This window comes from Callorhinchus milii, unplaced genomic scaffold (genome assembly GCF_018977255.1).
Source record: "Callorhinchus milii isolate IMCB2004 unplaced genomic scaffold, IMCB_Cmil_1.0 Scaffold2, whole genome shotgun sequence".
NCBI classification, from domain to species: Eukaryota; Metazoa; Chordata; class Chondrichthyes; order Chimaeriformes; family Callorhinchidae; genus Callorhinchus; species Callorhinchus milii.
In genome coordinates, this window is record NW_024704743.1 from 54,831,436 (window position 1) to 54,898,825 (window position 67,390).

Sequence of the window (67,390 nt, forward strand, 5' to 3'; positions counted from 1 at the left end):
TTTCGCCCTGCGGGAAATCAAACCCAGGTCTCTCGCTTGCAAGGCGAGTGTTCTAACCACTGAGCTACAGGACACAGATGTTCGAGTTAGAAATATTGTCATATTTTTCACGCCAGTAGAGTAAAGTTGTTTATTTGAATGTTGTTCCTTTGATAAAATGGCCTAGCTTAGGTTCTATCTTTACACTGCTGGAGTGATTTGACATTGCTTCCAGCAGTAGATTGATACAGAATAAGAAACATACCAGATGCACATTTCTCTTGCCAGAGATTATGGAGGGCTTTACGTATTTACAGAGATTTACTAGCCAGGGGCATGATTCGCAAACTTCAAATAATGGGTTCAACATCCGACTACCTTTGCAGCTTTATGGAAGATAAGATATTTTACTTACAATACCTAAGTCATTAGTATGAACTATGAACTGGGTTCCCTAGCTAATTTTCTGCTGGCAGTGCCATATTATAACTACAATCAGTGTTACATTTTCACTTGTTTATGTATTGGATGACTCGAATTTGCGAACACATATGGGACTTAGATGCTTTCTAAAAAATCATTCCTCTATCTTGATGTATCAGATTGAATTTGCTGAATGAGGACCCCCTCCTAGTTGTCGGTGTTAACAAGCTAATTCTGCTGCATGAACTTTTTTTAAAAAGCGGGTCACTGGCTTTTTACTCAGCAGAAAATTAGTAGTCCCACTCGCCAAATTACTATGGAGTGTAACATTGGATTGTATTTAAGTGATGCATAGTTTCTTAATTATATTTTCCATTAGTTGCATGATAACTTTTGGCCCTTGAACTAAAGTCTGAAATATAAGTTTTGGAGTGTGTCTTAATTGCTGAGGTAAACTAACACTGGAAATATAGATTGTGCATTACTTTGAATTGCTGATACTGTTTGATCTGTAAAACCTGTCCATTTGTACCAACTTTAGTTTTCTGTGGTATATGCATTCCAGATTTCTGCTGGGGATGATTATTTATACTGTATAGTCTTGTTCTAAGAGCAGACATTATAAGCACTTCTCAAGGCTGTATTTGGATCAGTTATCTGTCATTCATTAATCCGAGATTTACTAGCTAAGAAGTTGAGAGGTTTTACTGAAAGTGATTAATGCAATTTTGAATGCTCTGGTCGAAACACTTCCACTCCCGATGTTATAGCAGATAAAACACACGCTGTTGTAGTAGACTAGCTGTACCTGTTGCAGCTACGCTTACAACCAAAGAATCCAATATGGAATGTAAATTGACACACACAGACAGAGACACACATTTCATTTTTATCTATACTCATCTGGGAGGACTCCTGTGGGAGGACTCCTTTTGGGGTTTTAGTATGCTTAACATACCCTCTAGGGTCCCTAATCCATCCTGCGCCTAATGCTCTTTGGAATTAGGTAAGCAGAGTGTTTCCTTCCAGAAAGCGTGCATTCCATTCCAATACACAGAAATTTCCACGTGTCGGGTGGATGCATGGAACTCTGTTTAAGTTTCGATGCTCTTAAGCACGTTGAGATGGGTTTCTGCAAGCGTCAGAAGCCGGCTGACCCAACGACATGCAGGGATTATTGTCCTTCATTACATATTGCTAAATTTTGAAAATGCCCTCATCATACTTGTAATATTATTTTATCTGTTCCGAAAGGGCATAAAATGAAGCAGACTTGACTGTATTGGAAACGTAGATTATAATTGCCAGCAAAGACGTCATTAACATTGTGTGTCATGTGAATATTTGTGGAAAGGAGGTGAACATTATCTCAGAGTGTAACCTGTTGGGCAGGTTACCTTTGTCAGGAGGGATCCTTTACATTTTTTAATATTTACTTTTAGACTCTAATTTTGCAGACTGTTTTTATTGCTTGTGCTATATTGTGTATTATAAAAAGGGAGTTTCTCCCAGTGTACTGACCAGCAATCTCCCGGATAACATTTGTCATTCGCTTTGTGGCTGTTTGTGGGACATTGCTGTGTGCAAATTGGCAGCTGTGTTTGCCTACAACTACACAGTAAATCTTGTGAAGCATTTTGAGACATTTCGACGATCAGATAAGGCACTATATCAAATGCAAGTATTACAAGTTAATATTGGAATTGTATCCAGTTACTGTGTTACAGTATTTACATCCAGTTTCCTTAGTCAGTTTTAATCAACGTTTTAAGCAAAAAATGTTTAGATCTGTGGAAATATGAACATTGCAACACAGTGGAAATTGAAGGTTAGATGACTGAATATCAGCTATGCTGTTTCTGAAATTTCCTAGCATTTGACAGTAAAATTTTTCCTGTTACAATTTTGTAGCATGATACCGAATAGGTATTCCTCATCTCATTTTATTCATTCAAAGCTTTTCTTAAAGGGCAGAATACATATTAATTTTCCGTAATATAATAATAATCATTGGGTTTGATGGTCTTATCACGTTATTGAGATGTCTCAAAGTGCTTCTCAGAATATATTGTAAAATGGATTAACCGTGTATTTTGTGGCCGAAATCAGGACAATAACCTTTTGCAGCACAAAATGAGATTTGGATCCAGTACAGAGCCTATTTAAAGAGTAAAGATGTTGACGGGAGCCAAAGAATATGGCTTCCGTCTTGTCCACATTCAGCTGCAGGAAGTTTACACTCATCGAGGCCCTGATGATGGCCAAACAAGCTGATAGAACATCGGCAGACCTGGTGTTGGTATTGGAGGAGGCAAAGTAGATTTGTGTGTCATCCACATACATGTGGAAGTTTACCCAATGTCTGTGGATGTTATTGCCCAGAAGGAGCATATAGATAAGGAAAAGAAGAGAGCCAAGGATGGAGCCCTGGAATACCCCGCAGGTGACTGGGCGGGGTCGGAAGGAGAAACTCTTTGTCGAGATAAGATGGAGGCGGTTGGTTAAGTAGGACTAGAACCATGCGAGTGCGGTCCCATTAAGGTAGATGAGGGAAGAGAGGCAGTGGAGGAGGTTGGCGTGGTCGACTATGTCAAACGCGGCAGAGAGATCCAGGAGGACAAGGAGGCAACAACAACAAAATTACATTTGTATAGTGCCTCTCACGTCGGGAGGACATCCCAAGGCGCTGGACAGACAGAGTTTCGGACTTGAGCTGGGATTGGGATTGGGGAGGGTGGAGAGCAGGGCAGGAAGGAGGGAGATCGAAGGCACGGTCGAAGAGGAGGGTCTTGAGATGGGTCTTGAAGGAGGCAAGGGAGAGGGCAAGGCGGAGGGACTGCGGGATGGAGTTCCAGAGGATGGCGGCAGAATAGTGCCTGCCAGCGAATAGTGGGGCAAGTGAGGCGGGGATGTAAAGCAAGCCAGAGCCCGCTGAGCGGAAGGAGCAAGCAGGATGGTAGGGGGTTAGGAGGTTGCAGAGGTGGGGGGGGAGCAAGATTATGGAGGGCTTTGAAGGCAAAGGGAGCCTTGGTCACAGATAGAGAGGACATTGTTTGTGACTTTGACAAAGACTGTCTCTGTGCTGTGAGCAGGGCAAAAACCAGACTGCAGGGGCTCAAGAAGGGAGTGGAGGGAGAGGTGTGACCGAAGTTGACCAGCAGCAATGCGTTCCAGGACTTTGGCAAAGAAGGGTAGGTTGGGATGGGACGGGAGTGTGAGAGATTAGAAGGATCGAGGCTGAGTTTTTTGAGGAGGAGTGTGATAACAGCGGTTTTCAGGGGGAGTGGAACAGAGCCTGAGGAGAGAGACTGGTTGACCGTGTCGGCAGACAGGGGGGAGAGGAGAGGGAGTTGAGTGACCAGTCACCACTAGAATCTTTCTTTTGTTCAGTTTGAATAATAATAATAATAATAATAATCCTTGCATTTGATATAGCGCTTTTCACGTCGGGAGGACGTCCCAAAGCGCTTCACAGAACACACTGTAAAGTGAATTGACTGTATATTTGTGGGCGAACGCGGCAGCCAATTGCGCACAGCAATGTCCCCCAATCAGTCGTAGATTGAAAATGACCAATTTTATTATTGTTTTTGGTTTTGGAGGGATTATTATTATGAATAGTCCCACCCGTTTCCTTATTTATGGGTTGATGCAGTCATGGCTTTCAATGCTCGATGTGAAGTACCTTTGAGATCTCTGCACCTAAACTTGCAATCTTATTGATCGCACCTGCACTCTCCATCGTTATAAGAGGTTGATATCAGAATGGTCCTTTAGTGAAACTAGCGGTGGCTGAAGTTTCTACTGACAATCATATACTTGCCATAGAAATGGGCATTTCTTAGCACATAAATAGATGGAATCCCAGCAGTCTGGTTAGACGTGTTCAAATAGGCATTGTAACATAGGACAGTCAACATGATATAGTAGTTCAAACAGATTAAAAAACACAAGAGGGACTTGTCGTGTCTTCTTTGTCATTAAACTTCAAACCTGTAAGACGTACGCAGTATACATTTTCCTAAGTATCCTGACAGACTGGTGCAGAAGTGTTTTTCATTCAGTTTGGAAGGATAACGTCAAAATAGTGAAACCCTAAATATCAGTGACCCTTGACATGCCCAGTGAAAGCAATCTTGCAACTAGGTTATTTCAAAAACAGTTCAACTGAAGCAAGTAACTTGTGCTTAGAAAGTGTTGGGTCAACTTTTGCTGTGTGCACAAGTCCTGGTGTCAATTTCGTACCTCGTGCCTGCATTTGTTTTTGATGGTGCCGAGTAAATGCAGTGAGCAAAACTTGAACTGTATTGTCGAATGCCCACGTTTTTGTGGTTGTTGTGGTTGAAATAACCCATAGTACACAAAGTATTTGTACTGTTCATGGAGCAGTTGACAGTGTCAAAGATCACTTTCTTTCGAAATGCAGTATTCTATTTCAGCAAATTCTTTAAGGTTTTGAAACTTAAACTCCATGTGAATCCGGATAATGTGACTAAAGAAGAAGAATAATCAGCTAGGAGCACGGCTGAGTAACTTATTTGTATATACAGTGATGAATCATGTCAATATTCTTGAGAAACTTGAGTTCTATTTTTGCCTGCTCATGTCAAAACTTGTTATTTTTAGAAGCGTTCAGGTGAGAAATCATGCTAAATGTATTGGTTTCTTAAATTAATGTCAACGTTTTCCTGTGATTTTCGTTACAGTTATTAATCACGCAGCCTGGATGTTGCAATCGAAACAAATGTTTAAAATTTCTTTTGTGTTTTACTTCTCCGGAATTTATGCTTACAATACTTATTGTGCTTCTCTTTTGTTTTAGGCCAGTCTTTCCATATGGGGATGGGGAGGCCTTGGTGTCATTCTTTTTCTTGTCACGTTTGGACCATTCGCTATATTTTACTTGGCATTTTATGTCCTGTGCTTTGTGGGTGGGTGAGTATAACCTTTTTAAAATTATAATCTTTCTACATGTTGTGTTGAATGATAAATGAAAAAACAATATTGCAATTCAGGACTTTAGAAATAATAGTGGTCCATCATTCAGTTTGGGTAGTAGTAGCTTATCCAAGGGCCAATTAATTTATGAACCACAATATCTTGGATGTGCCGAATGTTTCTGGTGCATGATGTTCAAGTGCCAAAGACCTCCTGACTTCCCAGCAACTGCTGGAAACATTTGTGACAAGAATTGCTGGCTTCCTACTCGCACTGCAGTTTAGTACATCAGCAGTAATGTCTGTAATGACCTGCTGATGGAGTGCTAACCGGCAGCCATACCATAGTGTGACTCATTCTAATCCAGGGTGTAACTTTTATGGATCTGTATTACAGTGAACCTACAGGGGTAGGGGGTGACCCCTACAGGAGTCAGACTACAGTCTGTCTCAATTTTACTTTATTTTTGCTGGGTGGTAAGCATTTAGTTGTATAACTGTAGTTGTTAAAAGCATATTCCGATTTGCAGCCATATATCTCTGAAATAGTAGATATTTGTGCCGAGTAACGGTGTGCAATTTCTGCACTAATCTATTTAATGGACTGTGCTGTGCACTTAATCATCAAACATTTTGGAAAAGGATCAAGACTGACAAAGCAAGGGCAAAGTTCTTTTATTAATGAGGGAAAAAAANGGCTAACCATATTGGAAAACTGCACAGTGGCTCGATCATAGAACTTTTAACTGGATCTGGATGTATTTTAGTTTAGTAAGAACAAACACCAACAAACCTGTTTAGCACATTTGATTATATTCCCTCCTTCCACAGACATTGTACAACCATGGACTCATTGCAATCCATTATATCAGTCTTTTCTCCTCCCTGAGAAAGAAATCAGACGAAACTTTATATTACTCATCTAATCCAACACTATTCCTAGCCTTACAATTTCATGGTCCCAGCTCAGAAATCCTAAGTTAACCACATATTTTGGTTTGGATGTCAGCCTGGCTCAGTTGGTAGCATGCTCAGCTCTGAGTCAAAAGGCTATGGGTTAAAGCCCCATTTTGGGACTTTGAACTCATAAGTCTATGCTGACACTTCTTACAGGCTTACATCCTTTGGATGCAAATTTTAACCGAGGTCTAATCTGCCTGTTCAGGTGGATGTTCAAAATCCCATGGCACTGTTTGAAAAGAGAATGGAATTTATCCCAGTATTCTGGCCAACAATCCCCTATCCCTCATAAAAGTAGTAATTAATTTCATGACCGTTTGAGGGACAAATGCTGTCTAGATTCACCTACAAAGTATACAATCACTACACTTCACAGTGTATCCTGTGAAGTGCTTTGAGGCCTCCTCGCAACGTGAAAGGCAACCACAACTTGCATTTATATAACGTCCTTCACGCGGGGTAGGGTCTCTGAGTGCTTAAAAGTGGCAGAGCTTGATGCCGAGCCAGTTAGAAGGGGGAGGTGACCGTAGACATGGTCAAAGAGGAAGATCAGGTGTGATCTGAAGATGCTCAAGGAGGGAAAAAGGCAGATGGATTGAGGCAGAGACTTCCTGAGGTTTAGGGAATAGTGGGTGAAAGCATCGCCACTGATGGTCAAGCAGAGCAGACGAGGGACCAGCAGGAGGCCAGAGCCAGCTGAGCAAAGGGGGCAGGTAGAGGAAATTTGTGTAAGCAGGTTGGAGAATTAAAGAGTTGCCAGGGCTTGAAGTGATTTATAATTTAGTGTAAGGATCTTCAAAGGCAACAACAATACATTACATTTGTAAAGTGCCTTTCACATCGGGAGGATGTCCCAAGGTGCTGGGATAGTTGGGGATTGGAGCCGAGCAGAGGGTTGCGTTTAGGGAGGGTGGAGAGGAGCTTGGGTAAGAGGGTGACCAAAGGCACGATCGAAGAGGAGCGTCTTGAGACAGTCCTTGAAGGAGGCAAGTGAGGGAATTGCCTTTGGGATGAGTTCCAAAGGGTGAAGGCTCGATCGCCGATGGTGGGTGGGTGGGCCGGGCGGGGACATGGAGCAGACAGGTCGATATGGAATTAACAGGTCACAGAGCTAGGGACTACAGCTAGTAAGGCAGGGTGCTGCTATGTTGGTAATGTTAGCCAGATGAGTGAGGTGCAGCAGTCGGTTGTTGATGTTCCGGGTTTCAATGATGATTCCTCAAAGAATTGTCCTTGATCGTTAGATTTGGCTCAGGATGTTCGCCAGAAAGTGACTGATGAAATTGCCTTCCCTGGATTGGGTGAGAGTGTTATTTATGTCTTGTTAATTGGAATTCTTAACAGATTTACATCTATCAATGGTTTCATGAATAATTCTATGAATTACCTTTTTAAATGAACTGACTTACCAAGCATAGCAATTGACCCAGCTTTAACTAAGCCCAGATAAAATAAATTATTTCTAAGAGCCGTATTAGCGTATGAAGCAGAGCCAAATAATAGAAAAAGCAACTGTTCCACCTCTTCCTTCAAAAGGTTGTTGGGTCAACCCCAATGTCAGGATTTCAGCTCATAGACCATGCTGACAGGAGTGAGTGTGCATTGTTGGAGATCTTGCCTTTTGATTGGGTTTTAAATGAGGCCCTATCTGCCTATCCTCAGGTGGATGTTAAAATATTTCATGATATTAATAAGGAAATAAAATTCTTCAGTGTTCTGACCATTAATATCTAAATTGTTTGGTTGTTCATTTCATAACTGTTTGTGGGACCTTTTTGCAGAAATGGCTGGTGGGTTTGCCTACAAAAACAGTTACAACACTTGACAGCAATTTCTTGTGCAAAATTTTGATATTTTCGACATGGTGAAATGCCATGAAATGGCATTTTCCCTACTTCTTGGGAACATAGAAAAGCATATTGTGCCAAAATTTTAATCTCTGAAAGAAGAGGTGTTTCTTAATCATTCCGTGACCACAAGTATACGACCTGAAGGGTGTATGAATTAGAATCAGAAGTTGGAACACAATCAACAGTATTTGTAGTAACCTGAAAAGATCTCTGCTGTAAATGAACTGTACAGATACCCAAGTACACCATGCAAAATTAAATGTACTGTCTTTTGTGTACAAAACCGTTATTCTTTTTCGAGAAGTGTGTGACAGAAGAGCTTGAGGTAAACTAGGACGTGCATCCTATCAATAATCATTAAGATTGTTAATTATTAACTGCAATATCTTGTTTTGTGCCCTCCTGAGTTTTACAGTGGATGAGGAATTAGAGATCCCTTTGTGGATGTAAGAGCCCTGTATGTCATCATGCAATACATAGTGTACACTTATTAACCATTCCATGTTCCACTAATTAGTAGTTATACTGTCACTACAATACTTAATGCCACCCTTCCTTCTTTCTCGATCTCTTAATTTTTAGTCCTATAGGGAAACAAAAGCAATTCTGATTGGATTATTATTGAACAATTGCAAATATGTGTGAAATTTCTCCACAGGAATTAGTCTGTATGAATTTAATGATTGAAAATCATGAAGTCTGAGGATTAAATTTTTTGTCACTTTTGTTTAACAATTCTGAAAATTATGTTTTACAGAGGTTTTGCAGTTACACTACTTTTTGGGAAAACAAACTCTGAAAAATACCTTGAAAGGTGTGAACACTCCTTTCTTCCTGCTTCAGCAACTGGAGTCCCCAAAGTAAGATGAATTGTATTGTTTTCAAATGTACTGTTTTTTGCTGTAGTTTTCAGTTTCATGAAACTCTTGCATCAAGTTTTAAAAACTAGGACCGCATATTATTGAATTAGCTTGCAGACTGAGAAATCCAATTAATTTGAGTCCTGATGGATCTTGACATTTTCTTTCATCTCAACACCCTCAACTATTTGAAATGGGCCAGCAAGAGAAGGGAGAATGAATTTGTTCAAAATTAATCGTCTCATCTGATGGCTCGACACAGCTAGAAATAAGGCTCAGACAAATGAAAGTTTTAGTGGGTTGCTCAGCATTTCACCAGAAACTGTCAAGTGAGTGATGTGGTATTTGAATAGCCTGTTGAAGTTGTGAACTTCTAACTAATCTTCTATGGATTTCTATATTACAGTCTTCTTAATAATAATAATAATCCTTGCATTTGATATAGCGCTTTTCATGTCAGGAGGACATCCCAAAGCGCTTCACAGAACACACTGTAAAGTGAATTGACTGTATATTTGTGGGCGAACGCGGCAGTCAATTGCGCACAGCAATGTCCCACAAACAGTCGTAGATTGAAAATGACCAATTTATTATTGTTTTGGGTTTTGGAGGGATTATTATTAGGCGTGTGGAGTAAGGAAACTTGCCCAAGGTTTCGCCCTGCCTGGAATTGAACTCAGGTCTCTCACTTGCAAAGCGAGTGCTCTAACCACTGAGCTACAGGACTCCATGGAATCATAGTGATTACAGCATAGGAAAACATTTGACCCATTGAGCCTATGCTGTTTTGAGTTCTTCCACAAATGGCTAACTCTAAATACCTGCTTTCTCCCTACAGTGTTTCATATCTTCTTATATCGCAAAACCAAGGTTGAGGGGATTCGCTCACCTGCCACTGCCCTTCTGACTACTGCCCCATCCCATCACCCCCTCACACCCTGGCCCCTACCCATCCCTCCCTCCACACCTTCAAACCTGTCTCCCACACCTCTCGACTACGCAAACTCATTGCTTGCCGGCCTCCCAACTCCTCACTCCACAAGCTGCAGATCATCCAGAACTCTGCAACCCGTGTTTTCTCCCGCACTAGGCCCCATCACCCCCATCCTTGCCAAACTCCACTGGCAAGTAGTATTCAAGATACAGTTCAAGATCCTGGTCCTCACTTTCAAAGCCCTCCACAGCCTTTCTCCCCGCTACCTCTACGACCTCCTAACCCCCTACCATCCTGTTCGCTGTCTCCACTCAAGTGAGCTCCAGCCTGCTTCACGTTCCCCGCCTTGCTCGGCCCACTATTGGCAGGCGGGCCTTCTGCCAATCTGCCCCCACCCTCTGGAACTCCATCCTGCAGTCCCTCTGCCTCGCCCCCTTCCGTGCCACCTTTACTACCCATCTCAAGTCCCTCCTCTTCGACCATGCTTTTGATCTCCCTGCTTCCCCCCTCTTGCCCTCCACCCTCCCCCACCCCAAACCCAGCTCGGGTCCATAGCTCTGTCCAGCACCTTGGGATGTCTTCCCTACGTGAAATGCGCTTTACAAATGTAATTTTGTTGTTGTTGGTGTTGTTTGACCCTCAATTGTCCTTTCTACCTCTGATCCGTTCGATGACCCGCTCTGCCTTCCCCCACCTCTGCAACATTGCCCGGCTCCTCCACTATCTCACACCGCAGGCCACCGAAACCCTCATACAAGCACTCATAACATTGAGGCTTGACTATACAAACTCATTGCTTGTCGGTCTCCCCAACTCCTTCCTCCATAGGCTGCAGATCATCCAGAACTCTGCAGCCCATGTCCTCTCCTGCAGTAGGCTCTGTGACCCTATCAACCCCATCCTCGCCCGACTCTACTGGCTTCCCATCATGCCCTCCCTTTCAAAGCCTTCCGCAGCCTTGATCCCTACCCCCACCTCTGCGACCTCCTAACCCCCTACTAACCTGCTCACTCCCTCTGCTCAGCAGGTTTCACATCCCCTGCCTCGCCCACCCCATTATTGGCGGGCAGGCCTTCAGCCACTCTGCCCCCACCCTCTGGAACTCCATCCTGCATTCCCTCGCCCTCCCTTGCCTCCTTCAAAACCCATCTCAAGACCCTCCTATTCGGCCATGCCTTCGGTCACCCGCCTAGCCCCCCTGCCCTCCACCCTCCTCGATCCCAACTCCCAGCTTGTGTGAGAAACACTGATTGTCCAGCACCTTGGGACGTCCTCCCAATGTGAAAGGCGCTATACAAATGTAATATTGTTGTTGTGCTGCAGATGTGTGTTCAATTTTTATTTTAATGTTAAGGTTTTAGCATCGAGAGCTACTTCTAGCAAAGCATTTCAGCTTGAAAAACCACATGTAGCAAAACATTCCATATTCTAAATCACCAACTAGCCTTCCTAAACAGCTATCATTTAATAGAAACCAGTGAAAGATGTAGTTTCTTGTGTTTTATTCAGCTGTTTGACGTTCCTCCTTCATGTTCATGTATTGCTTTCTATTTTTAAACTTTTATTTTTAGCTTATTTAGAACCAAGAGTGAGTGAGAGAGGGAGGGAGGGAGAATGTGGGTGAAGAAAAATGCTGCTGAAGACTGGCTTCACTGATTAGGACTGAGGGCAAGTGGTACTGTGAGCTTTAACAGCAAGAGAGGGTAAGTAAGGCTTTGATCTGTTCTTGTTATTGACAGATCTGACCTTGCACCCAAATGAGCAAACCAGCAGAGATGCAGGCGTTGCTCTCCTGCTTTGACACAACAGTTCATTTTTCAGTTCTGTTTCAATTAGGGGTGTGAGCGATGGGGAGGTTCCCTAGCATTTGTTGCTAAATGACATGACTAGTAGGCAAATGTGGAAATCAGCTCAACAGCCTGTTGACAGAATGTGATATTAGAAGATGGTATCCACTCTTGTGATGTATATTGCACAAGTGAGGGCGGTTTTAATAATTTATGTGTTGTGGAAAGTTTGGTATATGTTTCAGTCATCCTTTAGAAAGTAATATCGATGCTTTTCAACTAAATACTTCTCAATTTTTGCTTTGCATTATTTGGTTATAGAATAATATTATCTGTTGTAAAAGTGTACTTGCTAGGGTTTAATTGCTGTTCAGGCATGCTGTTAAAGTTCAAATTGACACACTTGTTTGCATGTTTTATTTTCTACATGTAAGTCATGTGCAACTCATCGAAACAACAGATTCTACTGATTTGAGTGTCAAATAGTGCATTTGGAAAGACCCCAGAACATAGACTTGTACTCTTCAATAGTATATCTGTCCTGATTTAATGTTTGATTTTAAAGTTGAATATAAAGTTTCCATGGCCAAGTGACCAGATTCATGTTTGGTCATTTTGGCAAGTTACTCAAGTGTGAGGATTTTAAAGCTGAGGTTGGCCACATGTCCACGCAACCAGTAGAGGGTACTGTCATGAGACCAGGAGCAGGAATCCTGGCTGTTCTCTTCCCCCACACTCTAACCTTGGGAAGGATGAGACCAACTTAGCCTCTCTGTATAGTCCCTGCTCATACCAGCAAATTCAGCATAGGATTTGAACCAGCAAGTCAGTGGTCTGTACGCTGCAGTTCTTTCTATCCACTATGCCATTGGGATCCTCCAAACCAAACTGAGAATTCATTGCATTCCACCTATACATAGAAATTCCAGAGATAGATTGTTGTAATGGATTGCGCTCTCTCTCGCTGCAGGGAAACATCCTGCTTACCTGATTCCAGAAAGTATTAGATGCAGGTTGGAAAAAGCCAAGGCTGGAGTCTAACCAGCTAAAACCTCATCCCTTCCCTTTGAGATTGCTGTCTGGCAAGCTTTCCTACTGCTTGTCCAGCTAGGACCAGCCTACCCAGGGGCTGAGTGGGATGACTCCCTGCCTCCAGTGACTGATCTTCTCTTCCAGTTACTGCCGATGAGCCAGGCTGGCTGTACTGTCATCAGCAGTGCCTTGGAATACCGCAGACCCGCTTGGCTCAGGAACTGGACTCCAAGACCGGTACAGAGTGCAAGCTCGGTTCTGTCATTCCATTCCAAGCTTTCCTACTGCTTGCCCAGCTAGGACCAGCCTACCCATTGGGGCTTTGGCTTGCAGGAGCTGAGAGTGATGAATCGCTGTCCCCAGTGACAAGTCTATCCCTGCTTGTCAAATGAACCAGTCTGGTTGGTCTGTTTCTCAGCAGTATCTTGCTGCCCACAGCTCGGACACATATCCCTACCCATTCAGCGATGGTTGCTCCAGTTGGAGGGGCAGAGCTTGAGCAACAGCTGCGTAACTCTCTACACAAAAGAGTGAAAGCAAAAGACAGTATGCACCCAGCCACCTCAATGGTCTTGTTTGACCAGCTCATGACTACCCCATCTGAACAAAAAAGGAACGAGAGACACAGATACATTGATGAATTTATTTTATTACTAATCAAAACCAAATTGAACACAACTATATAAAATTAATCGCACAGCTTGAGTGTGTGTGTGTGGGAGGGGCAGGGAAGCAGAAATAGCCGATGGCATGGAGAGAAATGTATGGTGAGGGAGATGGCTTGAAATCTCTCCAGAGACATGGAGTTTGGGGTTGAGGGCAGGAGGTGTAATAAATAAATAAATAAATAAATAAATAAGAGTATGGTGATACTGAAAATGATCCCTTCCCCTGTAAAAGAATCTCACCTAACACCCATATCCTGTCTCGACACTTTACCTTGAGCAAAATGGGAAGTTGACATGACAAACTGAACTCATGCATGCCTATTGGGTTCATTTATTCATACTGTGAAAGTGAAGCAATATTTGCACATCGCGCTACCCCAAACACCCATCGTCTAACACGCTCATAGACTTGCAGTCTGATTCATGCTGGCCTCCAGTGAGAGGATAGGCCACGGCTTGGAGTCCTGTAACGTATTGGTTAAAGCACTCGTCTCGCAAGCGAGAGGACCTAGGTTTGATTCCCAGGTTGGGCGAAATGATGAGTGAAAACTTCCTACAACTCAATGTTGACAAGATGGAAGCCATACTCATTGGCTCCTGTCAACGTCTTCTACCCTGCGGCTCTGACCTCCTCAACCTCCCCGGCCTACCGCTCAGACTTACTGAACCAGTGCGCAACCTAGGTGACGGGTTTGACCCACAGCTATCCTTCCTTCCCCACATCCGGTCCCTGACAGGACCGCCTTCATCCACCACAAAACCCACCTCCGAATGTTCCTTACCCCAGACTTGGCCGAAACACTCGTCCATGTGTTCATCACCTCCTGCCTCAACTTCTAAAATGCCCTCTTTGCCAGGCTCCCCAGCTCCACCAGACACAGGATCCAGCTGATCCCAAACTCTGCTGCCCGCATACTCACCCACACTGAACTCCGTACCCCCATCACACCAATTCTAGCCAGGCTTCACTGGCTCCCTATCGCCGAATGGATCAATGTCAAAATCCTCACACTCATTTTCAAATCCCTTCATGCCCTGGCATCTCCCTACCTCTCCACCCTGCTTACCCCGCAACCCGCTGCCTTTGCTTCACTGGCTCCAGCCTTCTGCCTGTCCCTCGTGCCCTCCATTCCACCATTGATGGCTGCGCTTTCAGCCACTACGGCCTAACACTCTGGAACACTCTTACATCTATCCGCCTTGCCCCTTCCTTCCCCATCTTCAGGTCGCCCCTGACGACATTCCTATTCGGCTGTGCTTGCAGTCAACCCCCAACCCCCACCCCCCCCTCTCATGCTGCCACTGTCAAGCTCTCTGGCACTCTATCCTGCGTGAGGGGTGCTATATAAATTCAAGTAATAATTACAGGAAACAAACATTTCCATTAAACTTTTTTTATGATTTACAAATGTAAAAGTAAACAAGTAACTATGCCAGTACAAGAAAATGCTTTTTGAGGGTGGAAGTGAAAATTATAAAATTCTGTATGTTCCATTCCTTTAAGGCTTTAGAAGAAATTAAACGGGAAAATGGGTCAATAAAGATTGACCGAAGACTGACTGGTTCCAATATAATTGATGAGCCTCTACAACAGGTGTGTAACTGGATGGTTAAGAATTTCCATCTTATTTGTGAATATGATTGTATTACAACGTTACTCTATATTATTAGGATTATGCATATTGTCAGTTTTGTTGGGACAGAATTTTATTTTCAAACCTTAGAGATTGTTGTTCCCTTGCAATAAATGATTCGATTCTCCAAGATTCAGTCAAGCTGAATCTCCAAACAAACCCAACATTTAAGTTGCAGTTTACAAACAATATAAGAATGTGTTGCTCCTTTGTTCCTAGACCATCTCAGATCAGATTTGTCAATAAATTATTGACAAATATTGCAATTTTCATCAAAGTTTAATAAGACAAGATTTTTTTCAAATAAAAGTGAATTGGATATGCTCAAACCTTTGTATGTAAACATGTTCTGCTGATTTATATGATGAATCTCTGTAGTTAGTTCATCATTCTTATTTCTGAGAAAATCACCACAGTAATTTTCACTAAGTGGAGTAGATCATTGATAGGATGTTAGCAAAGATACTGACTGACCTTTACAAAGTAAGAAATATCAGATACTTATTGAAGATGTATCTTTTAAAGTGAAAGGAACTCAAAAAGAAATCATAACGATGAACTGATTTTAAATTTGTTTCAATTTTTATAGTTTGGATTAGCCTTCAGGTCTCATTAATACAAACCTATAAATAAACTCTTCCCCCCATGCAAAGTTGAAACATATTTCAAAACTGAAATATGTATCACATTCTTTATAGACCTGTGAGGTTATTTAATGAATACTATGAATTCATCACTGAATAATTAATCAAAAGATTGATCTTTCTATCATGTCACTTAATTACCTTTTCTAATTGGTTAATGCACTGAATGTTTGCTTGTTCCAACACAAAATGATAACTTATTTTTTATAGCACCCTTTGCTTCAAAATGTCACAATTCAGTCATGGGAGAGATACAAAGCAAATGTGAGGAACATTGGAGATGATCAAACATATTATTTGTTTTTGGTTACTGGGTATCATTGACAAACCAAACTGAAGAATTCCTCATGCATCCCACCCACATATGGAAATTCCAGAGAATGGAATGTGCACTCTCTCCCTTATTCTGGGAAGTATTAGGGGCAGGTTGGCGAGAGCCAAGGCTTGGGGACCACAGATTGTGTGTTGGGGAACTGCCGGAATCTAACCAGCTAAAGCAGCATAACTTGTCATTGATATCACTGTCTGACAAGCTTTCCCGCTACTTGTCCTATCTGTTAGGGCTTTGGCTTGTACAGTCAACAAGAGCTGAGTGGGATGATACTCTCCCTCGTCATTGGTCTGTCCTTCGAAGTCCCGCTGGCTGTGCTGCCATCAGCAGTGCACTGGAATACTGCAGATCCACCTGGCTCAGGAACCAGACTACCAAGACCACCACAGAGACCGCTGGCTTGATTCTGACATTCATGTCAAACATGTCACCCGCTTTCCTCCTCCCCCCCACCCCAAGCAGGATAGTCACTAGTTGGTTATTTAACATCCGATGGATTGTAGGTACCAGCAACTCCCTATGAGCTTCCTGGTAGGCAACATAGTTCAAGTATAGATTGATGAGATCATTGCCACCATCTTCTTGTCCGCAGCTCGGTCACATATCCCTTCCCATTGAGCGATGGGTTGTAGTTGTACAGCAACAGATTCCTAACCTGCTGATGAAAATGTGCTGCACAAGTCTTGAGATTGTTTTTCATAAAGTATAATTGCTGGTTTGCACATTTTAATGTTTGTTCTTTCCTTTCCCTTAACTGTAGTTTTTTTTTATTTTAACCCTCGTGATTTACTATGAACCAGTAACATTTGATATGCTGTGAGCAGGATATAAACATACAGAATCCAGGTGAGAAGAAAACATTCACTATTTACAATTAAGTACAGTAAGTATAATGGGAACACGAGGGTTAGAGTGGATGGATATGTTTCATACTTTATTCCTTTTTTAAACTTTTTTCAGGTCCTCCAGTTTGCACTAAGGGACTATATTCAATACTGGTATTATACCCTGAGTGACGATGAATCTTTTTTACTCGAAGTCAGACAAACTATTCAAAATGCACTTATCGAGTTTGCCATAAGGTGAGTTTGGGTTCACTTGATTCAGCCATATGGCATAAAGCATACCACATTTATTAGGATTAGGATTTCTATCAAAATATGAAAACCACTTTTTTAACCATATTATTGTAATAGTGAATTACAGAAAAGCCTGAGCAAATATTAGCAATAAAAGTAAGGAAGCTGCCTGATCCTCACAAGATGGTAATGTTGTTAATGGGATACAGTGCATAATTGTACTGAAAAATTGCATTTACAGACAAATGTGCAATTTTCTACAACAACAAGATTACATTTGTATAGTGCCTTTCAAGTGGGAAGGACGTCCCAAGGCGCTGGACAGTGTAGAGCATTTTAGACCCGAGCAGGGGTCGGGGAAGGAGAAGGAAAGGGAGGGGAAGGGGGGTGGCCGATGCCATGGTCGAAGAGGAGAGACTTGAGGTGGTACTTGAAGGAGGCTAAGGAGGGGGCGAGGTGAAGTGATTGGGGGATGGAATTCCAGAGGTTGGGAGCAGAATGGCTGAAGGCTCTCCCGCCAATGGTGGGGGGGGGTGGGTCGGGGGATGTGGAGCAGGCCGGAGCCGGCTGAGCGGAGGGAGCGGGCGGGTTGATAGGGTGTTAGGAGGACGCAGAGGTAGGGTGGGGCAAGGCCGTGGAGGGCTTCTACAAGGTATGTAGTATATAGTTCAATTGATGAGCAATGACCAATCAAGCTGGTGTTTACAACACCTTGCCTTTACAAACTTACTTGTTACAAGTGTTTTGTGCCAATTATGCAATGTGCCCATTGTAAGGCAACACGACTGTGCTCAGTTTCTTACTTTACTTCTAATGTCTTAATTGCATGGGTTGCATTGTGTAGGTTTTTGCTTCAAGACATTTTTGCTTATGAAGTAATCAGCAGCCATAGATACACCATCTTGGATCAAACCATGTTCAATTGGGACAGGAGGTAGCACTTATAATTTCATTAAAAATGAAATCTGGCCTTGATGAATGAATATCTCTATGAACAGGTTCATGACAAAGAAACGTCAAGTATTGTATTTGCAAAATTAGTACTAGGGAAATTGAAAAAGTGGTACCAAACATACTGACAGCTTCTGAATTCTGAGTGGAATCTGTTTATTTATAATGTTATTTACAAAACTGAAGCTATTCTTTCGTTTCAGAAAATGTGTGGATTTCAAACTTGTAATAATGTGAATAAGCACTTTATTATGATTGATAATAGGTCAAAAGAGGTAGACTGGCAACCTTATTTCACTACAAGATTGGTAGATGGCTTTGCTACGCATCTCCATGTTTTCAGAAAAGCTCAACCAAGGACAGAAGATTCAAGACAAAAAAAAGGTAAGAATAGATATTGAACAAAGTATGGTGCATATTTAATATCAAACTTTTTAAAAAATCCGACCTTGATTGCATGCACTAACTTGTGAGAAGCTCTGATACTGTGTAACAGGCCATTTTCTTGTGTGAGGTGAGGTGGTTAGGGTTGGCAAATACTTGAGCTGTGTACATATCATCACTGATGCCACCATTTCTCCCACAATACCCAGTTTTCAGTATCAGCGATCGAGGGGCTCCGGCCTGATCGTTTATCACCCGTCTAGCTCAACAGGAATAAGAATAGAATAAAATTACTTCCTGGTCAGTGTGACTTAGTACCACACCAAGTGATGCATATACTTTAACCAAAAATTGTGAGTTTGATTTGTTTGTAATAGATTATTAACAAATATTTTATAATTTGTTAGATATTTGCAAGTCTAGAAAATAGTTTGGTTCACAAATATCCTTGCCAGTTATTAAAAGACTTGCAAATTTGATCAAAATATTCAGTAAATTTAGTTTCACTTTATTCATGTAAAACTGCCTCCCTATTAATTTAAATTCACTTCAAAATCATAGCAAATATAGCATTGGAGTTTCCGTTAAGATCATTGAGCTTATGCCAGTGTTAGTATACCTTCACCTTATTTGTTGGTTTACCTGGATATATATGGAAGTTTATCTACTTTCAAAGGATGAAGAAAACCATTATACAGCACAGAAGGAGGACATTCGACCCACTGAGTCTGTGCTGGCTCTTTGAAAAGAGCTACACAAATCAATTCCATTCCCCCGCTCTCTCCCCATAACCCTGCATACTTGTCCTCCCCAAATAATGATCTACTTCTCTCTTAAAAGTTGCTATCAAACCGGCTTCCATCACTCTTTCAGGCAATGCATTCCAGATCCGAACAACTCGCTGTGTGAACGAATTTCTCCTCACCTTCCCTGTGTTTCTTTTTACAATTATTTTAAATCTGTGTCCTCGAGTTTCTGACCCACCTTCCAGTGGAAATAGTTGCTCCTTGTTCACCCTATCGAATCCCCTCATAATTTCGAAAACTTTTATTAAGTCTCCTCTTAACCTTCTCTGCTCCAAGGAGATTAATCCTAGCTTCTCTATCTCTCCTGATAACTGAAGTCCCTCATTCCTGGTACCATCCTGGTAAATCTACTTTGCACCCTCTCCGATGCCTTGACATCCTTCCTAAAGTGTGGTGCCCAGAACTGAACATAGTCTCCAGCTGAGGCCTAACCAGTGCTTTATAAATATTCTTCATAACTTCCTGACTTTTGTATTCTATGCCCCTATTTATAAAGCCTAGTATCCCGTATGTTTTTTTAACAGTTTTATCTACCGATCCCGCCACCTTCAAACATTTACTTATATGAACCCCCAGGTCTCTCTGTTCCTTCACCCCCATTAAGATTGTACCATTTAGTTTATATTGCCGCTCCTCATTCTTCCTCCCAAAATGCATCACTTCACATTTCTCCATATTAAGCTTCATCTGCCACATGTCCGCCCTTTCTACCAGTCTGTCTATGTCCATTTGTAGTCTGCTACTATCCTCCTCACTGTTTACTACTTTTCCTATCTTAGTATCATCTGCAAACTTGGAAATTGTACTCCCTTGTCCCAAGTCCAGGTCATTTATAGAGATCAAAAACAGCAGTGGTCCCAATACTGACCCCTGGGGGATACAACTGCACACTTCCCTCCAAACAGAAAAACAACCATAGTTGATGTAATTATCTTCATTTTGTACAATTGGAGAATATATAGATTATTTAGATTTTTTTCCATCTAAACCCTTTCTGTATGATCAGTGCACCTTTCCATGGCTGAAATGGTAATTTAGCAAATTATTGATTTTCTTCCATTAAATGTAATGTAAAACATTCTTTTTCTGCCTGACTTTGAGGTCTGAAACATAATACAAATTTACGAATAACTTCTGCGGATTACCTTAAAAAAAAGCTTAATACTGCAATGGAAGGAGTGTAGGATTGGTTTTCTGGAAGGATGAGGTCAGAGGGTCAAAGGGCCTTCTTCATCCAAATCAATCTTGTGGCTACTGATTTTCAGGAGGAGTCGTTATTTGCGACTCTACAGTCTCTGTTAACAAATCTGGATAGTGAATGTTACATTGTTTTGTTTTCCTTCTGGATCAATTGGCTAAATGATGTGATTAGCAGCTAATAAGCTTAATGAACATTAATTCCACCTTATATAAGGAAATGACTCAGTTGGTAGCACTCGCTTCTGAATCAGAAGACTTGATTTAAGCCCCACACTGGGACTTTGTACTTATCTAAGCTGACACTATTGCAGTACTTGGGTTGTGTCGCAATGTTGGAGGTGTCTGATGTGAAACGTGCTATATTAAATGCAAGTGTTGGTCTTTTTGGCTTTGGTGGGTACATATTTTCTGTATCACAGGAACTAGAATTCTCCATTTTCCCTTATCCTGTATTCATCAATTGAAATTGTTAGTCAAATACTAACAAGAACAGGTTAGGTTGTTTGTTGACATGATGCACAACCAAATTTTCTAGCATAGGCAGGTTAGTGATTTTTGTGCGTGACAGCAGGAAGTGGCGTTCCCAATGACCTGCAAGTTGGCCACTTTTTGTGTGGGAAGCTGAGATAGCTTTTTGTGCACATGTGGAGTGATGTCAACTTTCACATGACCAGTGATATTACGATGCAGAAGCACTGCCTGTGATTACGCTAATTATAACAGTTTGGTTTTTTTATTGACTCCCAACTACCTCGAGTTATAATGGATCTGCACTAGAGTGTTATTTTTAATCAGTAAAATGATTCTATCTGCTATTTCAGATACATCCGAAGAATTAATTGAAACCTTCTTTGAAGTTGAGGTGGAAATGGAGAAAGATGTCTGCCGCGATCTAATTTGTACTTCAACTAAAGATGAAGAAGGTTTGTTCTTTTAAAAAAAACATATAACCAGTACTTTCATTTTAGCATATCTATTGTACTTGGTGCTTGTTTGCTGTGAAGGAAGAAGAGGGAAAGGAGAATTTAGGAGGAATTTATTGATCCAGAGAGTTGTTGGAATGTGGAATGCCCTGCTGAGTAGGGTGGTGGAGGCAAGAGTCAGTCCATTGTAGCTTTCAAGAGGGAACCAGACAGGCATATAATAATCAAAAGGCAAGATACTGCAGATGTTGGAAATTTGAAATAAAAACAGAATTCGCTGGGAAAACGCAGCAGGTCAGGCAGCATCTATGGAGAGAGGAAAGTGAGTCAGGTCGATAATCTTTTGTCAGAACTTCCCATGCCAGCACAGGAGATGTAACACTGCCTGTTCTCCTCCTCCCATATCACTGTCCAAGTCCCCAAACACTGCTTCTGATTAAGACAGTGATTTACATGTACTACCACCGATGTAGCTTACTGTATTCGCTGCTCACGATGCCGTCTCCTACATCGGTGAGACCAAACGCAGATTGGGTGATCGCTTTGCCGAACACCTACGTTCCATCTGCAAGTGCAACCCTGAGCTTCCGATCGTTTGCCACTTTAATTCTCCTTCCCATTACCTCTCTGTCCATGGCCTCCTATGCTGTTCCAATGAAGCACAACAGAAGATCGAAGAACAGCACTTCATCTATCTCCTACGCATCTTACAGCCCTCTGGGCCTCAAAATTGATTTTAACCACTTCAGACCTTAAACACAACTCCCATCTTCTCTCAACCTTGCCTCCCCCTCTTCTTTAACCATTCACACATCCTCTGGGTCTTAGACGCATCTTTTCTATCTATAATCTCCTACTATTGCCTTCTTTTGTCTTGCACCATCAACACCTCTGTGTTGACATCAGCTCCTGTCCTCCACTTATTTTTATTCTGACTTTCTATTACCGCCCCCTTCTCTGTTTGTCCTTATAAACTGCTCCCTTCCAACATCCCCCAGTTCTGACGAAAGGTTGTCAACCTGAAATGTTAACTCACTTTCCTCTCTCTACAAAGGCTGCCTGACCTGTTGAGTGTTCCCAGCACTTTCTGTTTTTATTCCAGGTACATCATAATAATCCTTGCATTTGATATAGCGCCTTATCTGGTCTTCTAGACAACAACAACAAGATTGCATTTATAGAGCGCCTTTCACGTCGGGAGGACGTCCCAAGGCGCTGGACAGTTGAGTCGGGACCCGAACAGGGGGTAAATGGTCAAGGTGAGGGGAGGGAAGGGAGGGAGCAAGGAGGGGGTAGAGAGTCGAGAGGGGAGCTGAAGGCACGGTTGAAGAGAAAGGTCTTGAGACCAGCCTTGAAGGAGGAAAGGGAGAAAGCAAGGCAAAGGCACTGGGGGATGGAGTTCCAGAGCCTAGACGTTTCAAAGCATTCACAGATTACACTGTAAAGTGAATTGACTGTATATTTTGTGGGCGAAAAGCAGCAGCCAATTGCGCACAGCAGTGTCCCACAAATAGTAATGGATTGAATGACCAAATACTTATCATTATTTATGCCCCCTTATTGTGTCAAGTCACAACAGCTTCAGATTTGAAATGGCCATCTTATCAAATCCTTTCATAATTGTAAAGACTTCTTTCTATATACTGAAAAAAAGGGCAGACATTCAAAGAACTTGCAACTATTTTCAGGATTTATACTATGGTATCAAAGTCTGATCACTCAATTGAAAGCAAATTAGAATGGCAGTGATATAGTAGGTTATCAGCTCGGCTAAGGGGCTGTGGCAAGGCAAATATTCAGGGAAGAAAGAAATCACTTGGTAGAAGAATTAACCCTGAGGGATTCTCATTCACTTTGTGGCGACTGATCCCACATTAATGTTAGCGGAGGCCTGGGAGCAGATTTCTCCCATCTTCTCATCCAAGCGTAGTGGCTTTTCATTACCAGTCAAAAATAAATACCTGATTTTCATTCAGCTTCTTTCTCTACATCACTATCTACTGCCAAGGGTAAAGTCACTTCTCTCCAAATACTAAACAGCAGCATTAAATTTTGCAACACAGCTGCAATTCCAGAAAATCACTTCAATCTACTATTACCCAAACAAACGGTATAATGATGCACACGTTATCACAGAATAACTGTTGATGTTCTTTGCCGTGGTCTTTAATTGTTCATAAAAGTTACCATTCAATCAAAATTTATAAGAGAACAAAGCTACAATGAAATCAGTAACATCTCCCATTCTTAGAATATTTCAAAATAGGTAGATATTTGCCCTGGGTGCGGGTAACAGGGGAAAGGCAGCAGCGGTTATAACTGAACACGTGGAATAGTGAGATGTGTAGTTAGAAGTGTCCTGTATTAATAACAGTCTAAAAGTATATTCATAACTAATTGGAAGTGAAACCTGTCCAGATGGTCTGCTCAAAAATAGTAGTGGAAGTAAATTGAATTTCTCACATTTCTGTAAAAGAATTGTAGACAAATTTGTTAACAGGAATTGCTATTGATCTTCTTTGCTGTGGTCTTTAATTGTTCATAAAATTTACAACCAATCAAAATTTATAAGAGAACAAAGCTTCAATGAAATCAGTAACATTTCCTATAAAAGAGGTAGAGTACAAATATTGTGTGTTTGAAAACTTTATCTTCCAGTTGTATGAATCATTTGACTGAAAGCTATGGATTTGCAAGCATCATATTCTGTAACTAACAGCATTTTGCAGGTTCAGATAAGAAATGAGGGAGGATAGAACCACTCTCCCCCTCACACTGTAAACAAACCTTAATTATAATAATCTCATTGTTTCTAATAATGTGTGGGCATGTGAAAGAGCATAAGATGAACATACCTTATCTCTCCCAGCATGTTTGTATCAAAGAAAGTCTTCTTAGCTGTGATTGTCCACAAAGCTGTAGATAAATATCAATATAAATTTTGAACCTATCTGATTTAAGTACTTGGTTTTGTTATAGTTTCTTCTAGGAGACTGTAATCCTTTACGTGATCTCTTCAAGAAAGCTTGCATGGGCCGAATGGTAGCCTGTGTCATAAATTTCTATGGATGCTTTCTTTTGTAGGATAGTGGATGTAATTGGTTAATCGGCTTGAATTAACCAATTATATCCACGCAGAGATGCAGTTTGACAAACATAGAACAGAGCCATGCAATTGAAGTCTGATGTCCTCCCAGCAAGCAATATTGATTGATCACGAACAACTAAGAAAGTTCTTGCAAAAATGAAAGATTCAGTGCTTTTGCACCAGGAGATGTGATTGGTATATTGATGTTAAATATTTCCCTCTTTCAGCGTTCCTGAGAGATCTTTGTGAAGTTTTATTATATTTGCTTCTACCTCCTGGAGACTTCCATAACAAAAACATGAGATACTTCCTGAGGGTAAGAACTCTAGGTTTTCATAGTGACAGGGGTTTTAAAAAATCATACATGAATTGTGTAGGTCAATTGAAATGAGTTCTGCAGTTATTACTATCGATTCCTAACAGTGCTGTTACCATTGTACTCATCATTCTGGAGATAATGGTGATGGTATTCTAGCAAACTTTAGTCTGGTGACTTTCCCAGATATGTTACTTGGCACTAACCTTTCACTTGAATGAACATTGTTCAGTCATGATTTCAAAAAAAATGTAAAAATAACTGAAAGGACAGAGTTTTACTTATGCTACCACAATCCAGCATATACAGACTGATGGATGGCTGGTAGTGTTAAAGCTGTAACACAGTTGAAGGATTCCATTTTTTTAAAATCGAGTTTTAATTGTGTGTTTGAGCCCTAAAATTATTTTATGCAATCTACTCCCAAGTCATTTTATTATGTTCTTTAGCTAGCTTTTTATATGTTCACTGCTTAATATTGTATGACTACTCTATGACATTTCTATTGGAATGCTGTGATGTCAAATTATCAGAGGGGTACAAGGATTAGGAAACTCCTCATCCTGATGAATTTGATGATTGGAAGAAAAAATAGTAGTTTTTGTTTCTCAAGAAACTGTTACCAGGATATCATTCCATATTTATTTAATTTTCTGATCTTTATCCGGTACCATAATATTATTTCTTGTTCAAGTTTGTGCAATACTGATTGCTGCAAATATTTAAAGCTGACCCATAGGCCAATAGAAAATTGCACCGGTAATTTTTTCATGGAATCCACAAAAACAACCATCCCTGTGAAAACCAGGAAAAGTGAAGTTGACTCGGTGCCCAGGCCTCTGTACGCCATTGCTGCCAGCTGTTTGGTTGACATATAGGCTTTGGCGCCTCTGTGCGCATTACTGTGGCAGAGCAGCTCTGGGTGTGCATCCATGGCCCGGGTAAGAAATGAGCTTCACTCACTGGTGAGTGAGCCACGGCCCTGCACCCATTGGCCATTGAGATTATTTGCAGTCACACAATTACTGTGTGCATGTGTTTGTGTGTGTCTCTCCTTTCTCTGTATGTGTATGTCTCTGGATATGTGTGTACGTGTGTGTCCTTTCTGTGTCTGTGAGTGTGTGTATGTGTATATCCCTGTGTCTGTCTCTGGGTGTCTGTGAAGTAGTGGGTCCCAAGAGTCAGGATGTGATGATCTCCTGCTGCCCTGCATTCAGGATACTGGCAAAAATGGCGAGCAATGCTGGTGTTTGGCGGATCTCCAGGCCTTCAAATGTAATGCAGGGTAGAAACGGACAATTCAGGTCTCCGATGGTGTTTTTTTCCCCCCAAGTAGCCCACCCAGATTTTGTTAAACAAAGCATTAACAAATTTTTTTTTTTTTTTTTTTGGAACTATCTACAATGTGTTATTTCTTCATGATCAGTTGTTATCAATAAAGTGAAAAAATGTAGGTTGGCAGTAAAATGTGCCTCTCAACGGCACAAATCAATTCCCCACAATTTTCCGCAAAATTTGTCAAATTTCGCCACAATTTTTGGCAAACATTTCCACAATTTTCTATTGGCCCTGCCCATAGTTTGGTATACAACTGTGATAGAAATATTGTGACAGTGATATCTACGTTGTTTAATCATTGCCATGATTCCAAAGCATTTTCAAACAACAAACATTATTTATTTGAAGTTGAATGTGGAAGGTTTTCAACAGAATCACATTTTAAGTTGTGAAACTGGTGATCAATTATTGCAATTAACTTATATCTTTTAAAGAACACTAATTGCACAAAGTAGATTGTTTTTCTGCTCCTGCTCAGTATTCAATTGCAAGAATCCCAGGCTGGTTGTACAGTTTATGGTCTTAGTCATTGAACAACTAAAAACTTTCAGTGTAAGTGATCTGTCACTCGTGAATGTTCTCAATGGTTCGTCTTACCCAGCAATTATTTTACTGCAATTTCTTCATGTGGAAAATAGCTGCTTACCAATTTTACCTTCATATCGCAAGCATTCCCACTGGCATGATATTTGTACATTTGTCTGGTTTGAGCTTTTATCAAATGCCCTCTCTAACTTGCTTACTGTCAACATTGGCTGCCACATTTATCTTCATCCAAGGAAGCTCCTTTCAAGCCTGTGTGGCACGCTCTGATTTCCTGTAGGTGCAAACAACAAGCTCAGACTAGCCCAGATTGGACAATTCATGAACCAGAATTTGTTTTACAATCTCTGTACGTCGGAGGCAAAGTATATCAATCTCTGACAACTTGAGTGTTTTCTAATTATACTAGTTTATGGTTGCTAAAGATAAGATTCTATAATCACAAAATAGTATGTATAGGACCAAATAAATGATGTGATACAAAATAGCACAAAATAAACCCAATTATCAGCAGTGTCAAAGATGATTTCAGCAACGGAATCTCCTTGAAAGTGTAGACTTTTGTTTGGCCCGGGTTGCACGCTCTTTCTCTCTTCTCTCTGCAGATGTGCTACTAGCCTGGTGTGTTCTGTTTCATTCCCATGCTGATTATGCTAGTTTTTCATGGACAGATTTAATATTTCCGTGTGTGTGTGTATGTGTGTATATATATATATATACACACACACACAGAAATATTAAATCTGTCAGTGAAAAACTAGCATTATATATATACATATACAAATTTCAAATAACCATTCAATTCCTGAGCCATTTGCCCTTTGAATCTTAACCTTATTCAGTTCATGAAGCATTCCATTTGTGAGGGTGAACCTCAGTCCTTGTCACTTGATATTGTTTTTAATTTCAGCAAAATACTGTTCAAAAACTAGGCTTATTCACACTTTGGTGTGAACTACCTTTCTCCAACTCAACGTCGATGCAACTGAGGCTAACCGACTCGGCTCTCATCAGTGCCTCCTCACCTCAGGTGCTAACCATATCAAACTCCCTCACCCCAAATCAGAGTGAGAATGTGTGCAGAACCTAAGCGTTTTGTTCACCCATGACTCTCCTTTAACCTTTCAACCGGCTCTGACATGAAAGGTGCTATATAAATGCAATTTGTTGTCGTTGACCATGTCTGCTTCCCTTCTTCTCCGAACCTCTGCCACTACCTCACCTGCCTTGCAGCTGAAGCCCCTATCCATTTTTTCTGACTCCAGATTTGACTTCTCTAATTCTCTTAAGCTAACTCCATATCAATTTGTTCGCTCCCTCTCTTAGCAGGCTCTAGACTGCTTCATGACCCCCGCCCAGCCCACCCCACCATCAGAAGTCAGGCCTTCAGCCGCTCTGCCCCTACCCTTTGGAATACCTTCCCACAGTCCCCTAGCCTCACTCCCTCGCCACCATCAAGGCTTGTCTCAAGACCCTGCTCAAGACATTCCTCTTTGACCGCACCTTCAGTCAACCTCCTACTTCTTCTCTCCCTATCCTCCACTCCTCCTGATCCCAACTCGGGTCCAAATCCCTGTCTGTCCAGCACCTTGGGACGTCCTCCCGACATGAAAGGCGCTATGTAAATGTAATTTATTGTTGCTCTGTTCACTCGCCTTCTAGCTCCATTTTCCACAAACTTTGCAGCCCACATCCTCTCTTGCATGGCTCTGTGAGCTCATCATTCCCATCCTCGCCAGGTTCTACTTGTTCCGTATCCAATACATGGATCAATCTTAAGATCCCTGCCCTTACCTTTAAAAGCTTCTATGGCCATTCGCCACCTACAATCTCCTGCAACTCTACTCCCCCAAGACTCACTCACTTCTGCCTACTGTGGCCTGCTTCAGTCTCCATCCCGCTAGCAGACGCACCTTCAGATCTTTTGCCATGCCCTCTGGCACTCTTCTGAAATCCCTTCCTCTCAGTTTTCAGAACCTGTTGATTATCCTCTCCTTTTGATTTTGGCCTATTTCCCCCTGCACCCCCCATTTAGTTTTTGTAAAGCATTTTTAAGATGTTGTTGGATAGAACCTCAGGGAATATCCCTTTGTTTTTTTTTGTAGAAAATAGTGCATGGACAGTTTTTTAAATTGTGAAACCCAATTAATCATTTGAAACTGTGCCTTGCAGATTCGGAACGTGCCGTTTTTGATGAGCTATTGGATGTCAGTCAGTGTATTATTAGCATTACAATTGGCCTTAATGCTCCAGGATTTAAGGTTGGGAAACATTATTGAAGACTCCCATTCATTATTGCTATCCAGTGACCTCAGCTGGAAATGGCAACTATGTGAATAGGAACTGGGGATGGGCTATTCGACCCATGCATCCCGTTCCACCATTTTAGTTTACACAAAAAGTGCCAAATATGTGAAATATGGGGAGTCAGATTGTGTCAGCAACTTCTAAAGCGAATTCACACAATTAAAAATGGTGTAGGGTTTTGTTTTACTTTGGGATCAGCTGTATAGACCATAATAGTATCTTCCCATCTTGTACATTCCTATGTTTCTGTGAAATGTGATATGTGGTTTCAATTTTGTTTAGCAGATTTTCCTTTTTGCCTCCTCCTTCTCACTCCATTACATTATTTTGCAGGATGAATGTCCCCAAATCCATTATACTTGTTACTGTTACTTAAAGCCAGCACACATGACTTGTTTAAGAAACTGCATAATTTTGTAATGGGAAAACTCTTGGGTTAGTATTCTGGGAAGATGAAATCAATAGCTTTTTTTTAAATAAAACTTTTCAGGAAATCCTAGCAAAAGGAATTCTTCTTCCATTAATCAACCAGTTCAGCGATCCAGACTACATTAATCAGTATATTATATGGATGGTAAGTGGCTTTTGTTTTGAATATTTTACTGAATTAAATGGCATTCAAACCCCATTTGTGTTTGTTCTACTTAGAAGTAAACTACACCGATAAGTGAAGATGCTGAAAGTATTATTTGTTTCAGATTCGTGATACTAATTGTAATTATGAAGCCTTTATGAACGTTATCAAATTAAGTGACAAAGTGGCAGAACTCGAAGCAGTGAGAGATAAAGCGGCGGAGGAGCTACAATATCTTCGATCTTTGGATACAGTTGGTGATGGTAAATTTGTAGTTTTATCTACTTTTGATAAGCAAAATTAATTCTGATGTTTTAAAATGCCCTAATATTTTGTATAATGTAGTTTAAAAGTACATTTAATGCGTGCCTCTGAGGCATATTGTCTGATTTAAAGAACACTATAATAATTCAGGTATATTTGAACTATAATCAATGGTTCATTCTACGAGTGATGGTAGCAGTCCTATAATACAAAAAAGTAATGATAGCCTGCAGTTAATTGTCACTCTGCAAAATCAAATTTGTTTCAGAAAATGTTGATTGAATAAATACTTCTGTCACATACCTAAACTTTTTTTTGTCAGCTAAGTATCTGACTCCTTGAAACCAATCACCATACGTAAGAGTCTCTGAGCCAAACTGCTAAGAGTTCCACAATTGTATAGATTCCATTTGTTTGGTTTGGAAAGTTCATGTTCTCCCTGGAGGGATGCATGTTGCTTAGCTAATCCTGAAAAATTAGGAACATGTTTAGCAAGGGTAGTCTTGGAGATTTCAGGGTATGCATTGGAGTACTGCTAGAGTTTAACTAGGCAAAACTATGCAACCTACCTGGCAAGCGTCCCACCGCTTGTTCAGCTTAGGAAGAGCCCTATCTCCTAGTAGTTGATCTTATGCACATTGTTCAGAAGTCAGCTGTACATAGAGTATTTATGGCATATTCTAAACACATGAAAACCTTAACAATGCACAGTGACTGCAGCAATAGGATTCTGCATTCAATATAATTTTCTAAAAATCAAGTTAATTTGTTCTAATTCAACATTCCATAACCATAGGGCCACCATTTACCTAGATCTATGTTATTTTATCTGCAGAATTAAGCATCATTTGCTGGAACATGTGTTAGGTGACAGAATTCTCTGAACTTGCCTCTTTGTGACCTACTACAATTTCACAAAACACAAATTATGATAATTATAGCAATAATAATCCTTGTATTTGATATAGTGCCTTATCATATTGCCACATTGTCTGAAAGCACATCATGGAATATATTGTAAAATGGATTTGACTGGGCGAAACGTGGCAACCAGTTTGTACACGGCAATGGCCCACAAACAAGCCTTGGAGTGAGTGTCCAATTTTATTTGGGGGATTGTTGGCCAGGACATCGGGAGGAACTCCCTTCAACTTTAGAATAGTGCCATGGGATTTTCTAATGTCCATCTGAACAGGCAGACAGGACCTCAGGTTAACGTCTCATCTGAAGGACGGCACCTCCAACAGTGCAATACACTCGCACAGCACTGGAATGTCACACTCCCTTAGACTATGTGATTCCAAGTTCCAACTTGACTCTGAGGCGAGAGGGCCACCACTGAGGCAGGCTGCAACTTCCTCGCTCGCTCTGGCTCTTGTTTAGGCTTTCTTCCATGTTTCTTGTTGAAGATGTATTTGGTTTTTTTTACACTTTTAAGATAGTGGATATCCACTTCTGGTGCTGACAATGCCCGTTGCACAGCTCCAATAAAACACGATTTAAAGGTGGAAAATAGCCTTGAACTTCCCAAACAAAAGCAGCTGAAACAAAAGGTTGCAATCTTATATAAAGGAATCTGAATAACAGTGAGCCCATGCAACAAGATTAGCTAGTGGTAAAAAGACATGTTCATACCAACCATCTTTTACAAACCTGGGGTATGTTACTGTAGCACCTCTGGTTATACACACTCAGAATATATTTGAACTTCCCATCTCCCGTGATGGGATTTAAGGGATTTTCTATTTTTTCTTTGGAGGAGAAATAATCTAATGTTTTTTTGAAGCAGAAAACCTCTTGGACCTGAGAAGCCTTTAATATTTCAGAGCCTGAATCTGAAGGCAACCCTTCCTCATATTATGAGCTCCTCCTTGCTTTCAGTACAGTTATTCAATGTAAGGGTGATCTAGAGCTGGAGAGTGTCAGGGTTGTAGGCAGGTCCTGCTTGTCCTGTCTCCTGGCAAGGCACCAACCAGGATACAAATGCTGAAGAAGAAATGTGTGGTGTCTGTTACCTGGAAGTGAAGAGATTTTGCACCTAGTATGTTTAGAAGCCAAATTCATGAGAGTAGAGGCACTTTGTGCACAAGTTTAACAGAAACGTTTTTGAGAGCTATTAGGTACTATTGAACATGTTCCAAGTTTTGAGACCCCTTTAAGCACTGGTGATCCATCCCTAAGTTGTAGTTCTCTGCTGGCAACTCAAAATAGTTCAGAATTTTACACATACACTGAGGGAAGTTTAAGTGGCTTGCTGAACTAATCAATAGTGTTGATAAGTGAATGTAGGTTCATTTATTTAAGATTGTTTGAATCATATCCTAGTTAATTAAATATTGGCAATCTAGAATACTGAAATGTGCCTAACTGATCAAGTCCCAATATATCAAATAATCATTTTAAAATGCTTTAGATAACCTTTCAAACACAAAACAAGTTATAAAGACATTGTACAATTATCTACATTCCCTCTTCCATTATATATGGAGAGTACGGTAGTCATTAATATGTAGAATAATATATATTAGGGGAGTGGAGGTCTCTGCTTTTGAAGAATATTTGGAAATATGATGTCTAATTGATCCGCTGTTCATATTTGTCAAAATTAGTTAATGAGTGCATTTTATTCTTAATGCTGAAATGTGACTTGAGTGCATGTTCATTTATTTAAGGTTGTTTGAATTCTATTTAAGCCATTAAATATTAGAAATCTAGAATACTGAAATGTACCTAACTGGGTTTTGCCTTCATCTTTCATTTTTCAGATATAAACACTATAAAGAATCAAATAAACAGCTTACTATTTGTGAAGAAACTTTGTGAAACAAGAATACAAAGGTTAAACTCAGGAAAGGTAATTGATTTTATTTATCATGATTATAATCGTTAAAGTTCATGTTGGCATTTCTTAATTTTGGTTAGTTTTCTATGTTGGTAAAATGGAAAAGTATCAGAATAGAAAGTAAAAAACATGATAACATTCTAATTCTATCTTCAATTCTATGTGTGATGTAATTCAATTCAATTTGTAATTCAAAATACGAGGATTAATTGAAAATTAATTTGTGTTTTCCCAATTGTTTTTAAGTTGAATGTTAATGAATTGCCTTATTTTTGTTGTTACTTTTAATAATCCTTTTTTGCTAAAATTGGAATAGTTTAATCAACAAAATATTTTTTTTTGTCTATCCTCAATGTACATAAAAGTAACGCTATCGAATGCAGAAAAACACTTAAAGAAACCAATTAGGGTTAGGGTTAGGAGGATTATGGTATGTATGACCAAGGGCAAGATATTGTTAAAGTACACTGAAGCATTACCTCCAGCTTTAGTCACAATTTCCTCCAGATTCAAAGTGGTTTTGAGTGAGAGACTCGGGTGTTGGCATATAGCCTAAGATCAGTTGATTTTAACATTCCCTTTGGTGGAACGTTGGGCATGGTCCAAAGGAGATGCCTTCAGGTTTGGAAGCGATTCAAAGTTTGTTTATGACAGTTCTGACATAAAATAGGAAGTAATGACTAATTTTAAAGCCCCCGTACCTATAATCTCTCCTTTTTTTTAAAGAAAAAAGTGAGGGATTGATCGTGGACTCCAAATCCTCCCAGAAATAAAACAGTCTGAGGATTTTTAGAATGCGTATTATTTAGCAAACAAGACCTTTCTTCAACATCTAGCTGGATTTATTGAAATATCTAGCAAAAATGTATCTCCTAATGTGGCACCAATCCCAGTATTGACCATGGGGCAGATAGGTTGCAAGAGGTTTGTTGCTCTGGTACAGGAAATGAAACCTTTGTACCTATATTCCTGGATAAACTCCTATCTCTTTGAATACATTGCTTAAATTCCAGATAAGCTAAAAGTTGAAGTTACAGAATCCTTTCTAGGCCACAGTAATAATAATAATAATAATAATCCTTGCATTTGATATAGCGCTTTTCACGTCGGGAGGACGTCCCAAAGCGCTTCACAAAACACACTGTAAAGTGAATTGACTGTATATTTGTGGGCGAACGCGGCAGCCAATTGCGCACAGCAATGTCCCACAAACAGTCGTAGATTGAAAATGACCCAATTTTTTTTTTATTATTGTTTTTTGTTTTTTTTGGAGGGATTATTATTATCTTGTTGATACTCGTCAACAAGGTGATGTCTCACCACTGTAATCATAGACAGACTGCAGACATGGTTGGGAAGAGAGACTGCAGACATGGATGCAGTGGGCATGGAGAGAAGGAATAACATGACCAAATCCAGTGGCAGCCGGTTTCATAGCCAAGACCAATAATTTATATTTTGAAATAGACTGAGAACAGGAGAACTGTCTGCAATTGTTGTAGGCCTAGAAGCTTTCTTGCTTAAAAGCAGATATTTGAAAAGGTTAATGATGTCCTTTGAGAACACAGACTTCAGATGAAGTGCACATATACATACCAAATGTTGCACACATCAGTTTTGAACCCTGCACCTGCTTGATTTGTTAATCAAGTTAATCAAGTAAGTTAATGAAACCAGTATATGAAGCCTTCGCTTTGGACTACACCCAAATCTTTACTGAAGGCAGTCAGTTGGCTGAGGTTTAAGCCAGTACAGAACTTTAATGGCTATAGTTTAAACTTCAATTCTATGGTGGGTAGCCATAAGTATTAAGAGAATTTAAGACAGGAAGATTCAGTGATGCCTTGCAAAGTTATTCTGGTACTTTGTAGATTTAAGTCTTTCTAGGCTCAGGGAGGGATGGTGGTAAATGCTGTGTGTTGACATATTTCAAATATATTTTATATATATATAATATATAACAAATATAGGCACTATATCAAATGCAAGGATTATTGTTATATATGCAAAGAACACAAGTAATGTTCCATATGGTTTAGAGAAACTGGAGTGAGACTCCTGAGGGTATAAATTGTCATGGCCAGTGCTGGGTGTCTGGTTTGTCATTTGGAATTTAAATATTAAGATTTAATATAGTACCAATTTTAACCAGTTCTTGTAGTTTATTCTATGTATAAACTGCAGGTACAATTTTTATTAATATTCTGTTTTTGCAATTATATATATTATTGTTCAGTCTTTCATTCTGAAATCTGAATTCACACTTCAGTTTCTATTTTCAGTAATTTTAATGTATTGAGTTGAAAGAGTGAAAGCAGAGAAAAGCAAATTGCAAATTATGAACTTTGCTTTTGTACTTCGACCATAATCCTCTTCCCTTGACCTTCAGATTTATGGTTTATATTGGTCTAATCTAAAATGAAATCTTTGTGTCTTGTGAAATAGAAATTGGGATGTTATCTGTTCAGTCCAAGTATCGTAGTACATCAATTCTCTTTGACTAAATCAAATTGTGAATGCTTGCCCTGTGTAACTTAATCTCTGACTGCTGAATTAAAAATGAAACTAAATTCTAGATAATTGGGTTAGTCGTTACCAATTCCAGTTCCGTGGAGGCTAGCATTCAAGCCTAGTTATAGACTGAATAAATAACAATGACGTCCTTGGAATTATTACAAGGCAGTGATGATATTGAGATGTCATAAAACACCAACAACAACAAAATTACATTTGTGGAGCGCCTTTCACATCGGGAGGACATCTCAAAGCGCTAAAAAACACAAGAGCAAAGGTTCATCAGCCTCAGCTTTGCAATTATAGCTTTCAAGTGACTCATTTATGTTTTATAATTAGTTGTCTGTTGCATTTATTTAGTTGGAAGAGCTGAGTTTTGTTATCTGTGCAGATAGCCAATGGGCTCTCCATACTTCTCGTTTTGCACTGGTAAACTGATGCCTTTTGGTTTATCAAATCATAATTCAGTCAATTACCAGAAAACAAAAGAAAAAGTAATGTACGTTCTATCGATTACACTGTCTTTCAAAAAGCCATTTTTTTCCAGCTGTTACAAAAAGATTTATTTTAGAGTTATTTTTTTCATAATTTTCAATTAAAAATTTCAAACTGCTTTAGAGCTGCCATATTGGGTGATGGGAAAATGTTTAGGTTTTTAGCAACAATCTGCCCTTCAGGTTTTATACAATCAGCTTAATTTTCTAAACTTTGAAAACTTGATTTAGTTCAGATGTATTTTTGTCTCCAAAAGTGTCATTCAGAATCACCAACACTAATTGGAATTATGCCATAAATTTTACCATGGTGTCATGCATCTATGACAGGTTGGCTTAGCTGGTAGCACTCTCACCTTTTAGCTTTTATTTCTTCCAGGTTAGAAGATGATAGGTAAATAATAAAACTCTTGTCAGCTATCCAAGCTATAGAAGAGAACTCTCACTGCAAGTGTAATGTTATTGTTATATATTCTATTTTAGGTTACTGCCAGAAAGTGTTTAATCATGGGTTTTATGCTGTGAGCTCATGTCAACAAGCCTAATGAGTTCTTTTGCACGCATTGAAGGGAGTCTATATTTCCGCTAGGTTCAAACATTCAAATTTAGATGGATTGATTCAGTCAGTTTCTGGAGTCGTTCTTAAATGTCCATTTCAAAGCTGGTTGCAATTTTAAAAAAAATAGCTTTCTTCTGTTTAGTCAAACCAAATACTTCGCTAATTAATAGCAGTGAGCTTTATTGGCAAAACTGCAAACAAAGCATGAATATTAAAATCACTGAACTTGCAATCCTATATTTGAAGAAACATTCTTAATAATAAAGGACATTGATCTTATTGAATTTTTAGTATCTTATGGTTATAACATCTTTGAGATACCAAGAGACTCTTTTCACAGACAAAACCACCGGGTTAGAACAAAGATTATGCAGTGCCATATAAATTATTAAAGACAATAATAATCCATGCATTTGATATCATGTCAGAAGGACATCTCAGGATTTATTGTAAAGTAGTGGCTTTATATTTTGTAATTAACTGAAACTAATTTTAAAATGATTATTAATAAAATTGGTGTTAACCTGGCTCAGTTGGTATCACTGTTGCCTCTGTGTCAGAAGATTCAAAGCCTCACGTTGGGCCTTTGAATTACCATAGTCTAGGCTGACATTCCCAATGCAGTGCAGTATTGTTAGATTGCTGCATTGTTGGGGGTGCCATTCTTCGGATGAAACATTAAACCGAGGGCCTGTTTATCTGTTCAGGTGAATGTTAAAGATGCCATTCAAAAAGAGAAGGAAGTTTCTGCTGGTGTCCTTGTCAAAAATCCCCTAAGAAAATTTGTCATTTAAGTCATGGCAGTTTGTAGGATATTGCTATGTGTTTCACTCTATGTATAATTCTGTCATTATACTGTATGTTTAACATAGAACTGCTCTGTAATAATACAGCATAAAAACATGACAAAACATAGGCCATTCAGATCATTTGATATTGTATTAGTTAATGATACCTCTTTCGTTCTCATCCAGTTTCGCCTTTTCTCTTTATCCCCAATGTCTTTGTTTCACAATTATTTACCTCTTTAACACCTCAGATGATAATCTTTGTGCCTTTTGGGGCAATGTATTCCATATTCTTAAAACCCTTTGTGGGAAATGTTCTTTGGATTCAGTCAGTTTAAAATCAGTGTATCTCTAATTTTAAACTTATGTCCCCCATCTATCTTGTTGATTCGCTTTTTATTATTAAATGCTTTAAATCAATCATCCCATAACCTCCTCAACTCCAGAGAAAGTCATACAGTTATACAGCTTCATCATAGCTAAATGTCGTCATCCCAGATATGATGCTGGTGAATCAAGGACAGTATATCCTTCCTCAGGTGGGGTACCCAAGACTGACCATAATACGTCAGATAAGGTCTGATCATCACTCTGATACTGCAGTAGTGCTTTCTTGCTTTTACTTGGTCTATGTCTTGAAGCATAAACTTCACAATGTTGCTAGTAACTCAGAACTATAGAAACATGGCTGCCTTCTGAACTGAAAGAGTTCATTTGGCCCATGATCCATACCATTACAGTGAACCCCCGGCTTACCCAGACTCCAAATATCTGAAATTTCCCAAAAGGGAAATTTATATTTCTGTGTACCGTGTGTGAACTCTTGCCGACCAGGTATATCGACTTTGACTCAGTTTGAATTAGCTTATTCGCTATCTTCTGCTTCAGGTTTCAAACAATTGCAATGAGTTACTGGCATTTACCAGCATTTTCTGGCATTGAAAAAGGGCAGTAAATGCCGGTACGGGCATTCTAATTACACTTAGTCAGAAATTCCAGCACTAGAAAATTCCCCCCATTAGTCCAGCTAGCCGAGGTTTTAGTGTATTGCTTTTGTGGTGCTCTTTTTAGTAATTCCACCTTCCAGCTCTTTATAATAATAATAATAATAATCCTTGCATTTGATATAGCGCTTTTCACGTCAGGAGGACGTCCCAAAGCGCTTCACAGAACACACTGTAAAGTGAATTGACTGTATATTTGTGGGCGAACACGGCAGCCAATTGCGCACAGCAATGTCCCACAAACATTGTCTTTCCCCATGTCCCTTACTCATTTTAAAACAGGAGTTAATTGAAGTTCCATTGTACAAATAACATTAATAGAGCACTCTGATCGAGAACTTGCACATGCAAATTGAGTTCTTCATAGAGCAAATTTTTATTGTGAATCAAACTGTAATTTATAATGTGATAACTGCAGATGAATTATGTTATGCTGATTGATTGCAAACATGTTTCCTAGTAAACTGAAGAATTGTACAATTCATAAATAAAATGGTTTGTAATTCAGTTAATTGACTTTCAGTTTATTGACTTTCAGTTCTGATTCTATTTAATGATATTTACAGGGCTTATCTTTAGAAACCAACATTAAAACCACTGTTTCCTTCAGTTATGGCTATGTATTTTTTTATGATTGGGCACATCATCCTGGAAAAAACGATCTAATTTCCCGTATCTCTTTTGGTTGAACCAATTGTAATTTATTCTATAACTGCTTAAAATCACTTGCTTTTAATAATTCAACAAATATGCACTTCATCCTAATTTATAAACCAAAACAACACTTGTACATATTCATTGATGGTTCCCTTCTATTTTTTAATTGCCTTATTGAAATTTTTACATTATTTTATGTGAATATTATATAAAATCCTTTTGATTATTAATATTTGCTTCCTTGTAATAATATTTACACAAAGTCGGGCTGAGTCAACTTTTCTCAAAGCTTGCAGTAGGGGGATGTTTTCCAGCTACTAATTGTGTTTTCTCTTTTAATCTACAGGAAGTAGATACCCTCAAACTTGCAACAAATTTTGGCAAACTTTGCACAATTCCCTTAGACAGTATTCTTGTGAGCAATGTTGCATTACAGTTTTTCATGGGTAAGTATTAGACATTTATAAATTCAGATTAGGGATACAGCAACTTGCATTTGTAATGGACCTTTTGCATATTTAACATCTCAACCTTTTATTTATGGAATAAACCATTCTATTTAAAGGTTTGATTGAATAATTGACACATATTTATGTCAACATCTACATTTTTACAGAGAAGTTGAAACATTTTGGAAATCGACATTCATTTAAAATGTATAAACGTTTAGATCTAATTTTCCCCCCACCTCGCCCCTGTCCCCCATCTAATATGTCTGTTGCTCTGTATTTATAAGTATTTTTAATATAAAAGAGAATACAGTGGCAGAACTGCAAATGGGAACAGAACAGAGGTTGTTTACAGGCCTCTGTAACCAGCACAAAAGGTGCACAAAACCCGCACTTAGTAGGTTCCATGATAGCTGAGAATTGGAACTTGTGTCATGGGGTCATCGGAGGCAAAAACTCATGCTATTCTTGCATGAGCTTGTGATTCGCACAGAGGATTTTAGGACAAAAAATGCTCTACAAAAAATGGTGATTGAAGCAGAATTCATAATAGCTTTTAAAAGGGAATAAGACAAAACATCTGAAAATGATAGAATGAAATGGGGAGGGGGTGGGGGGCAGGAGAGTGAGACTAAATAAATAGATCTTACAGAGAGCAGGTATTTAGGCACAATGGATTGAATGACCTTCAGTGCTGAAAAATTTTGATTCTATTCCTTATCGCGATTGTAGGTAAGCAGGATGCATCCCTCCAGGGAGAGGGTGCGTATTCCATGCCAACAAATATATCTGGAATTGGTGGAATAAATGTGATGGAACTCTTTGATTTGGATACTCTTAAACATAGTGATAGGTTTTCGTATGTGTCAGACACCTGGCTGGCCCAAAAAAAAGTATTCAGGGCTACAGAGCTGAAATTTTTTATTTCTAATAAATTTGCAATCAACTGGGTCCAAGCGAAAATAGCAGTTTTGTCTTGTTCTTTCAGATTATCAGCTCTCCAATTACAACTCTATTGTATGAACTTGCTGGAAATGTAGAATTTGCTGGTAATGAATTAAGATCAATAAAACTGTAGCAATGTTACTTTTACAAATATTGTGGGCATGCTATCACGTACCAGAATACAACCTCTGTATAACTGTTGGATCGTTTGAAGAATATTTTTGTTTGCCAGAAAAGGATGTGATGCTACACTACATTAACTTGATATCCTGAAATTATAATATGAAATTATTTAATGGCTCGCGCTAAAAGTTGCTTATCTTTCTTGTGACAGATTATATGCAACAGACTGGGGGACAGGCCCATCTCTTCTTCTGGTTAACTGTGGAAGGCTACCGAGTTACTGCACAGCAGCAGCTGGAAGTGTTACGCAGCCCACAAAGAGATGGAAAAAGGCAGAACAACCAGACCAAAGGATTGCTGCATGTAGCAGCTGTTGGTGTTTATGAACAGTATTTATCAGAGAAGGTAAGCTTATAATATTCCCAGTGGTTTCAAATACAGTAATTGATGAAATGCAAGATTGTTTTTCTTTTCATAAAACCAAGCATAGTTTTGGTTTTGGGCAATAGTAACGTACCCATTTTGATTTATGCGTGATATTTGTTTAGTAGAGAGAGAACCCATCCAGTTAGGAAGCTTTCTTACCCCTTTCCCTTAATGTCCATTTGTGACCAATAAATATTGTTTTCTCATTCTCTAAACATTTATGATTCCCATGCAGTCTTCTATGTGGAACAGCATTGGAACTTACTTTGTATAAAGTATTTAACAAAGGATGAGATTTATTAGGATGTTATATAACCTTCAGTTTTTAAAACAAAAGACTTACAAACAGAATTGCTCTGTTTTCTTTTCCCACTTTACTAAACTCACACATTTTTGAACGCTCTGTTATAGACAGCAGAAAGGATGAAGCAATGATGATGGTGAAAACAGTTTTTCCATTTAAAATATTAACAATTTATTTTCTCCAAATACAGGCATCTCCAAGAGTCCATGTAGATGATAATTTGGTCGCTAAATTGGCAGAGAAGTTAAATCATGAAGATCCTACTCCAGAAATATTTGATGACATTCAAAGAAAAGTAGGTTTAAAGAAATAAAAAGCCATTCTCCTTATACCTGGTGGGAAATTATGTGATTCTGCCTCCCTATATATGCCCTCCTTTTTGTGTATGTCTGTGTGACATAAGCACATAAAGGTTTTCTCTAAATGTGCAAATATAGAAATGTACATGTTTTAAGACTAAAGGTTAATTGTGTTTTACATTTATGTTAAGGTCTATGATATGATGCTGAAAGAAGAACGATTCTACCCCTCTTTCAGGCAAAACCTGCTTTATGTGCGGATGTTGGCTGAGCTAGACATGTTGAAAGACCCAAGTATCAGAGGGTCAGATGACGGAGACTTGGGTATGTGAACAATGCATTTGTCAATAGACATAACAGTCTTTCATTACCTAATCAGTCAGAAGGATAGAATCTATTAAGCTTGTGTCGTGTACATACGTGTTTGGTTTGTTTATTAGGGTTATTCCTTTCTATTGTCTAATTGACTACATCCACTCCCGAGGGCCTATTAGTGTGGTAAGAACACAGTAAAGAGGAAAGTTCTGCTTATGGGTTTCCCTTTGTGGTTGAATAGATGTAGCTCTAGGGATGTTGACTGGGTTTTGTGTGGGGAGTTACAGAGACCTGGAAGAAGTGCTTAATTTGGAGTTAGCAGAATTGGTCTTGTTACAGTACATATAATGGAATTGGTAGAAACATTAATAATCTGGGATTTCTAACACTGCTTCAAAAGAAGACTGTGCAATATTTAGAATATTAAATAAATGACTGGATCATTCACTAGCATTAATTTGATGTTTTTAGAGATGAGAGCTATTGGAAGATGATGTGCACCAATATCGTAAACAAATATAGTAACTCTGGGAACTTAAATATCTCATCTTAATTACTGTATTTGCTCCCAGTCAAGGGGTCTTTAGTAGAACTGTCATTCTTACGATCTATTTATGTCCAGTGTATGTGGATTTTGCAAAGCTTTCTATCTACATCTAGTGGTAGAAAATGGGTACAGCAGACTTTTTTTCTATTAATGTTTTAGTCCACCCTTTGTAATGTATTTCAATTCAATGTTTGATGAAGTTAGCACTGGTTATTTTTAACCAACCATTTGGTGTACCTAAAACTATACTTTTATAATGCGAGTTACAGATGGTGAGATTTCAAAAATTCCAAGTCGCTGGTGGGCAATGAGCCCACTCCTTGAAATGCTTTCTATGATGCAAGATATATAGTGGCACCATATCCAAGTGGTAACTGAATCAGTTCCCTTCAGCTCTACTCCTCACTGAATTCCAAATTGTGACCAAATCTATTTCTTCTTTCCTGAGAACTTTGTCAGCTCACCTCCAAATCCAGAAAATGAAAGCATAACAGTGTTGAAGGTTGGAGTTCCTGGTCTTCAACAGTTTTCCTCCATATCTCCAGAAATAGGCTACAAACTTGGTCTTATCCAAGCACTAAGTGGCCCATCTCAAAGATTGCTGCCTCCACAGGGAGTCTATTTCCTATGACTCTTCCTTCACAAACACCGCTGAATCAAGAAAACAATGAAAGAAACCTAAATGGGGTAGAGGAGCAAAGGGATCTAGGGGTACACATACACAATTTACTGAAAGTAGCAACGCAGGTTAATAAGGCCATTAAAAAAGGCAAACCAGGCATTGGAGTTCATTTCTAGAGGGATAGAAATGAAAAGTAAGGAAGTTATGGTAAACTGCTATAAAAACTTGGTTAGACCACACTTAAAATACTGTGTGCAGTTCTGGTCCCCACATTATGAAAGGGACGTAGAGGCACTGGAGAGGGTGCAAAGGAGATTCACAAGGATGATCCCAGAACTGAGAGGTTATACCTATCAGGAAAGGCTGAAAATGCTGGGACTCTTCTCTTGAAAAGATGAGTGTAAAGGGTTACCTGACAGAGGTCTTCAAAATGATGAATGGTTTTGATAGGGTAGACATAGGGAAGATGTTTCCACTTGTGGGGGAGACCAAAACCAAGGCCATCAATATAAAATAGTCACAAATAGATCAAATAGGGAAATTAGAAGAAATTTCTTCACACTTCCTCAACTGTCCTTTCTCCCAACACATCCGTGCCATGACCGTACTGTCTTCCCCCACCTCCACAACATTGCCCGACTCCGCCACTTCCTCACACCTCAGGCCGCTGAAACATTCATACGTGCCTTCATTATATCTGGCTCGACTATGCCAACTCCCTGCTTGTCAGCCTTCCCAACTCTTCTCTCCGAGCCTTCAAGGAGTAGCGGGAATGTGGAATTTGCTACCACAAGGAGTTGTTGAGGCAAATAGCATAGATGTATTTAAGGAAAACCTAGATAGGTACATGAAGGAGAAAGGAAGAAAAGGTTATGCTTGAAGGCTTAATTGAGGAAGGGCAGGAGGAGGCTCATGTGGAGCATAAACACCGGCATAGACCAGTTGGGCCGAATGGCCTGTTTCTGTGCTGTATATTCTAATGTATTCTAAACCAGGATATCCATTGCCTTACATCCTCTGTTTTTCTTAACCTGTTACTAATCATCCAATAAGTGGTCTTAGTTATACTGTTTGCATAGTTACCTATCTAAAGTGGAGATAAATCGAGGAACTTTAGGATCATGCAGATCATTCTAAGCCAGAACTTCTCAGTCAATTTCTTCTCTGTTTTGCCACTGTCAGTTGCCTCCTGGTACCGTTTAATGCCATTTCAAAATCTCTGAATACAAGTGTGTCTCGTATCACTGGACTTGTGTGTTTTTTACGTTGGAAAGCTAATTTGGTTTATAAACTAAGTTATCCCTAGTTTGCTGTAATCTAGTTTACAGGGATTTAACATTAATAATAAAACTGTCATGTTTGCTCAAGAAGACTGCCTTTGCGTTGATCTGCTATAAATGTCATTTGTTTGCCAAAAGCAACAGATTTTGGACTTTTTTTTGCCTTAAAAGAAAGTTAATTGTGCACCACAATTTTTATTTTGACAGAATCGGTCCCACACCCATGCAATTCAGATAATAAAGTGTAAATATCCATAAGAATGGAAATTGCTTTCGGAGTCTGTCTTGCATCATTTTTTAAATACCCATGTTAACATAGACAGTATTAATTTGAAATTTTGAGCCTAGAATCACAAATCAAGAACTCTCTAGTGCGCAACTGCCCTGTTCTTGGTTGCCTGCAGGTGCATACGTTTGTTTTACTTGGAGCCCTTTGGGCATTGAAGTGTTGGATGTTGGAAATTTGCCATGAAGTGGTCATTTTTCTTTTTAATGTTTAGGAGTGCTTTGAGTTTTTTTTATTTCAAGTACATGACCTTCTGCTGAGATTTGGTATTATTTTACAAAGCATTTTTTGCATTCTGAGCTGAAATTTTCCTCCCTCCACTCCATAGAATCCTTCAATGGCTCCCCAACTGGCAGCTTAAACTCGGTAAGTGTTTCCTATGAACTGTTGCCTAGCTTGGGTCACTTATTAACGGCATAAAATGTATATGTACAAAAAGACTAATCCATTCATTTCCCACTCCATAGATCTGATAGTTAAAGCAGCATATTTGATTTTTCCATATTTCTTTGTAATGTTTAGTGACTCTGAATTTACAGTGCTTGTGCAGGTGTTTGAATATTGGTGGATTTATTTTTTCTGGCTCAGATCCATGTCTGGAATAGATGCTTGTTTAAATAATACAGTTCCCCTGTGTCATTATATGACATAAAGCAGCCCAGCCTATGAGTAGTCAAAAGGTTGTATCTAATATCAGCAAGTTTCTGTAGTTTAACAGGATATTTTCTTTTTAGTAGATATCCTCTCTGTGTTAATACTTATATTTTTTATTAGTATTTACTATACAATGGGGGGGGAAGATAAATTGAACCAACATTTTCAAGAAGTGAATGAATGATCTACTATGTACAGATTTCATTCCTGCATGGAGTGTTATTTTACATTGGATACAATAAAATTTGCATATATATAGCGATCCTAGCTTGGGTTTCTTATTAGCCGATGACCTCTTTCACGACAAGAGACATCCAGTTCCTGACTCGTGAAAAATGGGAAACTGTCTTGACTGATATTTTCTTCAATTTGATAAATACAACTTTTGCAGGCAAACTGGTTGTGCTGCCCAATAGAGCAAAATAATACATTTGTAATTTGCTTTTTGGCTGGTGTCTATAGGCAATACTAGTCTAAACAGGAGAAGTGCAAAAAAAGCAGTTGGGCTGCCAATCAAAATAGATTAATAAATGCATGTCTCCTCATTTTTCCACTCCCTCTTCCAATACAGTTTACACTTATATAGCACCTTTCATGTCGGGAGGACTTCCCTGAGCACTGGGGCTGAAGGTGGGAGCTGAAGGGATGAGAAATGGGAAAGATGATAAAGCACGGTCAGGGGCTTGTTTTGGGACATACCCTGAAGGAGGGGAGGAAAGCAGTGAACGCAGCCAATGTACTCGCTCAGATTGGAGATTAACTAAGAGGAAATCTGTGTCCAACTAGTCAAAATACAGTCCATTAACATTGGCCCTGCCTCACTGTATTTTTTTTAATAATGCTGTTGCCAGAAAGTTACAACTTATTGGTGTCTGCAGTATAAGGAGCACCTGCCTTAATAGAATACCGATTTTGCAAAATAACCCAAAAGTCACTAACCTACTGAAGGAATCTGAAAATGGAAGAAAATTTGTGATTCGCTTAAATTGAATTGGCCTAATGGATGAGCTTCCTTATTTTTGCCGCATCTTTTATTGGGAACTAAGCTTAGAGGCCAGTGGGTCATTAATTCCACTTGTTTGCGCCATTTTGAATTAGCATTAAAAATACTGGAACCTCCACAATTCAGCCCATCTATAGTCAAACCCCAGTTTCCGAAATAAGGATTACTAAACACGTACATATCATGTGCCTATTTATATAATTTATGGAGGCTATAATATCGCTTAATATTAAAAAATCTCGACTGCAGCAGTTAGTGAATTCTGTTTCTCTTGATTTGTCATTTTAAAAAGTGACGACAAATAGCAATGTGCAATTGGCAGCAGTGGGCTGCAGAATTTATTAACTTAGAGATGAACTTGAGCCATGAGGTTGCATTCTCCATGCAATCAATTTGGCTTCTCAGTTTCCAATGTGTACCTTACTTATTCAAGTGTAATTTTAGTAAATCTTTATGTATACAATATTTTTTCACAACTAATGGTATTCTGATACTCAATAATTCAATGGAGCTGCCTCCTCTCTAGAATGAAGTAGCAGGAGTTTACAAATTCCCTTTACTCTGTCTGAATAGTTTTATTCCTGGGGCGGGTGGTGGGGGAGCGGCAGATAAAGATTAGGTTTTAATAATAATATTTGTGTTTGATACAGCTCCTTATTGCTTCAAAACGACCCAAAGTGCTTCACCGTAGTTACTGTTAGGTGGAGTGATTTTTTTGTGCAGGTAAACTTAACAGCCAATTTATGCACAGCAATGTCCTCCAAATAGCCAGGTGGTTGATTGACGACCAATTGAAGTGAAAAATTGTTTGGCCAGTACACCGGGAGAGTTTGCTGCCTCTTTTAGACTGTTGTCAGGGGTTCTTTTAACATCCACCTGAACAAGCAGATTAGACCTTGGTTTAACATCTAAACCCAAAGGACAGAACCTCTAACAATGCAGTGCTTCCCCCAACACTGCACTGAAGTCAACCTGGAATGAGAGTGCAAAGTTCCTGACTCAGATCTTGAATCCACCAACTTCTAACCCAGAGGTGACCTCCTTTTATATTATGATAGAACTTAACTGTCTCAAGAAAAGGCAAAGAGGAAATTCCTAGAATTTAATAACTTTTAATATAAATAAACTTGTGGACCAGAGACATGTTTCCACAAATCATAATTGCAAGTTGAATAAGTGTTTTAAAATAAGCAGAACTGAGTTTATAATGTGAATAAGGTCAGAATATCAAAATGCGTAAACTGCAAACGTCATGAAACTGGTCAAGTTTTTTTGCTTAAGGTTATGGAATAAGTACTACCCAGGCTAGTGAACAGACTGGTTCTTTCAAAGAATGTTTGACACATTTCTCTCTTATAATGATACAGGCTTGGAAAGTAGTAACGAATAAAGTGGCCCTGGAGGATCATAAAATACAAAACTTGGATTCTTGTTTTTTCTGCAGATTCTGATCCTAATCAAGTTGAACCTAAAAATATCAATCCACAGTATGTGCTTCATATCTAAAGTAGTCTTGTTATCAAAACCTCTTTTAAACCAGATTGTGAAGAGCTGTATTTACTATATTTGCGTTTTAGCGTGGACACGTTTGAGTCAGAAGGTTATGAGTTCAAGCCCTATGCCGATACTTTGAGCTCACAAAGATTCAGCTGATATTGCAATTACAGTACTGGGGGAGCACTGCAGTACTGTTCTTAAGAGATGTTAAACCCAGTACTGTCTGCCTCTTTAGGTGGACATCAAACATCCCACGGCACAGTTTGAAAAGAAAAGAGAGTTTCTGAGCTGGGGGTGTGTGGTAGGTAGGAGGGTGGCCGAAGGCTTGGTTGAAGAGGAGAGTTTATTATTATAAGTAGTAAATAAAGATGAGATTGCGGTGTGGTGGGACAAGCTTGAAAGGGTTGCAGAGTCTGGCTGTGTGCAGTAGGTGATTTTAACATGCAGTTGATGAAAAAGCTCCCTGAGTGAGTCGTTGTCTCTGGTAATGATAATTAAGCTGTCTGACATAGTCAGCCGCGGTATCTTGTTGAAGCCAATACCTCCATTGATGTCAGCACCAGCTGTTGAAACAAGTATTTAACTTTCACAGAAGAAAGTTACATTATACATTCATGTTCTTTGTAACAATTTGATGTTTAATAGGTCTGCCATACAGGCTTTATTTACTTATTCAGTTTCCAATTTTGTGATTATTGAACATAAACTATTCTTAGTAAATCAAAATCTTTTGAGTGTGTAAGAATTTTTTTTATAAACTTGACATGAAGAGTATAAAGTAAAATGTATTATTATTCTCTTCCCCCCTCCTCAAAAGTCTCTGGATGATCTTTCAAATGCTAGTTCTGAAGACTCATTGCAACTACAAGCATATATTAGTGATACCGGTAAGTGATGAGTTACTGGTAAGTGATATTAAGTGATATTACATTAATTACCATGACATTGGACAAAACATTAGGACATAAGAAATGCTGGTTTATTTGCATTTTATTCATAGCTATTGTTTGCCTTGACTGAGAAACTGGCAGAGGAAGTGTCCACTGAAGTTAAACTGTCATTCACATGTGGGAAATGTACTTGCAAAATGGCTGCATTAATTGAAATACTCCATGCAGCCTGCATAGCAAGTTGGAAAAATTGTCACTTCAGAACAGTAATTGTGTCTAAAAATAGTAATAATAATAATAATCCTTGCATTTGATATAGCGCTTTTCACGTCGGGAGGACGTCCCAAAGCGCTTCACAGAACACACTGTAAAGTGAATTGACTGTATATTTGTGGGTGAACGCGGCAGCCAATTGCGCACAGCGATGTCCCACAAACAGTCGTAGATTGAAAATGACCAATTTATTATTGTTTTTTGTTTTGGAGGGATTATTATTAGGTGTGTGGAGTAAGGAAACTTGCCCAAGGTTTTGCCCTGTGCCTGGAATTGAACTCAGGTCTCTCGCTTGCAAAGCGAGTGCTCTAACCACTGAGCTACAGGACTCCACTGAAAAATAATTAAAATTTTTAATTTAGAGTCCTGTAGACTTTATTGGAGTCCTGTAGCTCAGTGGTTAAAGCACTCGCTTTGCAAGCAAGAGACCTGGGTTTGATTCCCGGCAGGGTGAAACTTTGGGCAAGTTTTCTTACTCCACACGCCTGAAAAAAATAATAAAATATTGGTCATTTCAATCCACGACTGCTTGTGGGACACTGCTGCGCAATTGGCTGCCGCATTTCGCTCACAAATATACAGTCAATTCACTTTACAGTATATTCTGTGAAGCGCTTTGAGATGTCTATAAGACGTGAAAAGCGCTATATATGCAAGGATTATTATTATAAAATACTGAAACCCACAGTTAACGCACAAATCAGTGGTTTATCAACATAGGCAATCTATATAGCTCTGGCTACCAAACTTCACATCAACTGGCCTGAGCTAACTCGGAGCACCCTCCGCAACCCCCGTCCATTAAATTGGAAATATTTAATTTGAATAGGGAAAGCTTTTTTTGATGCTGTTTGGAACATGATGGACAACAGACAATCAATATTGCCATTAAATCTGTTAACACCATTTTATCGGTGTAGCTCAATGTGGTAGTAATTAAATAAGGCAGTCCAGTCCCCATAGATTCCAATTATTATTCTTACTTTGCACATACTGTATTCATGCTGGTTTATCCATTTTTATGTCTGTCTGAACTGTTTCTTTGATTTACATGCCTTTTCAATGAGATTAATCTATTTGTATATTCTAACCAGTTGACCTATACACTGTAAAAAAAACTTTTCATTCATACTTTTCACTATTCACACATCATATTGCAAACATTTTTGTAACCATTATGTAATCAACAACAAATTGCATTTATATAGCGACTTTCACGTCGGAAGTATGTCTCGACGTAATGGTAGACAATTGGGTTTAATATTCATTTGCAATTAAATGTCTCATTCTGACAAGTAAGAACAATATTGGTTCAAAAATGTTGTTTTCAAATCTGTTTGTGTGGGACATGCTTAAAAGTGTAATATTATACCAGGTTGCACATTGCATCAATACTCTTGTCACCTAATCCATCTGTTGTTTCCTACACATTTTATTTTTGTTTTCTTAATTTTCCATCTGCTCTCTATTACTTTAACAAACATATAACTGCATATCATTTTTTAAAAAAGGTTAAGACATTTAGGAAATTGTTCAATAATTCTGCAGTATATTTAATGTGACAGCACTTCATTTGAAACAGAAAAAAAACTTATTGCATTCCAGTAATTGTGCCCTAAGAAGCTAAATTAAAGGTAATTGTTTACATTTGTTTGTGTTTTTCAAGGCAAGGGAAGTCAGTGGTGGGGAATGGAACATTTTCCAATTTCAGGTATTCAGGGTCAGCTTCAGGCACTCCCAGGTTGTGTCTAGCACATCCAGCTTCATAGTAAAGTTGCTGCTTCTCTACCCCCACCAATATACCTCAGTCCTACCCTCAATGAAGCATCTCTCCTTCTTACTGCAGCAATGGGAACATTTCTTTTATTTCCCTTGACCAAAGTCCTTATTTCTGAGTTAGTTTGAAAAAATAGGGTCCATTTTGTTCTCGGAACTTGGAAGTGCTAACTAGAAACCCTAATGCCCTCCTCTAATACAGGCCTCTAGACTGGCAGAACCTATCATTTTGGGTTAGATTCTGAGATAAACGCCAGAGGTGAAAAACAGCATATCAAACTACTGACATCCTGATTCCTCCATAGATTTTTTTTGTTGACAAAACGAAAGGAGGGGAGAGACATGACTATATATCTACTCATTTCACATTAGTTTTCCATGCTGCAGTTACCTTCATTGTCATATTTCCTCATCTTTCCTGTCCCATTTTCATCCATCTTTGTGTTTCCCATCCTTCCTCTTCCCTCCCTTGTTTCCTTTTAACTAGTCCATGCTGACTGTGAACCATATCCTGTGGCAGGAGTATGCAATGACCATGGCAAGACGTACGCTCTCTATGCAATCACTGTCACGAGGAGAAACCCAGATGGCATTGAGGACATGTGGAAGACCTACCGCCGCTACAGTGACTTCCATGACTTTCACATGCGGATCACGGAGCAGGTAAACCTGGCTTAAAATATCTTTGCAGTCTATGAACGTAATTCAGAAAAGGATAGAATTATTCTATGTGTACTGTTGTAGTAAGATGTAAATTATGTATGGTCAGACCACATTGAGGGCACCAAACTTAATGTTTGTGTTTACCCTGTTGTGTTTAATTGGAACTGGATTTGTAGTTGAATGCAAATTGTTGATCAGTTTCAGGTATGCATATCGTTTGGCCCTTAGTGATTGCTTCTTTCTTCCCTCATATCCTGGAAAGTTTGTTTTGTCTTTGCAGAGTCTTCAGCCACAGAATACACAGTCACTCCACTTTACAGTACATTCTGTGAAGCACTTTGAGATCTCAATAAGGCACTAAATCAAATGGAAGGATTATTATTAAACTCCTGTGTGCCATTTATTTTTGAGGTCTGAGCCATATAAACAGCATGCCTAATGGCGATCATTGTAAAATCTATTCCTTATGGAGAGGCTGGTTCCTGTCACATTGGGAAGTCTTTGAAGAAGCTTACATTGTAGCTGGTTCAGAAAGGCTAGCTGCAGTACACTTATAAAGGCATCTAAGCAAATTCATCTTGTAACAGATGCTATGTGTATTAGAATGCAAATGTTTGATCAGTGCATTTTTTTAATGTTTTTAATATTTGCTTTTATTGTCTGGTGATAGGTGTAAGCAGATAGGGCTTAACAATAACACACTTCATGCTACAAAATTCTGCGTCTCTTCTCTTCCTCTTCCCCCCCACCATAAGACAAGGCAATATATCATATTAACTGTATCATCTCAGTTAACACTTTTCCAAAACAGCTGGATAAGTACCTGCTAGAGAATATGATCATTAGTGTGTAAGTGATTCCTGAGCTATTGGCTCTATATCTATATATTAGGGAAAGCTAATTGGTCAAATTTAGTTTTTGGCTGTGAATTAAGTCTGCTGTAGGAACTGTATTATGTCCTCCTCCTCTCCCTGTTCACTCCTTAATTTTTCCTTCCACTATTTCTCCTTTCCTTCCCCTCCCTCAAATATCTGTAATTTAATTTTAAAAAATTCTGCAGTCATTAGTTGGGTTTAAAATATGCATCTGCATAGTGCATGTGCAGTTCTTTCTGCCTGGCACTGTGTGTATGCAACGCAGGGTTTAAGAAATTGTAGAATTTTGCAGTTTCGCCAGTACTCACTGAGCATGGGAACTCAAAATTGTCCTTGGGAAAGAGAGCAATTGTTGAAGTATCACATGAAATGCGTGAGATTTGGCAGGACTGGAAGCTGAACAGCTGCCACTAAAAAAAAAGTAGTTGACGAAAGTTGTAAACTCTGCCCTATGCTAATCTGCCTGAATTCTTACAATTTAACACCTGTAAAAAAGAATAACTGGATTAGTTTACCATTTTAACAGCTGGAGTCTGGGTATACCATGTAGAGGCCATTTTTACAGGGTTCAGATTATATACTTAGCAAGAATACAAGCTGCCGAAGTGTTTGGTTTATTACATTTATTGATTACTGGAGGAGAACTTGAAACTGTGGCTTTATACAGTACCATCACTCCACTGTAATTGTTGCAAGTGATCTAAAATGTTTGTTTTACGTGAAAAATGAAGTGCCCTATTATATTCCCTTTGCTCAGTTTGAAAACGTTTCAAGTTTAAAACTGCCAGGAAAAAAGACATTTAATAACATGGACAAAGATTTCCTGGAAAGAAGAAAAAAAGATCTTAATGCCTATCTACAGGTAATTCACACTTGTTTTATTGTATTGCATGATTATTTACAGCTATTTATAAATTGCTTCAGTTAGGATTAGTTGCCGTATGTACAATTGAAGCAATCAGTGGCATTGCATAACATGTCCAATGAAGTCAACCACAGGTATTAAAAACAGAAGATGTATAATAACAATGCGGTCTTTGGGAAATGAACAAAATGCAGCACATAACTCCTAAATCAGAAATTGAAACAATGATCTAATCCTCAGCATTTTTAGCCAAGTAGAAATTTTGAAAATTTCCCAATATTTTATTAAACTAATTAACAGCTTCCTTTGTTATGTCTCCTGTTCGATCCAACCCCACCATCAGTGTGCAAGCTTTCAGCCATTCTGCCCCCACTCTCTTGAACTTCATTCCAGATTTTGTCTGCCTCGCATCTTCCCTTCCCACTTATAAAGGCATTTTTAAAACCTCTCTGACGTCACTTTCAGTCATCTCCCCCACCCCACCCCGTCCTCCCACCCCAGCTCAATTGTTCAGTCAGCTGTGTAAAATGCTTTGAGATGACCAGCTGACAGGAAAGGCACAATATAAATGTAAATTGTCAAGTTGTAAACACCAAATCGAAAACCCCCAACAAAGCATTCGGGCTTGAAACATCTTTTCAGTTTGCTTATCAATGTCCGTAGGATCCTTATCATCTCAAGCAGTGATGATGCAGATAGCAGTTTCATTACCAAGTATAGATGATTAAAATAATAGTCTTGCCATGTAACAATTAATCCAATCCATATCATCTTGGGTTTAAATAATTGTATTTTACCCTTCTATAATTGTTTATCTCTTTTTATTCAGTTATTGTTGAACCCTGAAACAATAAAAGGTTGTCCAGCTTTGGTCCCATATGTGAATGACTTTCTGGAAAATAAAGCTTATAGCAAGGAAAGGGTGACTTTGCTCGTAAGGTAAGTCTGCCATCTGTTGACCAGAGACTGTAGTGCAGTTGTATCAAAAGTTCTTCAATTCATAAACATGGAAAAAGTATTGTATCATTGTACCAATCCAGTTGTTTAAATAATATAAAGGCAAAGGTTTAGTTTGTACTGCATTAAGTTTTATGTGAAATAAAAAAATTTTTTTTTCAGTTTAGAATAGTTCCAAGTTATAACCTACCACCGGCATTTAATATTGATGGTTCAGAGTCCTCCTTTGAGGACATTTTTTAATTAAGTTTGATTTTGTATTTTAAATATTTACACTAATAAAACTTTTGCTTAATAATGGTTTTCACAATGAAAAATGCTGTACGTTTGAGAAATCTACTTTAGTCTGCAAAAAGTGAAAATGTTTAACATGATTTGTGAATTATTTTTTGGACCAAATAGAATTCAATTGAAAGTAAAAAATAGTTATATAGTTCTCTTCATGTCGTGCAGGTGTCCCAAGCTGGTGGAATTTATACATTAATGCAACTTTTATACCGAAATAGTTTTAATATAGAGTCCCATAGAGTAGTGGTTCCGTGCTTGCCTCGCACATGAGGTTTGATTCCTGGGCAGGGCGAAACCTTAGGCAAGTTTCCTTACTCCATATGCCTTTGTTTACCTAGCAATAAGTAGGAACTCATTTATTAGTCAATTGGCGGATCGCTCTCCGGTAATAAATCCTCACAAAAAACATTTTAGTAACTTAATCCATGACTATTTGTGGGACACTGCTGTGCCCAATTGGCTGCCGCATTTCACCTGCAAAATATACAGTCAAATCACTTTTACAATATATTCTGTGAAGCGCTTTGGGACATCTCAGTGACGTGAAAAGGCGCTATATGACATGCAAAGATTATTTTATTATTATATAACTTCGTCCCTCCCATCTCCTGGCAGAAACTTTTATGTAATCTACTTGTTTCCTAAAACCTACCTCAAAAGATATTGATCCATTCCCACATCTTTTCATTTCAATCCTCCCCTAACAATACAGAAAACTGTTGCTTTTCTTTGAACTTTCTCTAGTACTTTAATATCTGAAGACAGGAGGGTTGGTATTCTCAAAGAATGAGAGCAAATGAACCAAAAGGTTGTCTTTTTCTTTTACGATCTTCTGCATCTATTCTTTTGGATGGGGGTAGTGTCCCAATGCTCGTGAACGCTACCCTGTGTGAAAGGTGCTATATAAATGTAAGTTGGCTTTGTTGTATTCTGCAACTTATTTGTGTTTCCAGATGGATACCCTTGTGAATCCGCTTCGTAACTCGATGAGAAACGTTTCAAATGCCGTTAAGTCTTTTCCAGACAGCCTGGCAGAAGGAATGACAAAAGTGTCAGACAACATGGGGAAAATGTCTGATAAACTGGGACATGAACTCAAGCACAGCATTTTAAAGGTATCAGTTTGTTAACTTTCCTATGTTGTTAACACTAGGTGTGTTGGAGAAGTAGGCATTTCCAAATTTTCGACATGTATTACTTTTCTGAAATTGAGTACTGAATCAAGCAGTACTGAATTACATCTTTAACTTTATTGCAGGTTCCACCATTGAAGCCAGAAGAAGATTTTGAACATATTCGTGTTTCTGTCCTGCTGGATGACAATGTGAGCTTTTTTAAAAAAACAATGAATGCTTAATGTTGAAAGTAAATAGATTTTTTATGTTTTATAAAAAGGTTTAAGAGATTTAGGAAGAACTTGCATTTTTGTCACAAAAGCTAATTCTAAATAATCAATTGTAAACGTCTCAAAGCATTTCACAAGTAATTACTGTTGCTTTTAGTGACAGGTATGAGTTTAATGACTTCATGGCTTCACGACACTTCATATGCATATTTTAAGCACTGCGCTGAAGTGTTGAGTTAGACCCACAGCATGAAATGCCTGAGAGAATTGCTATCATCTTCCTGCTCCAGCTCGGACACACATCCCTCCCCATTGAGTGATTGTTCCACTAGTTGGAGAGGTGTGGAGTTTAAGCAGCAGCTGCTTACTTCTCCGCAGGCCAATCGAGGTGGATTCCAGGTGCTGGATATTTGAATCATGTTCACAAACTCCAGGTAACACCTTCCAGCAGCTTTGACCCAAGCCTCAGAGTTTCCTCATCAGATATCTGGCTGACATCTGCCTTCAGCATGATGGTAGGATCTTTACAGAACAGTTTGTGACCTGCCAGCCACCTTGATGTTCTCGAGGTAGAAGTCCATGCCATGTACCACGTTTACTCAGCACCAGTTGCTTAATTCAGATCCTCACTTGAGGGGCCTTGGCAAATAATCGTGCCCGCTGTGACGTCGACTCCCCTCCAGAGTGTGTAGCGACATATCAGTGTAGGCCAGAGCAGCCACTTCCCGTATTTGCCACAATCCACCTCGCTGCTTGATCCTGGACTTCGCAAATGGGTCAGAGGAAGTCTGTCCACTGCCTCTCAGGAGCTCAGAACTATGAAGGCTACATTTCAGACTTGCTGACTCTATCTGAATATATGGAATTCATAAGTACAAATGCAAAGGGTCTGCATTGAGCATCTTAGAGAATAAACTTTCTTTTTCTTATACAGGTTGATGATAATATTCCTCTCAAAGTTATGCTCCTCCTAATGGATGAAGTGTTTGATTTGAAAGAAAGAAACCACTGGTTGAGAAGGAACATCAAAAATTTGCTTCAGCAGCTTATCCGAGCCACCTATGGAGATACAATCAACAGGTTTGTCAAAAACAGTGGAAAAATTGGTAGATTGCTGCTGTTTTTGAAATTGTATTGATTTGTTGTGTATCATGCACTGAATTGATTTTTGGGAAAACCGCTTTTTTTTGGTCAGCTGGGTGTCTGATGCATGCAGAAAACCATCACCATGCTAAGAGTATACAAACCAGATGGAGAATTCCACATAGTTATGCCACTTACATGTGGAAGTTCCTGTATCTGGAGTAGAAATGTGCAATGTATCTCTGGAGGGATGAACCCCGCTCACCTAATTCCAGAGAGTATTAGGAGTAGCTGCAGGGATATCAGGAGCAAAATGGGAATAATTACTGCCCCCGGTGAGCATCCAAATCCTATTGATCCCAGGCTGGCAGGTCTGCCATCAGCAGTGTCTTAGTGTACTGACAAACCTCCTAGTTCAAGAGAGTGCACTACTGAGATCGCCACAGTGGGTTGATAATCATGAAGACAAACAACTGTTTAAGCGACTCAGACTGCTGAGAAGCATCTTTTGAAATAACTTAAAAACTTGAATACTGAATGAAAACAGCTGGTTTATTTCGAATTCAATTTTTTTTGTTTCCAGAAAAATTGTAGACCATGTTGATTGGATGACTTCCCCAGAGCAAGTGGCAGAAACTGTGAAACGGTTCAGGTAAACGCAATGCACGCTTAATTTACTTTTATCTTGTTCTCTTCATTTTTTTTCAAAAAATGAAATTTGTTTTCGTCCGCAGAGATTCATTTTGGCCCAATAGTATCTTAGCAGAGACTCCACCACTCAGGGAAAAGGAGATACGAATGAGGACAAGAGTTGCTGCTAAGACAAAGATGCTGGTAATTATGCCAGGTGAGGGAGATTTATAGTTCACTTTTTTTTAATATATATATACATATATATATCTCCAGTTCCTAAGTGTTGAACGCTGAGATAATCTGGAGTTGCAGAGTGCATACAATTCCTATCACGAGAACACAAATACCGCTACCAGTAAGAGAATTGATTTTGTAACAATTTCTTATTCTTCCTCCTTTCCTCTTAAATGAAGATTTATTTTTCAAATGTAAGCAGGAGATGATTTATTCTTATTAAAGGTAGACATTCTTCAAATGAAGTTTGTATTCTGTAATCTATGAACAACCAGAAACGTATTCTGATTTATTGACAGTAAGATGATCCTCGTGCATTATTAGTTTAAAAAAAAGCATATTTGAATAGGAATAGGCTATTTGGGAAATCAAACTCACACTTCCATATTTCTTGTACAAATCTACCTATTATGGACTCTAACTCATGTGTTCAATTCCCTGAAGGATGGTTCCTACCAAAGATCTTCATGATCCTCAATAATCAAATAAAACCGAGGATATCCTATCTAGATATCCATCCATTCACATGTCCATTATTGAATACTAACTCTTTCCACAATAGCATTTGCTTGGCAATAGCAACAGATATCAATGTTTATGTTACCTTTATTTTTAGCAGTCTTTTTGACTAAAAAATGCTGACTTCCAGGTCATAAGATCGCTTCATCAAGGTCGTCACTTTCTGTGTGTTGCACATGCATGCCGTGTGCAGGCAGCGCAGCTAACATCCCTCTTTGGTTTGTGAAAGGGTGAAGACTCATACATAATACTAATCTTTGCATTTGATACAGCACCTTATCACATTGTTGGGACATCTCAAATCACTTCACAGAAAATACAGTTAAGTATATTTTATGGGCAAAACGCAGCAGCCAGTGTTCCACAAGCAATTGACGGATTTAAGTTTTTTTTTCAAGATTGTGGATTACATTATCAGAAGAATGGATATTTAATCTATATGGCTAATTCAGTATATGTTTATTTCTTTATACTTTTTGAATAAAAGACAAGGGATGTTTGTGGTAGAAATATTTTACCTTGAGCAGTATTAATATCAGAAGTTTCCATATTGGATGTGGCACAACTTGATGTAGACACAAACTGCCTCAGATTTTAGCTGTCACATTAAGTATATTTGATTTGTTTTTAACCTTAACGTTGTGAAGTTTCCTCGAAATGAGCTGTGACCTAATGTTTCTTTTGCAGATGAGCTAAAACATATTATTGGAGCTGAAACTGCACGGAAGGGCATTCTGCGAGTCTTTGAAATGTTCCAGCACAACCAGTTAAACCGTAGGCTGGTCCACGTCTTTCTAGAGGGCTTCCTGGAAACGCTTTTTCCTCAGTACAAATTTCACGAGCTCTTCATCAAATTGCATTCTCGATCTGAGCGGATACAAAAATACAAGCAAAAATTCCCGTCTGCTCAAGTTCCTTCTTCTCAAAAGAGGTGACGCTTCCAAACCTGAAAACTCTGCCCTTTGGACATTGTCTTGTGTACCTGCCCTATGACCAATCTATGTTGCAACAGTTTCTCTGGGGCTCTGATACACGCACAGCTCTGATTACAATGCGATCCTCTTTGTGCCAGCATCTAAAGCCACACCTCAGTGGCTTACTTCAGAAGATATTGTGTGATTCTGCTGTTCTTGATTTCAAAATGCACTTTTTTCTCATAATATCCCTGTATACCGGAACTGGTTTACATTTGTTATTACATTTGTTCAAAACTCACCATTGAGAAAGGTGTATCCATTTTTCATAGATGTGTCCATTTGCAGATGTTTGAAAGATGCTTCTTTTCAGTTGTTCCCTTGTAGCTTGCTGGCATTGAAAGTGGAGATTCAGTCCCTGAGCCAGTTAATGGGAGTAGCAGCATTGCTTTATAAGGATAGAGCAAAGCACAATTATAATTTTGTATTTGATTGATATTAATGTTCTGAAGTTGAAAAATATCCTGCACAATTTAAATGTACGTGCAAGTTTGAGAGAATGTGATGGTAATAGAAATTGGTTTTAAAAAGAAAGCATTATAAGAGTTTGGAAATGAAAGGCCCCAGAGAGTATGGATGAACATTCCTGGTGGCAGGAATACTTTTCTAGGGTTTTAGGTTAATTGGATATGATCTGATTTCACTGGAAAGTCATTGCTTAATCTGAGAACCACAAGCTGGGTTGATTTGTACCCCACTGTTGCACTCCCGGGAACAGAACTGAATGGAGAAGAATGTTCTTTTGCATTCATTTGTGTTTGATCCATTATTTAAGGAGATACTGAGCCGTGTGTTTTCATACAACTATAAAGTCTTCAGAGATGATTGTAGCTTTTATTGTACAGAGATTTTAATTCTAATTCAGAGTTGGGTGTGTCAAAAGTACAAATATGTGCTCTGATTAGTCTTGGAAAAGAATTGATCAATATAGCATTGTCGCTCTAGCAAATCTAATTGAGTAGCCTTAAATGCTCTGTTTAAAAATACAGTTTACTTACTTTAATCTGTTGAGACTCTCTCTTGCTGCTGGTTCTCACTAATGTACTGGTAAATATTGCCACAGAAATAAAGTGCCGATTTCTACAGTCGTCAAAAAAAATGATCTGTAATGGCATTATATATACTATGAAATTTTGTTTCTGGCAAAGATCTTTGACAGCTAATTTAATGAGGCCCCAACCACCTAGTTTATACTGAAATTTTAATTTTGTGCAATATTTCTTTAGCATACGTGCATTTAAATAGATTGTATAATGAAATATTTTAATGTTTTGAAATGTATGTTTAACATTCTTATTAACCCAACAACTTGCATTCTGTTGTTGATGCATTGGTTTATTTAAGGACTTGTTTTAAAAGTCTTGTTAGTCACTCCTTGTAAGACTCACTTGTCACGGATGAGGTTTCCTCATCCGAGCACGGCTTGTAAACTACAGGGGAAATCGAAGAAAGCACATGGTAAATACCTGTTAATGAATTTGTGCATATCATTGTACAGTGTCAACAGTGTGCCTAATTGTACTGTCAATTTTGTTTCTTATTCTGTAATGAAAGAACAAATGTAAATCAGAATGTTATGGTGGTTTTTAATAGACTGAAGAAGAAAAAAACAATTTTTGAGTTTGCATTATGCTATTAAAATGTTCAGTAGAACAGATGACAAAAATATCACACTAAATAAAGTATTAACTGAAATCTCGCTTTTACTTGTATTTTTCATACAATTTTAATTATGATGCCCAGACCAATGTGAAATTAAGCTATTGAATCTTCAACAACTGGAAACACAAAAAAAGGCCTCAGTTTTAATAGGTTTGAAATTGTTAGGCAGCAGCAGTGAATCTATTGGGTTATTCCTCCTGGAAGTTTGCCCAATGCAGCTACATATAATGGTAATCCTTATATTTGATATAGCGGCTTATCACGTTATCGATGTGTCCCAAAGCACTTCACAGGATATTCTGTAAAGCCGGTGCGACTCTGTATTTTCTGAGCAAACATGGCAGCCAATTTTCGCACAGCAATATGCCACAAACGGTCATGAATGAATGACCAATTTAATTTTGGAGATTGTGGGCCAGAAGACTTAAAAAAATGGAAGGATATCATACATTATGAAATCATACAATATTAAATGTAATATTGCTCTGATGACTGCAAGTGTCTGTCTGGCATTTCTGAGCAACTCTTTCTCCCTCGACCCCAATGTTTTCAAAATGGTTAGGCCTGAAGCTAGCCACAGTGGCTATTGAAGCGATCCCCAGCAACTATATGAAACAGCCCCCCCTGTAGGTTATGACATTTCAAATTGAGTTAAGCCAATGTCCTGCAAGTTGGCACTGAAATATTGCACTGAAGCCAGTGAGGCAACAAGTTCAATGGATTCTGTGGGCTGCCTTTTAATAACCATGGACGACTAGAAAATGTGGATCCAGAATTTGTTCATCAGCAGTAACTTGCTGAAGAAGCAAATAGTTGTAACCAACTTCATTTCACAGTAGTTAAATATGCTGCAAAAATTCAGATTCTGCTTTCTGTTTAGTCCAGGTGTTTCTTGTCAACATAAAAGTAAATATTCAAAAGTAGCGAGTACTTATCTGATTACATCTGTCATTTGAGAGATATTCGTAAAATAATACTGATTGAATATAATTACAATGCTGAGATTTTAAGAGGCACTAAATATGTGTAAACTATTCCAAATTATTTTAGTTGGGTGGCGTGACATATTGATGTGTATTGAATGGTCAAATATCTTTGCTCCCACCGGATTTAGCTGTGACAGCTTTTTGTGATGGAATGCAATTGGCAGTGAAATTTCATTTACACAGGGTCTCATCGTGACTGAGGCATTTAACCCTAGACCATTACATGGACTTTTCCCACAGATCTCTCTCTGACCTAACTATGGTGTCCCTGTTGCATCAGCTCTGACTGCATTAGTGACAGCCATTTGTGTGAAATCAATCACTTGTTTTAATCTGCAATTTAATTAGATTAGGAGAAATCTGAACTGTTGGTGACATTCACTGCACAAAGTTTTCTGGCATTTTCTTAATGATTTATCAGGGAAAAAGAATACTTTTTTTTGGAAGGAAGAAGATTTAACTTTTTGGAAGAACATATTGCCGAGTGTAATGAGTGTGCAGCAGCACTCTGCTGTGCCATTGAAATTCTCTCATCTTACTGCAAGATGATGTGTTTGCTGAGCCATGTCTGTCCTACATGAAAACCCTGTTTTGTAATCCATAGTGATTTCCATGCCTAACAAAAAAGAATGCCTTGAGAATTTATGGCCTCCTCCAGCCTTCAACTATTTCTTTAGTGTGGAGTTTACAATAGTCTAATACCAAATAAGCTGTTCTTTTTCCCCTCTGCTTCTGAGAACTTCCTTCACACAAAAGCCAATTCAACTATTTATGAAGTCTGGTAGTGCCAGCTTTACATTTCGATTAAAACTGTTCAGTGTATCATTTACATCTGTCAGACTAATTCTCCCACACGATTAGCTGCTTCTTGCTCTGTTGTGCCCTGCTGCTGTACGTTTGACATACTGAATTTACAGACAACTGCTTGATTTGATCAAAGGGAAAACTTTCCTTTAGAAACATGTTTAGTAATGGCAGGTCTAGCAACATGTGTTAACTAACAAATTTAGCTTTCAATGTTGTACACCCAAAAAATTAAACAGACATTCATTTATATGTTATCATGAGTTAAATCATGATTTAATAATGAATGGGCGGGTTGTCAAATCATGAAGCACCTTATACAGTTATCAGCAATGTGGGTGTGAGGGAGTTACAACCCTGGCTTGCAATTTTTTAATTGCATCATATTTTAACTGATCATTCTACAAACTGGTATGTATATCAAACTGTATATCTAACATGTTTTTAAATATATTTTGACACTATAAATATACTCAGCACATCAGATACAGGTAACCTATACACATATAGATTGTAATCAGTCCCTACTATACCTATAAAGTAAGACTTGAACAGTATAACTACATGGAAAAAGCACTTGGCATAAATTGACCCCAAGATTTCTTTTAAGCCCAGGTATAATATACAGTGGTTTTCTGCAGAAAACTTTAAATCACGTATACGTTTTCCAGTGATTATGCCACTCAAGAACTTTTTCCAATCCCAATATAATGATTGGAAATAATGGAAGATAGGTAACTGGTAACTGCTCACCCAAAATTAATATGCATTTGTATAGCGCTCTTCACAAGATTGGTGTGCATGAAGAAATCCCGGTGGCCCATCCAATAACAACAAATTACATTTATATTGCACCTTTCACGTCACGAGGTCATCCCAGACTGCTGTATAGTGAAGGGTTTGCACCTGACCTGGGAGTTGGAATCGAGAGGAGTGGGAGGATCACTAAAGGGATGATCAAAGAGGAAGGTCTTGAGACAGGCTTTGAAGGAGGCGAGGGAGAGGGAAAGCCAAAGGGACGCTGGGGTGGAGTTCCAGAGGGTGGGGCATAAATGCTGAAGGCCTGACTTCCACATTCATGTCCCCCTGACAGCGAACAGGGCGAGGGACATCGAGCAGGCGCCTCAGTGTCTGCCGAGTGGGCAGGTTAGTAAGGTTTTAGTAGGTCACAGGTATGGACAGTCAAGATCATGAAGAGTTTTAAAAGTGAGAACGAGAGTTTTAAACATGATCCTCTGGGGCAAGGATGGGGAGCCAGTGGAGCAAGGTGAAGATGGGGGTGATAAGCTCAACTATAACAATAACAACTTGCATTTGTATAGCATCTCACACACGGTAGGGATCCAGAGCACTTGACAGTGGCGGACACGACGCCGAGAAGAGGGGAGCTGACCGTAAACACGATCGAAGAGGAAGGTCTTCATGCATGACCTGAAGATGGGGAAGGAGGGTCGAGGCAGAAGCATTTAGGGAGAGTGTTCCAAAGTTTCAGAACGCAATGGATGAAAGCACACATGGAGTTTGATGCAGGAAAGGAGCCATCCAATCTCATCCCTCCACAACACCCAGCCCCCATCACTGCATTAAGCTGCTTTTTATATAATATAGAGTCCTGCGCTCTATCTCCTTTCCTCACACCTGTTCCAGTTAATGAATATCTTCTGTTTAAAGAAAAATAAATTCTCGTGAAATTGCCCATTACAAGATGAATCCTAAATTATTGTTCTGGGATAACTTTTTCAATCCCATTTGAAATGTTATATACCTCCTATGAGGTCCCCCGTGAGATGTCTTCTCTCAAGATTGAAGAGCCTTAACTTGTCTAATCGTTGGTCATAGGCTAGCTCATTCCTCTAACACTTGGGATCATCCTTGATGTGAGGTCACTCATTCCATGGCTGTTTGTAGGACACTGCTGTACGCAATTGACTGCCGCAGTTTGCCCAGAAATCCAATTTACAGTATATTCTGTAAAACGCTTTGAGATGTCTCGGTAATGTGATAAGGCACTATATCAAATGTAAGGAATATTATTATTATCTCCTCTGGGCCTTGTGTATATAATAATAATCTTTGCATTTGATGCAGCACCTTATCACGAGATGTCCCAAAGCGCTTCACAGAATATACTCTAAAGTGAATTGACTGTATTTTGTGGACGAAATGCGGCAGCCAATTGCATACAGCAGTGTCCCACAAACAATCGTGGATTGAAGTGCCCAATTTATTCTTATTTTTTTTTTGAAGGAATTATTACCCCAGGAAAAGCAATCCGCCAATCGACTAACAACCAGATTCCTACTTACTACTAGGTAAAGAGAGTCGTGTGGAGTAAGGAAAGTTGCCCAACATTTCGCCCTGCTGGGAATTGAATCCAGGTTTCTCGCTTGTGAGGCGAGTACTCTAACCACTGAGCTACAGGACTCCACACTACAGGATTGCTGGACAGTCCACCACATAACATAATTTGATTGGTGAGTCGGTGCTAAGTTTGAGTTAGTCAATCTCAGCCAAGGTGGCCTTGGAAATGAAGATTGGGTCATGGAAAAGAAGGAGATGGGTGCACTTGTTCTCTGTCTTCCCTCCCATGGTTGGGAAGAGAGGGAGAAACTTTGTCTTAGGTTCCTGTTCTCTTGGTTATTGAACATATTGATATTGATATTCACCAATCAAATATGTTCAAGTGTGTTAATTGAGCAAGTGCCCACAAGCATTTAGCTAAGGATATAGGAAACCAAAGTAAGCTAACAGCATTAATTTAAATATTAATGTTGTGAGCTTACAATCTTTTATTTTTATTATGTTGAGTTGCCAATGGTTCTTTTATTTAAAACAATCTATTGCACAATCGTTTTTTAAGTGCAAAACCAATCCTCAGTAACAGTTTACAATGTACAGGTTGCTGGAAGCTCAAGTGTGTTAATTGAGTAAGTGCACCCAATATTTTTGGTTCTCAGCTAACCAGGAGGTGCAATAACCCCAGTTTTGATCATATCGAAATGGCATATCTGACTGCATTTTCCTCTTTTTTTACTTATAAAGGTAAACTTTTTATTTATTTAGTGGTCGCTTGGAGGTTAGTGGTGGAGCAGCATCCCAATTGCTTTGCGCTACCCCACGTGAATAATAATCCTTCCATTTGATATAGCACTTTTCACGTCTTCTAGATGTCCCAAAGCGCTTCAAAGAAAATACTGTAAAGTGAATTGACTGTATATTTGTGGGTGAACTCAGCAGCCAATTGCGCACAGCAGTGTCCCACAAACAGTCGTGGATTGAAGTGACCAATTTATTATTGTTTTTGTTTTGGAAGGATTATTAACGTGAAGGCCGCTATGTAAGTGCAAGTTGTTGTTGTAGTAACTTTAACAATAAATATCATGGATCAAGATCACTGCATTGCATGCACTATGTTCAGAACAAAATTCTGTATTTGCTTATAAAATAAGAGCATCTTTCATTAAGATTATAAAATGTAGTGAATTAACGGTTAAGAGCTAGGTAATGAATATGATGACTGAATATATACAGATGCTGTGACTTAGCCATTCAAGAATTAAATTCATTTGATTGCTTCAAAAATATCCTCAAATTTTCTGTGATGTAATCCTTCGGGAAATGTAAAATAAATAACCAAATTTGCTCTCATCTAAGACATTCTTGAAGATAAAAAACATACTAATTGATCAAGCCTTGGAATTGCAGTATGTTAGAATGTTCCTTTCCTCCCCAAATCCTCTAAAATAGATTCAAGTTAATACAAATAATACAAATGAATTTAAGGCAAATTTCTGGAAAGAGAAGAAATTGAGGGATATGGTAAAGCAGCTAGTTGGGATTGTGGGTCGTTTGGCTGATGACCTTTTACTGCCCTAAAAAAAGTTTGTTCTTGGGATGTTGTCCAAAACATAAATCTGGACAGTTAGTTTACTTTATATTGTGATGTGAAATGCTTTAGCAGTCCTCAAAGGATTAAACTCTTCCATTTATATTCTTCTCTTGATCAGTGTTATTTAAGTTGCATCTGCTATGATATATGTGGTATAGATCTAATGGTATCCAATTGGAGAATGACTTGTTATTTACATTTAACAGCAATAGAAGTGGCAACACTTCAAACAGCATTGTAAAACGTATCTACAAGAGAAAATACACGTAGCACAGCTAATTGATGCACAGTAGTGTGCGCAGAGATGAAGGGATTGATCAATATGTTTTTTTTAATAAAATCAACTTAATCCAAATGATTGTTGATCAGAACACCAAATTAAATACTTTTCTCATTTTGAATAGTTCAATGGGATCAATAATGTTCACCTTAACAGGCAAATGGGACCTACCTGTTCATTAACATCCAAAGAATACCGTTGATAATGCAGCGCTCTTCCAGCCTTGTACTAGAATGTTAGCCTCGACTGTGAGCTCAAAGTCCCAATGTGAGACTTGAACCCACAACCTTCTGACTCAGCGGTAAGAGAGTTAGCATCTCGCACAAAATGTCTTGTATGAATTGAACTTGTCTCTTCTATTTAAATAAAGTTATAACTCAATCTTTTTTGGTTATTTTTCCTCACTTGATATAATTTCTGCATACCATTTCATTTCACGGATAATTTCTGAGTGCGAGCATAACAAAAGTATCAAAGTCGTGAAAAATACCGCTTATACAGCATCGTCAAAGTCTCTCTTTAATCTTAGACCCCATGAAACAATAGTTCAAAGCAGGTGTCATTTATTAATCAAGTATTTAATACATGATACTGTCTACAATGAACCGACACGTTTTAATTCTAAATGTCCCTTCATCATTCACTATGTCAGAAGTCAGACAGCTTGGTGCTTTGTTAGATTGGATTAATTAAAGGACTTTGTACTTCCTGAATGGCATTACAGGACATGTCATGTCTTTGATCTGGATCTATTGAGTCAGACCTACTGACTCCAACCATTAAGTGCCCGTGATGAAAGCTTCCCCTCAAAGAGGTTTCGCATTTATGACAATTAGGCCTCTTACATTACCAGTTTCTCTCCTGAAGTAAGCCCTAATGTAAAATAGCCATTATTCCCGACACTGAATTTCAGAAGCTCCCACTTTCGATCATATCTCCTCTTCCCAGTGCACTCAGGAGATCTAGCTCCATAG

General features: G+C 38.9%; 1 protein-coding gene across 1 annotated transcript; it reads left to right on the plus strand.

The window, feature by feature from the left end:
• Positions 1-16,735: 16,735 nt before the first annotated feature.
• Positions 16,736-60,397, plus strand: snx13 (sorting nexin 13). The gene is given in 24 exon segments (XM_042331860.1): positions 16,736-16,885; positions 17,000-17,121; positions 18,335-18,453; positions 21,281-21,382; positions 24,698-24,786; positions 29,465-29,548; positions 29,673-29,811; positions 32,578-32,666; positions 39,017-39,116; positions 40,399-40,592; positions 41,108-41,212; positions 41,408-41,540; positions 44,595-44,632; positions 48,238-48,307; positions 50,880-51,022; positions 52,655-52,759; positions 53,592-53,673; positions 53,676-53,701; positions 54,961-55,122; positions 55,266-55,331; positions 56,287-56,432; positions 57,019-57,087; positions 57,170-57,282; positions 58,509-60,397. Coding segments are annotated over 21 exon segments (2,256 nt in total). The 5' UTR covers positions 16,736-16,885; positions 17,000-17,121; positions 18,335-18,453; positions 21,281-21,327; the 3' UTR covers positions 58,757-60,397.
• Positions 60,398-67,390: the final 6,993 nt, after the last annotated feature.